At 45.5% G+C, this 59,423-nt stretch overlaps 2 protein-coding genes across 2 annotated transcripts; both read left to right on the top strand.

Moving 5' to 3' along the window:
* Positions 1 to 13,262: 13,262 nt before the first annotated feature.
* IL36RN (interleukin 36 receptor antagonist) lies at positions 13,263 to 16,427 on the top strand (the record flags this gene model as incomplete). The annotated part of the gene is made up of 4 exons (XM_082671967.1): positions 13,263 to 13,291; positions 14,820 to 14,905; positions 15,904 to 16,031; positions 16,203 to 16,427. The coding sequence occupies 4 exons, from the start codon at positions 13,263 to 13,265 to the stop codon at positions 16,425 to 16,427; spliced, it is 468 nt and encodes a 155-aa protein (XP_082528093.1).
* A 10,072-nt stretch (positions 16,428 to 26,499) lies between these two features.
* IL1F10 (interleukin 1 family member 10) lies at positions 26,500 to 46,934 on the top strand (the record flags this gene model as incomplete). Its single annotated transcript, XM_082672767.1, has 4 exons — positions 26,500 to 26,531; positions 28,547 to 28,626; positions 28,862 to 28,989; positions 46,866 to 46,934. 4 exons carry the CDS (start codon positions 26,500 to 26,502, stop codon positions 46,932 to 46,934), a joined length of 309 nt encoding a protein of 102 aa, XP_082528893.1.
* Positions 46,935 to 59,423: the final 12,489 nt, after the last annotated feature.

Genomic DNA, 59,423 nt, shown 5'->3' with positions numbered 1-59,423 from the left:
GTTTCTGCTTTATAACAAAGTGAATCAGTTATACATATACATATGTTCCCATATCTCTTCCCTCTTGCGTCTCCCTCCCTCTCACCCTCCCTATCCCACCCCTCTAGGTGGTCACAAAGCACCGAGCTGATCTCCCTGTGCTATGCGGCTGCTTCCCACTAGCTATCTATTTTACGTTTGGTAGTGTATATATGTCCATGCCACTCTCTCACTTTGTATGACATCTATTTTAATTATACCACAGAGATGTTTCATATCCTGTTTTTTAGATGTTTGTTCTAAATTTAAAATCTATGTGGATCTGTAGTAATTCTCACTTCCTATATGTCTACCTACATCTAACTTGCATTGTTTAATAGTAAAAACATGTAAATGAAGGTGAAAGCACTAAAGTAGATGTATAGATTGACGTGACATATATTTATAATTTACTCATAGGATAAATATATAGAACTCACATCACACCAGACACTATCTCATTTAATCCTCTCAGCAACACTATAAATATGGTCGTAACACTTAACATGCAAACCAGGGTACTTCTGAGGATGAATAAGATTACTATGAATAATTATTTTGGGACAATAGGCAAAAACCAGGATGACTAGTCACTCCACCAACAGGGTGAAAGTTTTCTTGACTAACACATCCCAGAATGATTCTTCTTTCTCAGCAGTTTTACCCCATTTACAAATGAGGAAATCAAAGTTCAGAGAGGCAATGGAACTTAACATAAGTCCCACGTCTATTAAGCATGTTAGTTGGAATTCAAACTTGGGACATAGGCTAAAGGTGACTGCTATCATAGGAAGTGAAGAAAATATGCACATTTCAGAATAGAAATTATAGCATATTATCACTGGTTAAATCTACATGTGCATGTTTAATTATGAAAGACATATGTCTAGAAAGATACATAAGCAAACAGCTAACAGTGATTACCCAAGAAGAATAGATGGTTGGAAATGGAAAGGCTTTCATTTTAGTGTGTGTATATTTCTGTATTGTCCATTACCACGTGACTCATCCTCCCATAATCTCTCCACTCAGCCAATTGCATTATTTACTTAGAGAAAATATCATCATTGTTTAAATTTTACCTTTTTTATTAAAGACAGGCAAAAGTTAACATGCCTAAAATATTACAGATATAAAAACAAATTTGAACACATTTAAATGACATCCTGCTCTATAAGGATTTAAATGACATCCTGCTCTATAAGGATTACACTGATTGCAGGTTTATCATAACTTAAACCAGTATTTTCAATTTTAAGTGAAAAGCTTTAGAAGGTTACAATTGTATAATTCAAGCATTGCAAGTATACTCACATATTGGTGAGGATTAAAAACTATGCTGTATTAAATACTTTAAATGAAATTAATTAAATAATAGACTTTACTTTTCAAATCTGAGATTTTATCCTATTATTTTCTTGCTTTAGCAGGGTTTCGGCTTAAATAAATGAAATGATTCGTTTAATAAATTAAGTTATATTAACACTCGATGTTAATCTTTATCACCTGGGGTAGGTAGTGTTTACTAGGTTTCTCCACTGTAAAGTTACTCTTTTTTCCTCCTTTCCATACTGTGATGAATGGGAAGGAAGTCACTAATGCAGTCCACACTTAAGACATGTGGAATATGCTTCAACTCTTTGAGGACACAGTACCAACATAAATTATTTGGAACTCATCTGAGTGGGGGATTTGTTTGTTCTTCGCCATTTATTTATTTCATCATTTATTTATATCAGTCTGGTTTCATGAATATTTATTTTATACTTTTCATTATAATCCATTGCTACTTCATTAATTTTGTTGCTCAAATTGTTCCGTCTTTGGCCATTGGATACTCTTTCAGTTAGCTCTTGTGTCTCTTTGATAGACCCCATCATTGTGGATTTTTTTTAATAAGTATTTTATTGCTTTCTGGCACTTCAGGGTGATCCAGGCTCATCTTCCTGCCCCAGTACTAAAATCAGCCATTTCCCCAAGGGTGTGGGATACTTTTGTATTCCTAAAAATATCCTCCAGCTTTGTTCTGAGATGCGATTACGCTCCTGGCAAAGAGTTTGATCATTCTGGGTCTTGAGCTCAGATCTGATAGGCGAGGCCACAGCAGTACTTAGTCCAGGTCTCATTATTTTCCACCTCTTAAGCAAGGCCTTTCTGAATACTGTACCCCAATGCCTTGCGAATTATGAGGTTTCTAGTCTGGACGGTGGGAACAGGTATTGTTCCCACTAATCTTTTAGAATGTTTTAATCTCTAGCCTTGGGTAGGTTCCTCCCCTACATGCACTGAATAGCGCTCTGGTGATTATGCAATGGGGACCTCCTATAGACCCTCTGGATTCTCTTTCTATGCAGCCCTTCCCTCTCATACTCTATTTTATGATCTCTAACTACCTTTATCTCCATGAACTGAAAAGTTCCATCTCCTCTACTCGCAAAGGATGCGGGGCCCTGCCTGGGTTTCTCCTCCAAAGCTGGGGTAATTATTGAGTCACCTTATTTGTTTCCTGTCTCTCAGGGGTCACTGTCCTTCACTGGCCGATGTTCAGTGTTTTAAAACCACTGCTTCGTAGATTTTATCTATTTTCTTTTCTTTTTCAGTGGAGTCAAGTGGGAGGTTAAATTTGGTTCTTGTTATCCCATCCTGCTGGAAGCAGAGCTCAGCACGTTTTAATACTACGGAAGCCACATTTACATTTAGAGCAAGAGTCTCAGATTAGCCACTGTATAATGCAGTATGATTCAGCCTCTCATTGTGCATGATGAATTAGTCTTCTCAAGGTTTCACTGTGTATCTGGAGAGATAATTCACATGCAGATGAAACTGTTATCAGAAACACCAGATCAAAGTTGGAATGCAGGTAGGTGATAATTCAAATAGATGTTTATAGCATGATATAGTCTTAATATAGGGGGTGGTGCTCAGGTATGGAGAGATACAAAAATACTAAGATCATTTCTTGCCCTTTGCCTGTCATCAACCTGGTGGGGGGAAGCAGGCCTAGGTTCCCCAATACATAAAAAGTGGACAATGTGTACCCTAACTAAGGAAGCACGGAGAGGTGACATTTGACTGGTGATCTAGGGGTTGGTAAACTTTTTCTGTAAAGGGCCAAATAATAAATACTTTAGGCTTTTCAGCCCTACAGTCTCTGTGACAGCTATTCAGCTCTGTTGAAGTAGCAACACAAAATAGGTATAGACAATGCATAAGTCAATAAGAAAAGCTGTGTTCCAATAAACATTATTTACGGACACTGAAATTTGAAATTCATATAAATTTTACTGCTATGATATATTCTTTTTTTTTTTTTTTTTTTGGTGTGCGGGCCTCTCACTGCTGTGGCCTCTCCCATCGCGGAGCACAGGCTCCGGACGCGCAGGCCCAGCGGCCCTGGCCCACAGACCCAGCCGCTCCGCGGCACGTGGGATCCTCCCAGACCAGGGCACGAACCCGTGTCCCCTGCATCGGCAGGCGGACGCTCAACCACTGCGCCACCAGGGAAGCCCTGAAATATTCTTTTAAAAATTTATTTCACTCATTTAAAAATGTAAAAAAACGTTCTTAGCTCATAAACTGTATAAAAAATAACTAGTGGGCCAGATTTGGTCCATGGGACATAGTTTTCTGACCCCTGGTCTAAATTGGCCTTAATATTCCTTATACCATATACAAAAATTAACTTAAAATGGATCAAAGACTAGAATGTAAGATCTGAACTATAAAATTCTTAGAAGACACAGGGAAAAACTTCATGATGTTGGATTTGACGATGATTTCTTGGATATGAGACCAAAAGACAATAAAAGAAAAAATAGATAAATGGGACGACATAGAAAAACACACAAACCTTGCGTACATCAAAGAACACTATCAAAGGTGCTTGACTAAAAGAATGAAAAGGAAACCCACTGACTGGGAATCATATATCTGACGCGATTAATATCCAGATTATACAAAGAACTCCTACAACTCAACTACAAAAAGAAGAACCATCTGATTCAAAAGTGGGCAAAAGATAGAATTGTCCTTTTCATTTCTCCAAAGAAGATATACAAGTGGCCAATAAGAACCTGAAAAAAATGCTCAGCATCACTAGTCATTAGGGAAATGCAAGTCAAAATCACAAGGTACCATCTCACGCTTGTCAGGATGGCTATTAAAAACAACAACAACGACAATACAACAGAAAATAACAAGTGTTGGTGAGGATGTGGAGAAATTGGAATCCTTGTGCACTTTTGGTGGGGTTGTAAAATGCAGCCATTGTGGAAAGCGGTATGGTGTTTCCTAAAAAAATTAAAAATAGAATTACTGTATGAACCAAGAATTCACTTTGGGGAATATACCTCCCAAAACTAAAAGCAGAGACCTGAATAGATATTTGAACACCCATGTTTATAGCAGCCTTACTCACAGTAGCCAAAAAAATGGAGGCAACCCAAGTGTTCATGAATAGACAAATGGATAAATAAGGTGTGGTGTAGCCATACGATGGAATGTTATTCAGTCTTAAAAAGGGAGGAAATTCTCAGACGTGCTACGCATGGACATTGTGTTAAGTGAAATGGGCCAGTCACAAAAGGACAAATACTGTATGATTCCACTTACACAAGGTACTTAGAGGAGTCCGATTCAGAGGCAGACGTAGGATGGTGGGTGCCAGGGGCTGAGGGTAGGGAGAAATGGGGAGTTATTGTTTAATGGATACACAGGTTCAGTTTTGCAAGATGAAAATTTCTGGAGACGGATGGTGATGTTTGCACAACAATGTGAATGTGCTTAACGCCGCTGAACTGTACACTTAAAAATGGTTAGGATGGGAAACTTCACGTTACTTGTATTTTACCACAATTAAATACAATAATAATTTTTTAAAATTAGAAAAGACAATGTGCAAAAACCTATGCAATAATTGTTACCCAAAACAGCAAATATATATATATACACATATATATATACACATACACATACTTATATATAAGAAATAGTCCCTGTTCTTGAGGAGCTCAGAAAGGGGATAATTTTGCCCTCTCTGTGCCAAGTGTCACTGACAGAGCCAAGGAAGTCTTAGGGCCTCCTCCCAGGGGAGCCCCGATGCAGCTCCCCTTAGCCCACCTAGTTCTGCTGTGGGCGCTCACTGCTTCAAGTCCTTGGTGGAAAGGAGCAAAGACTACACGGATTGGTCGCAGGATGTTTGAAAGCGACGCATCCAAGCGTGGCCTGCCTGATCCAGACTTGCCAAGAGCGCCCTCTCTGGTGAGGTCACAGTCATGCACACAGAGCCTAGGCGCTGACAGGCAGGAGGAGGGGCGGGCCCAGGGAGCAGGGAGAACGGAGCCGGAGCAGGGAGAACGGAGCCAGAACAGCGCTCTTCCTGAACTGCTGGTTTTTCCCTTCCACGTTTTTGGTTTAATTCCAATTTCACGCTAGGTCCAGAATCTGGTTCAAATCCTAGCTATTCCGCAGACAGAAGTCTGGCAGTGACCAAACCACACAGCCCGTGGGAGGGGAGTCCTCAGGCTCTGGAAACCTCTGAGGTACAGACGAGGGAAGCACCTGGACCTGCTCCGGAGGGTCTCACCTGCATCTGGGATAAAGAGGTTGCCAGCGGCTCTGGCCCCGCCCTTGGTGACTCAGACAGGAGAAACTGCCTGTGGGTACGACACGCACAGGGCCTCCCCCTGCCTCGTGCGTCACGCACAGGCTCCCAGATCCCGGCTTGCAGAACTGGCCCATGCCCAGCCCTCCCACCCTGGAAGATTGCACGGGACTAAGAGGGGGAAACAAAGCCACACGTTTCTGGCTCAGCACCCGGCTGCAGCGCCCGCACCTCAAACCTCCCTGTGATTTCACGGGGAGCCCAGTGTTTTTCAGACGTGCTAAGAGCCCAGAGGCACCTTGCCCTCTGTCGCTCCCACGGTGACTGCAGGATGTGTCTGGAGCTGGGTTGGGAGTCCAGGGCCATGTCCCTTTCTGCTCAGGGCTCCCTGGAGGCCGTGTCTGTCCATCACCACCGTCTCTCCTGTGCCAGGTGGGGCCTTCATGGACGTTCTGAGCCCCCAGAAGTCACCCCAAGGAGTGAGGAATCCCCGCCATCCTGATGTCTGCCACTGTATTGTCTGTACTGGAGCCGTTTGTCTCTGGACCAACTGGTGGTTCCCATTATCTTTTTCAAAGTTGCTGCTCTTCTCGAGACTTGGTCCTTCCTGAAAACAGACCCCTGGCAGGGAGGTCCCCTAGCCTCCTGCTCTGCCCTCCTTTCCTCTATTGCCTGAATCCGTACGAATTCCATGGTTTATTTGTTCACAGTAGGGGATGGGGTGAGTTAGTCTGGAATCGAACTGCCTGAGTACCAATACTGGGTCCATCTCTTACTAGTTTGTGACCTTGTGACCCAAACTCTCTAAGCCTGATTTTGGCGTATCAGTCAAAGGTGAATAAGAATAGAACTCTTCTCACAGGACCCCTGGCACGATGCCTGTCCTGCTTTTGAGATGGTGCAGCGAATGACTGTCACAGCGAGTGACTGTGCAGCGAATGTTAACCTTCTTGGAAATCTTACAGCATGTGCTGCGGCCTCTCAGCCAGGCTGAGGCGGGGACTTCTCCTTCACTGGCCCAGGTAAGCATGTTAGCACATGCAAGGAAGTGTTTGGTCTTGAGCCAGCCCCAGATTTAGGTGAATGTGAACTTGTCCTCTGCTATGGTCCCAGTTTCCTCTTTAAGTACCTGGGGACGAGTGCAGGAGACCGGGAAACACAGAGAGGGCAGGAAGCAGACGTCTGTGGGTTTGTGCTAAGCGCCCTTTTTTTTTTTTTTTTTTTTTTTTTTTTGCGGTACGCGGGCCTCTCACTGCTGTGGCCTCTCCCGTTGCGGAGCACAGGCTCCGGACGCGCAGGCTCAGCGGCCATGGCTCACAGGCCCAGCCGCTCTGCGGCATGTGGGATCTTCCCAGACCGGGGCACGAACCCGTGTCTCCTGCATCGGCAGGCAGACTCTCAACCACTGCGCCACCAGGGAAGCCCTACTCTCATCTTTATAGAGAAACAAAAAGGAGGTGAGATGAATCATTACATCAGAGAGATGAAGCGAGTTTCCCAAGGCCATGTAGCTGATGATGATGCTGACGATGGTATAGCTGACATTTGAGCACCTACTATGTGCCCAGCACTGTTCTAAACACTTCACGTACATTAACTCATTTAATCTTAACAACCACTCCTGAGTAAGTACTGTTTTTTTTTGTTGTTGGGGTAAAATTATTTTACAATGTGGTGTTAGTTTCTGCTGTACAGTGAAGTGAATCAGCTCTATGTATACATTTATCCCCTCTGTTTTTGCATTTCCTTCCCATTTAGGTCACCACAGAACATTGAGTAGAGTTCCCTGTTCTATACAGCAGGTTCTCATTAGTTATCTCTTTTATACGTATTGGTGTATATATGTCACTCCCAATCTCTCAGTTCACCCCACCTCCCCCTTCCCCCCTTGGTGTGCTTATGTTGGTTCTCTACATCTGTGTCTATTTCTGCCTTGCAAACAGGTTCATCTGTACCATTTTTCTGGATTCCACATATATGCGTTAATATACGGTATTTGTTTTTCTCTTTCTGACTTACTTCACTCTGTATGACAGTCTCTAGGTCCATCCACGTCTCTACAAATGACCCAATTTCATTCCTTTTTATGGCTGAGTAATGAGTAAGTACTATTTTTATCCCCATTTCACAGATGAGGACTCCAAACACAGAAAGGTTAAATAACTTGACCAAAGGCACATGCTAATAAGTGACAGATTTTTAAAAAATTCTTCTTTAAAAATTTTATTTATTTATCTTTGGCTGCGTTGGGTCTTTGTTGCTGCACGTGGGATTTCTCTAGTTGCGGTGAGCGGGGGCTACTCTTCATTGCGGTGCGCAGGCTTCTCATTGTGGTGGCTTCTCTTGTTGTGGAGTATGGGCTCTAGGTGCATGGGCTTCAGTAGTTGTGGCACTCGGGCTCAGTAGTTGTGGCTCGTGGGCTCCAGAGCACAGGCTCAGTAGTTGTGGTGCACGGGCTTAATTGCTCCACGGCATGTGGGATCTTCCTGGACCAGAGCTCGAACCCGTGTCCCCTGCATTGGCAGGTGGATTCTTAACCACTGCGCCACCAGGGAAGCCCCAAGTGACAGATTTAGGACTTGAATCCAGACAGTCTTGACCAGAGTTCAGCAAATTTTTCTCTAGAGGGCCAGGTACTAAATATCTTAGGTTTTGCAAACTCTGCGGTTTCTGTCACAAATATTCATTGTTGTCATTGTAGTACAGAAGCATTCATAGGCTGTGTTCACAAATGGGTAAGGCTGTGTTCACAAATGGGTAAGGCTGTGTTCCAATAAAACAAACAGTGGGCCCATCTTAGCCCACGGGCCAAAGTTTGTCCACCTGTGGTCTTAACTGCTACATCAAGAGAATGAAGGGCCAGAAACATCAAAACTCTGAGAAATAAAATCGTAATTGTGAACAAAATGTTAGACAAGTCTCTGGCCTTTTCTACATGACACAGCCTGTAATCCATTCGATGTCATCGCAACATTATTAATTGAAGGCTTACTGTATACTAGGCACCACCTTAAGTGCCTAGAATATGCCAATGAACAAACAGAAAACACCTGCATTTGAATGAGCTTATCTTCCAGCAGGATTGGCAGGGGAGCTGATAAATAATACACATAATTATTATACAAAGAATTATTCAGTGTGCTTACGAATGGTGAGTGCTTTGCAAAGAAATGGAGCGTGGAAAGGGGAATGTGGGAACAGGAGAGAGCAGCATAGGATGATGAATGTAGGTCTCACTGAGAAGGTGACAGTTCAGCAAAGCCTTTAAGGAGTAAGGGAGTGAGCCATGCTGATATCTTGGAGAAGAGCTTTCCAGGCTGAGAGAACAGCCAGTGCAAAGGCCCCGAGGCAAGAGCATGCCTCACTTGTTCAAGAAAGAGCAAGAGTTTCATGTGGCTTGAGGTGGTGAAAGGATGAGATCAGCAGTTAGTGAGAGCCTGATCTGGAAGTATGGTGAAGACTTGCCTTTTACTCCCAGAGACATGGGGAACAGGGGGCTGATGGGATTGGACTCAGATCGTGAAACCATCACTCTCACTCGTGCGTTGTGTCTTGGGGTCAATAGCTTTGGACTCGGGTTTCCTGGGTTTGGTTCTGACTCTAATACAAATTGCAGGTCCAATATCAGGAAACAGTTAATCTTTCTATGCTTGGTTTCCACATCCGTGAATGAGACATAATAATGGTATTTACCACACAGGCCAGTTCTGAGCACAAAACGAGAAAATTCAGGTCAATCATTAAACATTGTTCTGGGGACATAATGAAGACCAAATGAATACTGTTTATTTTAATTATTGTTAAATTTATCTTCTTAATAAAAAACTACCATTTTACTATAATAAACGTTTTGTGAATGTGTGCTTACATACTGATACAGGTGTGTACACGTGTTGTTTGAATCCTCATCTCTCTGTCAAGGGCAGGAGCCACACCTACCTCCAGGGCACTGCTGCTCAAGGGTGGTGGGAAGTCACCTGGGGTAACATTACCCCTCTGCAGGATGGGACAGCGTCTGGGCACCTCCATAGTCCTATAAAATCTGTGAAGTATTGAGCTGTTTCCTAAGAAGGGAGGATAGTCACTGAAGACTGGAGAATGAAAAAACAACAGGAACAACAGAAACAGAAACTGCCAGTCGTGATGACAAGGTGTATCAGTTACCTACTGCTGTGTAAGAAATGATCCCCAAACTTAGCAGCTTAAAACAACAAACATTTATTATTTCATATAGATTCTCAGAATCGGGAATCTGAAAAGTGGCGTTAGCTGGGTGGCCTGACTCAGGGTTTCTCATGAAGTTGCAGTCACGATGTCAGACAGGGTTGCATCAACTGATGGCTCTAATGGGGCTGGTAGGTTTGCGAGTGAGCTGTTGGCTAGAGGTTTGAGCTCCTCACCACGTGGGCCTCTCTGCAGGCTGCTTGTGACACGGTAGCTGGCTTCTCCCAGGTGAGTGGTTCAAGAAAGGTCCAGGGGGAAGCTGCAATGCCTTCTACCATCTAGCCTCAGAAGTGGCATGTTACCACTTCCACCATATAGTATATTATTTAGAAACAAGTCACTAAGTCCAGCCACGCTCAAAGGAAGGAGGATGAAGCTCCACCTCTTAAAGGGTGGAGTATCAAAGAATCTGTGAACATAATTTAAAGCCACCACACATGGTGTGTGAGTCTGGTGCAAAATAACGTTGTTTTCGCTAACGCCAGTTTCATTTTCAAAAAACCCAAAACATGACTCTCATACAAACACATAGTGAGCATGTGTCAAAGATTTATCTTTGGGCTTCCCTGGTGGCGCGGTGGTTGAGAGTCCGCCTGCCGATGCAGGGGACACGGGTTCGTGCCCCGGTCCAGGAAGATCCCACATGCCGCGGAGCGGCTGGGCCCGTGAGCCACGGCCACTGAGCCTGCGCGTCCGGAGCCTGTGCTCCGCAACGGGAGAGGCCACAACAGTGAGAGGCCCGCGTAACACACACACACACACACACACACACACACACACACACACACACACACAAGATTTATCTTTATTAATAAATGAAGGAACTGGCAGGATGATAAAGTTAATTCAAAAGATAAGTTAAGGAACAGAGGCTTGTATGATCAGTCAGGAAAAAAATTGTGGAGTAGATTGGCTTAGATAAAAAAAAAAAAACTGCTTAATGAATTGCAAGGCAATCCAACTGTACCCTTTGAGGTTATCTTTTCTATTAAGCAGGAATCATTTGAAATTTATCAATCTTCTCTTAGTTCACATCTAACTTCACAGAGTTTGATAGCTAATCCATGGTAGTTAGTAAGTCAAACAAAGACAGATGTTCCCCAGGGAACTGAGCAATTGTTGGTGGGACTGTTTGAGGATGCTCCAGTATGACACTGAGAGCACATGATGTCATCATTGTGTTTTATTTTCAAGTTTGGAGAAATTTTCTTAACAGGGGTTTGTTTTATTTTTCGTACTTTCACCTTCCTGGCTCATCCATTTGTTGTCCCGTCCATCCGCTCTGTATCCATCCCCTGTTAGGCACATGGTGGAGTAGACCGAGCTGGCGGAGACATCCCCCTGAATCCTCGGCATCCCGGGGGTGGGCAGCCACGTACTGGCTTCATTCTTTATTAGCAGAATGAGGAAAGTGCTTGATGAAGCTCCACGGCAGTGTCCTGGGGTGCAATTCACTGGGGTTAGGAAATCAGAGAGGGCAACCAGGGCAGATGACATTTTACCTTTTTAGGGGAAACAAAATCTTCTCTATTATCACTTTGTAAATGAAAGCCTGTTTGCTTAAAGCCACTTTGCCTAATGGCCAACTCCTTCTGGAGTTTCTTTTTTCTTTTGTTCTTTTTTGCAAGTATTTGCACAAATCGTGTTATTTTTGTTTGGTCAATTTATGGCCAATTCAACAATTTTGCATAAGCCTCTACATTTTCTGAAAGGTGTTTATCACGTTAGTGGCATTATGAGTGTTGAGTTATTTTTCTATCCTTTGAACAACTTGATATTTTATTTATTTTTGAACACTTTAAGGACATTTTAGCCCATGAGCCTGAATACAGTTTCTTTAAAAGGTATGCCTTAGGGCTTCCCTGGTGGCGCAGTGGTTGAGAGTCCGCCTGCCGATGCAGGGGACACGGGTTCGTGCCCCGGTCTGGCAAGATCCCACATGCCGTGGAGTGGCTGGGCCTGTGAGCCATGGCCGCTGAGCCTGCGCGTCCGGAGCCTGTGCTCCGCAACGGGAGCGGCCACGGCGGTGAAAAAAAAAAAGGTATGCCTTAGCAATAAATGGTTATCCGTGGTGCTCAAGACAAAATTAATTTGTCATTATGCACTGACCCTTACCTTTCATTTAGATCCATCACAGAGAGTGTATGGATGGATTAAAACAACATGCATCGTTACACAGTCACATGTTATTTTACCAGTTAGGTACTGAAGAAAGATCAATCATAGATGGCCCAAGCTAGGTTTTATTTCCAAGGGATATAATCAGACACTTGAGCAAAGAAGTTTGTCACAACATGCTTTTCAATGACACATAATAATAATAACAATAAGGACTAATAATAACAGATCGGTATAAATAAATGATGTTGCATTTGTAGAATGAAATACTATATGGCTATTCAATATTCTGATATCATTGTACTGGGTATGGAAGGAGATTCTGCTATCTTGCTACATGAAAAAAGCGTGCTGGAATGAGTGCAGGTTCTGGGATGCAGTCGTGTGTAAAGCTGTGATGGTTACAGGCGTGTATGTGCAGGGGAAAAACTGTTGTCCTTGGTTTGCTGATGACGCACACACTGGAGATTAGTATCCATGTGTTTTGTTTTGTTTTGTCAATACGGATTTTCACGTTAATCTACAATGAATACGTAGACTTAACATCCCCTAAGCAGGAGAGCTCCACCTCTAGCATTTCCCGTAGTCCCGGCAAAGGCAGAAAGGAAGGAAGGAAAGAAGGAAGGAAGGAAGAGAGGGAGGGAGAAAAGAAGAAAGGAAAGAGGGAAAGGAAGGAGGGAGGGAACAAAAGAGGGAGAGAAGGAAGGAGGGGAGGGAGGAAGGAGGAAAGGGGGTTGTTCTAAAATCTGCTTTCCTTCAGCTGTTCTCTGCATGATACCCCTGGGTCTGGAAGGGCCACATGTCCAGGAGCTGAGTGCTCACTAAGGGCTGCAAAGCCCCTGGAAGTTCTTCAGAATTGCTAGAAGAAGACTGTCTCTTCAGAATTGCTAGAAGAAGACTGTCTCCAGCAGCTTCCGTCCCTGAGAGAGATAATGAGCATCAGGTGTTTCTGGAAGCGACAGGTGGTGTGAAATCACTCTGGAAACCCCCCTTCTCCGGAGGCTGAGGCAGTTTCAGGGGCCCCACCCTAGGGCGTCACTCAAAGGGCTGAGGCAACCTCGGAGGAGCGGGCAGACACCTCGGGTCCTGCCAAGAGAAAGGAGCAGTCTGAGGTGTCCTCTGGGGAGCTGGGCTTCACCTCTCCTAACCCCAGACCTAGAATCCCCTGATCCTTGGGGGCTGTTCGTATGCCGGGGCGCTCAGGGGGCTGCTTACTGGGGCCCCTGCCGGCTCAGCCTCTATCTCCACCTAAGATTTTCCGTTATCTCAAAATAGGAGTGTCAACACACAGAAGATCGAGATGGTCCTGAGTGGGGCGCTGTGCTTCCGGTGAGTAGCTGAGCCTCTGCTTGGGTCATGTCCTCTGCGGGGGAGTGAATTCTGGGTAGATCTGTTGTCCAGCCTTTCCGGGGAGGGCGCTGTGATTGTCCCACAGGTGGGATGGGCAGCTGGGAAGGTGTGAACAGCAACTCCCTGCCCTTAGAGGAGTTCTTCCAGCCTCTTCAGACGGGAGCAGGCCCTCTCCTGGGGCTTCCCTGATGAGAGGGGCTTGTGGCCTCATCCCTTTTAGGGAGTTAGGAGGCCCGGCTTAGAGCCCTGCTGTTACCACCCACTGCAGTGAAGAGATGTCAATCCAACCACTACCTCCTGGCTGCCCTCTGGGACAAGACAGCAGCAGCAAAACTCTTCTATCAGTCAGCCTGTCTGTCCATTGGCATGTGCTGAGCCAGGGGCTCTACAATGAGCTGGACTTTTGCAACAGTGAATGAGAAGAATCTTGCTCTCACTGAACTCGGAGTCTAGTATAGCTTTTCCCAAGGTGCGTTCTGTGGAACCCCAGTCCTACGAGTGTCTCTATACAATGATGCTCCTCGGTCCAGGAAATGTGGGAAATATGCTTTCTAAGTCCCCTTAAAAAAGGACCGCAGCACACTTCAGCATGTTAGTCACTTTGAAGTAGAGATTTGTTTAATTGTGTTTAGTCAGCATTGAACCAATTTGTACACATCTGGAGGAACCCCCTTCAGAGTATAGCTTTCGCCTCACAGGATGTCAGAAAATCAACTGAGATTGTAGGTGTGAATTAAATTTGAAAAGCAAAATGAACGAATTTTAAATGTAAAGAAATCCCTCACGTGGTAGGGACTGTATGGCCAAGCGGAAGTAAATGCACCAAACAGAAGTAAAGGCAGAAGTCAGTCAAGGCGCATTTTTATCCTGAAGAGGCCTGGGCAGCATCTGTCCCATCTTCTTAGTTTAGCAATGAGGAGACTCAGGCCCAGAGAGGGTGAATAACTTGTCTGTCGTGACTCAGCAGTGATGGCGGCAGAGCCGGGATGAGAACACAGGACTCTGACTCAGTTTAGTTTCTTTTCCAACATGACACCGGGAAGAGTCTGGTTAGCGTAGAAAAGGTTGAATAGGATGGGCTTACCTGGTGGCGCAGTGGTTGAGAGTCCGCCTGCCGATGCAGGGGACACGGGTTCGTGCCCCGGTCAGGGAAGATCCCACATGCCGCAGAGCGGCTGGGCCCGTGAGCCATGACCGCTGAGCCTGCGCGTCCGGAGTCTGCGCTCTGCAACGGGAGAGGCCACAACGGTGAGAGGCCCGTGTACTGCAAAAAAAAACAAAAAAAAAAAAATACAGATTGAATAGGATGAAGGGGCAAACCCCAGACTCAGATGGGAGGCTGTGGCCTTGTCCTGGCGGTAGGCATGAGCCCCCAGGGCTGGGAGAGAAGGTTCTGGCTCAGTGGGAAGACAGGGTGACGGTGCCTGAGACTGGGGGACTCTCAGAGCCCAGGCAAGCTGGAGCACCCACCACCTGCCCTGAGTGTCATCCTGTCCTGATGCTTTAGAATGAAGGATGCGGCACTGAAGGTGCTTTATCTGCAAGATAACCAGCTTCAAGCCGGAGCGCTGCAAGCAGGGAAGGTCATTAAAGGTTGGTGGCAAACGAGGACCCTACTTCCCTAGGTTTCTAAATACTCTGAGGGGAGGGGGCCTGAAGAGGGCTTAGAAACATTGGCACAAGCCAGCAGACCCTGGGCCTGACACAGTAGACGGGGCGTCAGAAAACCAGGCTCCGAGCAAGGACAAATAAAATAGCACACCTTCCGGCATGGCGTCATGCCCCAGTCCCACCGGAAGCCTCTAAGCAAAGGTGGGATTATTTTCCAAGATAGCTGTTTTGTCATTTCCTCGCAGGTGGACTTGGGTCCAACATCCCTTTTTGTGGGAGCCAGTGCTGAGGAGAGCCCTAAAGCAGGCTCTCTACACCCTCACTCCCATGTGGGAGTGGGTTTCTGCCCCTTTGCCCCTGGTCCTCTCGGTGCTCTGAGGGTCCTCGGTCACTCAGAGTGGTGGGGCCTAGAGCAGCAGGTGATGCCATCTGGCCTCGTGCTCATTCACGCAGCCCCACACAGTGTGACAGGACCTTCTCCCTAGAGTGGCACATACCTACTCGCCTAGAACAGCCTTACTGGGCGCTGGGGCCAGGCAGAGCCCTCTGTGAGGCTGAGTGTGTGTGTGTGTGAGATGGAGGGATTTTACAGAGAAAAGTGAGACCCTTTTCTGTTCTCAGGAATCTCACAGGGGGTGGAAAGATACCAACTAACTCTAATAGGAGGTTTATCAAGACAGGTTACAGAAAAGAGGCTGGAAGGTCGAGGGGCATTAAAAGAGGTGGTCAGTCTCCCTTGGGGCTTGGAGAAGACTTGAACTTTTGACCCTGGAGTGGGCGTGGGGTTGGGAGGTGGTACCGTGTGCTATCTGCCTTGACTTCCACTGGACCAGCTGGCAGGAGACCCCCCTTCCCTACATGACAGCTGTTATGAGGCTCCCCTTCTGTCCAGCCTGGGGACAGGAGGCCTGATACAGCCCATGATGGGGCAGAGGGAGGGAAGGGCGGCCAAGGTCCCTGCATCTGCTTCCTTCCTCTAGGTGAGGAGATCAGCGTGGTCCCCAATCGGTATCTGGATGCCAAGCTCTCTCCAGTCATCCTGGGCGTCCAGGGTGGGAGCCAGTGCCTGTCGTGTGGGATGGAGCAGGAACCGACTCTGAAACTAGAGGTGGGTCCTGTTGGGGGTGCCTCACCACGTGGCTTCACTAAGTCAAAGATGCCGATGCCACGGCTTCCTGGGCTCCTCTCCCTCCAGGGTTCTGTTAATTATGGCTCCGCCTCCCTGTGCCTTGGGGCCGGCCCCTGCCCCTCAGCCACCTGCCGTGCCCTTTGATTGCAGCCAGTGAACATCATGGAGCTCTACCACAGTGCCGAGGAGGCCAAGGGATTCACCTTCTACCGGCGGGACACGGGGCTCACCTCCAGCTTCGAGGTGGCCGCCTACCCGGGCTGGTTTCTCTGCACCATGCCCGAAGTGGACCAACCTCTCCGGGTCACTCAGCTCCCGAAGGACACCAGCTTGGACGGCCCCATCACGGACTTCTACTTCCAGCAGTGTGACTAGGGCGGCATGCCCCCAGGGCTCCTGGGGCGGGCCAGCTTGGGCAGGGCCAGGAGGTGTAGGAGGAGACCCGTGGTGATGAACCCACCTCTGCTCTCAGGGCCTCCACCGTGGAGGGGCTGGGCACACGGCCACTCTTCCTCCCTGTTTCCCAGGTTGGGTAAATCCTTCTGAGATTTGGGGCTTAGTCCACAGTTTTCTTTTCTGCTGGGTGGCACTACTGATGTGAAACCTTGCAGAAAGGTAAACCCCTAAAATAAACCCCTAAGGGGTCAGGGGCAGGGGCAGGGGAGCAGTGGGAATCCTTCATGCTTTGTGGTAACGTACAGGTAACAGTCCTGTGCTTTGACCTGGATTGGTCACAGTCTTCTGAGATTCCAAGAGGTGGGATCCAGCCTCCAAGGGGTCTCCTGGGCTGGTGGAATACTGTTCCCCACAATTCATGTCCTTCTGGGAACCTCAGACTGTGATCTTTGTCAACTGAAAAAAGATGTACAACCTTAAGTTGAGAGTTATGTTTTATTTGCTGGGCATTCTGAGGGCTTCAAGCCTGGAAGACAGCCTCTCAGATAACTCTAAGGGACTGCTCCAAAGAGGCAAGCGGGAAGCCGGGATATATAGGAGTTTTTGCAACAAAGACCAGGTATTCGGAACATCAAAGATGATTGTTAATTTAAGGCAATCAGACATCTCAAGTTAAGGAATTCAGCGCTTTTCTATATATGGGAAGATGCAAGATTCTGGGCTCACTGGAATCTTTCCTTTGATAGGCACCTCAGCTATCTGGGGCCAGTATCCTGTGTTTTCTCATCCGGGGTTTCCTCAGGATGCACTGTGGTGGGTGGCTGCAGCTATGGGCATTCTGTTTCCATCCTGAGTTCCCTCAGACCTCACTGCTGGGGGAGGCTGTAATGTGATGGCTTGGTGGCTACCACATCCTCTGGTTACTGAAATGGCAGGCAATATTTTTCATTCACACCTTGTTTGGAGGTAGGGTCTTTGTAGATGCAATTAGTTAAGAGGTCATGCTGTATGAGGGTGAACCCTAAATCCAGCAGGACTTCTGTCCTTGTAAGAAGAAAGAAACCCAGAGAAGGAGGCCATGAGAAGATGGAGGCTGAGGAGAATGCCACAGGCAAGGTGTGCCAGTGATTGGGGCACCATCAGAAGCGAGGAGGCAGGTTCTTCCACAGAGCCTTCGGAGGGAGCTCGGGAGCCTTCGAATCTCCTGAACTGCGCGAGAATAAATTTCTGTGGTTTGAAGCCACCAAGTTTGTGGTAATTGGTTAGGGCAGCCCCAAGGAATGAAGACAGCAGCCAATGATCCCCATCTCTTGGTATTCACACCCCCTGTGTGCCCCCGCCCACACTGGACCAGAGTTGTCTCCATGACCAGTAGGATGCTGCAGAAGTGATGTTATGCCGCTTCTGAGATTAGGTAATAAAAGACACTGTGGCTTCTATCTTGGTCTCTGTTTCTTTCTTCACTTGCTCTGGGGGAAGCCAGGTACCATGTGTGAGCTGCCCTGTAAGGAGACCCACTGGTGAAAAATGAAGGCTCTTGACAACTGCCACACCAAGGAGCTTAGAGTCAGCTCCTCCAGCCCAGGCAAGCCTTCGGGCGATGCGGCCCTGGCTGACTGCAACCTAGTGAGAGACTCTGAAGAGAATCACCCAGCTAAACTGCTCTAGAGTCCCAACCCTCAGAAACTTGGAGAAAGTTAAGTGTTCCTGCATTAAGTTGTTAAAGTTTGGGGTCACTTGTTACACAGCAATAGATAACTACTATGCAGGGGAAGAGAAACAAATTCGTTATTTTATTATGATTGCAATTTTCTCCATGACTTTTATTTTCCCTCCCAAAATGAGCACCAACCCTTTTATTTCCACAAACATCTGATTTAAAAGCGGATCGTACCAAATTGGTTGAATATTCTCTGTTCCCACAAGGTTTAGATCTTCCCTGACTACCTTTGCACCTTCAGACATACGTGCCAGGGACTGTGACTCCAGGGTCCCTGCCTAAAGTCTGGGGAATGAGAACAGAAGCCAGAGGAGGGGCTCAAGTCGGAGCCCCAGGAGTTCCATCTGTGCCTCACCAGTCAGACCAGCCTGGCAGGTTCACCTTCTGCTGAAAGACCAGCAAGGGAGAGGCCAGGCCATAGCGTCTGCCTCTGGGGATTGCAGCGGCTCCAGCCCAGACGCAGCTCAAGTCCCTGGGCAGCAGGCAGCACAGCTGCTACCACAGGCCTCTCAGGGCTGCCGAGAACAGACCTAGCTCACGCTCTCCTTCTGCCCACAGGCCCAGCCGCAGTCTCATATTGTCACCTCCTCTGAGGAGCCTTTGCCGAGAGGAGGTCCCTGGTCATCTGCTCTGACAGGGCTTTGTGCTTCACGCTATGCTAACTCCCCCTCCTTGTAATAAATTGACTTGGGGTCTGAGGCCCCTAAAATCACCTCCAGGTCAAGGCTGTGTCAGTTTTGTTTCCGAGCACCTCGAATAATGTTTGGCAAATAAGCGGGACCCAGTAAGTGTTGAATGTGGAAACGATTCCTCCACCTTGGAATATTCTTTCTCTCTCCTCCGCCCACCTGGCAGGGAGCGGCTGAAATTTCACCTCATTCTTGAAGCTTTCTGCAGCCTGAAGTGATTGCTTCATCATTTGTAGGATTAAAGAATTCAAAAGGGCTTTAGCAGGGACGAGCTGACACAAGTAGATGAAAAGGGAGGAACAGAGACCTCCCTGGCGGTCCAGTGGATACGGCTCTGAGTTCCCAACGCAGGATCTTTTTTGGTTGCGGCATGCGGGATCTAGTTCCCTGACCAGGGATCAAGGTCCCTGACCAGGGATCAAGGTCAGGGAACTAGATCCCGTATGCCGCAACCAAAACGGATCCTGCGTGCCGCAAAGAAGATGCTGCATGCTGAAACTAAGACCCAGCACAGCCAAAATAAATAAATAAATATCTTTAAAAAATTGAGGAACCATGTAAAGGGCTAAGGCCCTTTCAATTCTAGGAATTTATCTTTTTACTCGAGAAGGTTCTCGGTTTCTATTGTCTCCAATATTCCCTTGGCCCACAGATTAGAGAGTCTGGTCTTTTCAAGTGCTTATGGCTTAGCCCCCAGCCAGACTGTAAAGCTACTTAACAACAGGGACCAGGTGTTGTATGCCTTTGTCACAGGGCATTGTCAATGCTCAGTAAGCACTCATTGATTGCCTATATAATACCCTGTACTTTGACCTCTTCCGCTGAGGGGACAAGAGATCGGGAAAGGGAGTGAAGAATGACTGTTGGCCTTAGAAAACAGAAATCTGTTCCCGTCTCTGCCCATCTTTTCTCATCCGTCACTCTGCAGACATATGGGTATAGGACTGACCTCTCCCACCTCCTTGCCAAGCCTTTTATGGAACGTTGCAAATGACCTGTGAGCAAGAATTACCATAAGGCAGTTGGTCTATGTTGGGCACTATGCCCAAGTGTCTCTGCCCCTTGTGAGTAGGTGGATGAATGGATGGATGGATGAATGGATGGACAGATAGAAGGATGGATGTGTGGGTGGGTAGATGTACTGACGGATGGATGGATGGATGGGTTAATGGACTGATGGAGGGATGGGTGGATGGATGGTTGGATGGCTGGGTTGATGGACTGATGGGTGGATGGATGGACTGAATTAAGTAATATCAATCAGAGGCCTGAGTGTTTTTCACCCCTAACCCTGATCACACTGAGCCAGGTGCTCTCATAGTCCAGGGCAAAGGGCACCTGCTCAGTTCCAGGATGAATCTAAGGTCAACGTCTTCTGTCTGTAGTGGATTTCCTTAGACATTACATCTCATCAACTGGTACCAACTAATAGAACCGGTTGAAAAACAGAGACGTTCCTCTCATAATTCCAAACAGGGTCATACTCACAATGCCATCAGTCCCTGTTCTCACATCGCCTCACTGGCCACAGCCTGGCTACAGAAAAAAGTCTGTCCTTAGGCCCTTCAGAAACACTCGCTCTTGCTTCTTCCACCTCCCTATGGCTAGGATGGAGCCCCATGGGGCACCAAAGGGAAGGTGATATAAAGTCGTCTGACCCCAGCATCATTTATCTGGCTGCCAAAACCACCCAGAACAATAGCTATGAGCAGAGTCCCAGTGTCTGGCTTTTGCCAAGGCTTTATGGGTGACTCTCTCCTCTTTCAACAAACACTCATTGTTGTTCCCCACCTCCTTATTATCCATACTGTGCTGAAGACATTGTGAAATCCCTAGGCCCTTCTTCCCCATCCTGGAGACAGTTATAAAGATTGCTACAGGCTTACCCACCCTGACCAGGCAATATAAACTCAGTGCACATGCCCTGGAGAAATCAGTTGGAGGTTCCAGGCACCTGGCATCTGCAGGTCAGTGGTGGACAGGCAGTATTCTATCTTTCTCTGTTTTCTTCTCCCTCTGTCAATAGCTCTGATACGCCCCCTCTTTTTAACTCCTCCTGGCAAGCTCTCTAGTTAGCAAGGTATTCCCTACATAGATCACCATGGGATGCTAAATAAGTCTAGGGTCACATAGAAGGAATTTGAGGAGAAGGTATAGGTTAAGTCAAGATTTTTAAATATTTAGGACCACTGGTTTTAGAAAGTAATTTCAGAAGAACTCATCCAGGCCAGTGGTATTCAACAATGTTTTATGAAGCTTGAGGTTCCTTAGAGATGCCCCAGTGCCTTTTTGTTTTTTTGGGTTTTTTTGCAGTGTACATTATTTTAGTTTTATTTTTAAAAAATTCAAAAAAAATTTTAAAGTAATTTTTATTGAAATATAGTTGATTTATGTTTTTGTGTTAGTTTCTGCTGTACAGCAAAGTGAGTTATACATATACATCTTTTTAGATGTATACATCCACTCTTTTATAGATTCTTTTCCCATATAGGTCATTACAGAGTATTAAGTAGAGTTCCCTGTGCTATCAGTAAGTTCTTATTATCTATTTTATATATAGTAGAGTGTTTAGTTACCAAGGGCGAAAGGGGGGAGGGATAAATTGGGAGATTGGGATTGACATACACACCCAGTGCCTGCTTCAGTAGTCGATGCTGGCTGGGTCCTAGTGTCACCATCATTCTCTGCTTCTGCAGAAGCAGGTGTCTTTTATCCATTTAACTTTCATTAGTGTCTGTTTAAAATTTCCTCGTGAAACCTAAAATAGTTTTGAAAAATATTGACCTTGCCCAACGCCTCATTCCAATGATAAGGATTTGGAGGCCTAGGGAATAAAGGAATTTTCCAAGGTGACAAAATAAATTGGTAGCAGAGTTAGGTCTGGAACCAACCTTGCCGTCCGAATCTGCGGTGAGTGTTTCTATGTCCTGCTCATGAGCACCAGTGTGTCTCAGTGGGGGCAGATGGAGAGAGCTACAAGCTATGCTTTGTGGCTTCAAGAACTTGTTAACTTTTTATAAGGGAAAAAGTGTCTATACATAAAACAATAAATAACACACTGAAATTTAATGGGACTTCAGAGTACGTTTGCAATGGTAAAGTAAAGAGTCTTTAAACTCTGAGTCATGGAATCATTGATTGTTTGATCTTGAAAGAATCTTAATAACCACATCCTCTAACTCCATGATTTTATAGATGCTGAAAACTGAAGATTGGAGGGTAAGTGACATGAACTTGTATGTCTGAGTTGTTTCTCTGAACTGATAATTAACTTGGCAGAACTAGATACTCAACCTATAGATAATAATGCCATGTCCAGTGACCTTAATGTCAAAGATTTGAATGGACAATGATGAGGTCGGGAAATGAAAGATAACTTTCACTGTCGTGGCCTCTCCCGTTGCGGAGCACAGGCTCCGGACGCGCAGGCTCAGCGGCCATGGCTCACGGGTCCAGCCACTCCACGGCATGTGGGATCTTCCCGGACCGGGGCACGAACCCGTGTCCCCTGAATCGGCAGGCGGACTCTCAACCACTGCGCCACCAGGGAAGCCCGAAAGATAACTTTGAGTATGCCTACCGAGAAGATAAGAAAGAAGTCTCATTGCCTGGGAGGTGGTTTAGTGTCCACGGAGAAGTGAGATACACTTAAGATAAGTATATCATACAATGGAAAGCCCATGTGGATTCTAGAGCTGGATGGGGATGTGATGAAAGCAGTACTTAGAATACAAGTCCAGGAACCTCACATAGGTTGGGCTGGATTGAAGGTAGAGAAACCAGGAATACAGGTGCAGTTTCAATGGTTATGAAGAAAACAAAGTTATATTTTAAAGAATTTATTTATTGGGACTTGATAAATCTGACATAGAGTCAGGAAAAGTGGGAGAAATTGTCAACAGTTCTCAGGATTTGAACCTACCTGTCTAGAGGAAGATTATGGCAGTGAGAGAAATGAAACCAGGAGGGATGAATGAGCTGGGAGGAGAAGGTGAATTTGACCTTAGATGAATTTGGTTGGGTGTGATGGCAGGATATCCAAAGGGTGGTGTCCTGTAGGCTGTTGGAGATAAAGGAAGATGTTCAGTCTGGACTTGGAAGGCATTAGAGAAAGATGATCTTGCAGCTGAGGAAATGGATGGATTGCAGCTTCATGTGATATGAAAGAGAAGAGCTTAGGACCTTGGCCGGTGACTTCCAGGTTTAGGGGTGACCCCCAAACAAAGGGAGAATCTACAATGCATCTGAGGAGAATGGAGAGGTGTGAATCAATATCAAGGGGTCCCAGGGGGACAATGGCCAAAGATCAGAGGAATCAAAAAAAAAAATCTTCGGATTTGGCTCCACAGAAGTTAATATTTGTCTTGGAGGGAACAGATTCCATGGAGATAGTGTGTAGGAGGATGAAGGAGAGGCTGGAACAGGTGTGATGTGCAAAAGAGCATGGGGAAGCCCAGGGCTATTGGGTGGTGGTATTTGACCCAGGATAGGTGAATTGATGAGGTCTGAGACAGCCAAGGATGGGGTCCAGAGAGGGGTATAGACCAAAGTCCAGTGAAAGGTCACTTGGGGACAATAGGGAAGGGAAAGCTTGGGGAATGGAGTTTGTGGTGCACTGGGAGGGATCATGGCAAACACTCAAAACCAGGAGCCCAGGCTCTCTGATGGACTAGAAGTCAGTTTCTCACTCCTACACGATCCTCACTTCATCACAATCTATACCAGGACCCCAGGCAGGGGTTCCTGATATGGGAGTCTGTAGGAGAGACACTGGAATTTGGGGCTGGACCAGGACAACAGGACCCCAGCGATCCAGCTGGACTCGATCAGTCCTGAATTTCTGCCAGCTCTTTGAGCTGACACGGACCAAGAGCGGGAGTCATCAGCTTGCCTATCCAGCTTTACACAGGGACCCTCCACTTTGTCTGCTCCGGCCAGCCCTTGGCGCAGCTGCTAGGCTGGCCATATTTCTGCTGCTCCAACCAAAGAAGCCCCAGTAGCCTGGCCAAGGGAGAGCACAGCATCTCAGTCACATGGGCTTGCATGGAAGCCATGCTGCTGTCGACCTATCAGGGCTGGGGGATCATCTCGTCCTTTGTTACTAAAAGTGTGGTTCAGGGACCAGCAACATTAACGTAATTTGGTTGCACGTTTGAAACACAGTCTTAGGTCCCACCCCAGACCTAGGGAATCAGAATCTGTATTTTAACAAGAGCTGCAGGTGACTTACACGTTTATTAGAGAGTGAGAAGAACTGAGCTAGTGTGTACGTTCCCAAGACCAGTTGATCACTGAGTCATTCAAGAACCTTCAGCCCAGGCAACAGTACTTCTCAAGAGTCCCCCAGGTGATTCTATGGGCAGGCACATTTTGGAAAGCCAACGACTGTAATCGAACGCTTCATTAAAAAAAAAATTAAAACTTACCATATACTACAAAGGAAATTTATTTTCATATAAGGAAAAATGTTGAAATGATAAAGTAAATAAATAAAAATCACCCATAATCTTGTCAGCCATAGATAAGTGCTGTAAAGTGTCGAACATCTTTGTTTCTATGTATGTGGGCAGATTTAAATGGAATCATAATGCACACATTATTTATAACCTGTGCTTTTCACTTAATGTATTTTGACCATTTTTATATCATAAAATGTTTTTATACATCATCTTTAATGTACACATACTTTCTTATTTACCATAATTTTTTAACCAGTCACCTATTATTGTGCAGGTAGATTATTTTCAGCTTCTTGTTATTATAAAAAATGATGCCGTGAACATCTTTATTATTAAACATTTGGGCAATTCCTTATTTTCCCATAGAATAAGGGCAACAGGTGAAATTACAGAGTACATCGAATGCTTTAAGACTCTGATTCACATCACCAACATCCATCCAGAATTTGTACTCCTGTGATCCTTTGCTCTCACCAACCCTTAAACTCTCACTGCAAAGCCAAGGATTAGGAAATGACTTGTCCAAGGTGATCAAGTGGCAGATCCAGTACTAAAAGCCACCTTGGCTAAGTCCTTCTTCTAAGATCCAGGCCATGTTGCTCAGGGATGCTGAGATGGCCGGAAGTCCTGCCATCTCATCAATCTGCTTCTCCTTACCTGCTTCCCAAAATGTCCCTCAGTGTCACTCTCTCCTGCTCTGAGCCCTGCTTCCTCATTCCTACCTTTCTCCTATTTCCTCTTCTTTTCTGCTTTCTTATCTTTTCTCTTCTCTTTCCCTTCTTCCTTGGTGAGAGAATCAGCCCTAGCCATCCTTGCTTTTACTTTTCTGGGCTATTCTCCAAGTCCTACCACCCTCATGCCCTGATTGGCTCTGGGTTTCTTTCCATGCTGGATTCTGGAATGGCCTTTCTGAAGGTGGTCATTTCAGGGAAACGCTCTAGGGACGGATAATCCAACCGGAATGAGTGGAGCCACGTGCAGCTCTGTGGTTTAGGGTCTGTACAGGAACACTGGCTTCAGTTTTTAGATCATTCCTCCTCAAAAACGCAAGTCTGTGTATCTCAAACCTGTGCTGTTTTCCATCTGGAACAGAACAGGGGAGTGTGCATGGTCTCTCACAGATCACAGTCTTGGCAAAGCGATCCAGTCCCCAGAACGACACTCTCTAACTGCAGAGAGACCCCGTCCTGGCTGCAGGTGGGAGGTTCCTCCTAGTAGCGGAGGAAGCAGGGGGAGGTGGTGACTCTAAGGCCAGGCTGGGAGTGGGACAGGATGTCAGTCAGGTTCTTCCTTAAACTGTGAGGCTAGAGAACACCCCACCCCAGTCTGAGCCCCAGGAAGGGCTCCTGGCTGAACTCTTTGGGAAACCTGTCATCCTGTTTCCCAGAACCGGCGGCACCAGTGCACAGTCAAGCTCACACCCCTGCCAGCTCGACTCGGGTGGCCCCAAATGAGGGAGACTCAGAGCTGCCTGGAGCTTGCTGGGCTGAGGAGCCCTTGGTGGGTTCTGGTAGATAAGCACCTAGTGAGAACTTTCCACCCTGTGATTGGGTAATTTGGCTCCTTGGGATGTCTGCTCCCTAGCTCCACCCCCTTCTTTCTCTGACAGCCCCCCCCCTTTTTTAAATTACAGCCATTCTTTTAAAAAAAAATTTCATTGAAATATAGTTGACTTACAATGTTGTGTTAGTTTCAGGTGTACAACAAAGTGATTCTTTTTTAGATTCTTTTCCATTATAGGTTATTACAAGATATTGAGTATAGTTCCCTGTCCTATACAGTAGGTCCTTGTTGGTTATCCATCTGTTTTATATATATTAGTGTGTATATCTTAATCCCAAACTCCTAATTTATGCCCCTCCTTTCCCCTTTGGTAACCGTAAGTTTGTTTTCCATGTTTGTGAGTCTATTTCTGTTTTGTAAATAAGTTCACTTTTAACATTTTTTAATATTCCACATATAAGTGATATTATATGATATTTGTCTTTCTCCGTCTGGCTTATTTCACTTAGTATAATCTCTGGGTCCATCCATGGTGCTGCAAATGGCATTATTTCATTATTTTTTATGGCTGAGTAATATTCCATCATGTATATATGCCACATCTTCTTTATCCATTCATCCTCTGACGGCCCTTTTTTTCCTTCCCTCTCAGCAAGGACCAGTCACCCCTGATTGCAGGAATGTGCTCCCTCCCCATGGCAAAATACTACATGTAAGTCTTCCTGGAGTCTTCCTTTTCCTAATCAGGGTGTCTGGAGATGACAGAGGAAGAGGAAAGAGGGCTGAATCAGTCTCCTTCTCACCCCAGAAATCTCAAGTGCCCCATAATTAAGCTTAATCATCATCATAATCACAAAAGCTTTCTTTCCTGAACTTCTACAAGATGCCAGCCATTCTACTGCCCTGCCTCCATCCTGAGAAATCTACAAAGGGGGCATTACTAAGCCCATTTTATAGATTTGGAAACTGAGGCTCAAATAGGTTATAAAGTACCTAATGTCACACAGCGCCAGGACTCAGACTCTAGGTTCTCTGTGCTGCTCCGGCCTCCATTCTCTAAAAGCTCAGAGATAACTTTGAATCTCAGTGACAGCATCTTTGTATGTTAGCCTCTGTGGCCTCTATTCCCAGTCTGGGCTTCCAACTCTTACCTGCGTTTTATCTCACTTGACATTTGAGTCTTTACTTTTAGTTTACCACTTTATTGTCTGTGATTTTTGTTGTAGATTATCTCAAGCTCTTCGAGGAATGAGTTAAGGCATGATAAAAATAAAATAGGATTGACACCTGGGATGCATTTCCTCAGCTCCTCCATGGGCCCATCCTATCCTAGACATGGGGCGCCGGTCAGGGCCTTGGGAAGGTACAGCGTAGCTGGGAAGACAAGACACAAGTGCATGGACCACGCAGATGACAAAACAGATGTCAACTCTCTGGGGTATCTAGCCTGGGTTCTGGTCTCTGAACAGAATATTGCTGGCAGCTAAGTTATCCACAGTTCTTGGTTGTCCAGGTTGGAGGGAGAAGGCCAGCTGGCAAACCCAGGCTCTTTTCAGATCTTCATTTTTATTGTACAGGGGAACCTGCTTTAAACACATACAGTCATTGGCTAAGGGTATTATAATTAGCTGTTACTGAGAGAGAAGAATCTCCTGGAAGTGTGGTGTTGGCCAGGAGGTTCTGCTCTTGAATATAAGGAGGGCTCCCCAGGCCTGAGAGCAGCTGATGACCATGTCTGAAACCAACCAGCCATGGGCTAATAGCGTGGGCGTGGCTTTGAGGCTGCACAGCCTCACCACGGTTCCTTCTCAGCCTCCCTGGCATGAGTCTACCCTCCCAGGCTGATCGTCAGAACCACAGGCAATCCCAGGGCCAGCTCCCTGCTGACCACCTGTATTTGGCATCCATAGCCCCGCCCCGCCCAGCCCAGCCCTTACACACTCACCGGAGCAGGGTGGCCAGGCTGGCATGCTTACCATCACATCGGACTTTTTTCCCCCCTCATTTGTGGATTTTCTTCTATAAAAAGCCTTTAAAATATCTGAAAAACAAACCACACGTTATTATATACTCAATTAATCCCTTTACTGAAGAGAATAAACATATGAAAAATTGGGTGGGCCCAGAAAATCTGGGAGAAGTCTCACCACATCCCAGAGACATCGGAACCTCGTTAGGAAATTTCTCAGGGGAGGCATGGAAAAGGGCTGGAGCGTCAGGAAAACTCTACCCTTCAGTGGGAAGACGCAGGCTCCGGTCACCACCCTGAGGGCCTGACAGGGGCCAAGCTTGGTAGAGACAGAGGTGGACTGGGAGGACTTCCTTCGCCTAAGGCTGACCTGGTCTTTGTTTTGTTTTGTTTTTTGCGTTATGCGGGCCTCTCACTGTTGTGGCCTCTCCCGTTGCGGAGCACAGGCTCCGGACGAGCAGGCTCAGCGGCCATGACTCACGGGCCCAGCCGCTCCGCGGCACGTGGGATCTTCCCGGACCGGGGCACAAACCCGTGTCCCCTGCATCGGCAGGTGGACTCTCAACCACTGCGCCACCAGGGAAGCCCCTGACCTGGTCTGGACATGCTCTTGGGTGGAGTAGCACCCCTACTTCTCACCTGAAGAAGGAGAAGAGGCCCTAGTTCTCCATGCTGTCCTTCAGAGTGTGGGGTGGGAGGGCCGTGGGGCTCAGGGGTGCCTGAAGGGCGCGGGCCACCAGCACTGCCTCCTGTTTCAGAATTAAGGACGCAGATCAGAAGGCTCTGTGCACGAGAGACCGCCACCTCTTGGTGGGGGATCCCGCAGCAGACAACTGCCGTGCAGGAGCATCTGGGGCCTCGACGCCCTGGGACTCACCCAAGCTCCGTCTACCCCAAGCTCTCCCTTTCCTACTGAAGGGTCAGGACCCCTGTAGGAGTCCCAGCTCACCCTGCAGCGTGCATGCAGGGGTGCGGCCAGCTGTGCCCTGGCCCAGCTCCTTCCTGTTCGAGCTTGTGATCTGGGGTCCCCTCATCTCCTGGCTCTCTTTTCTCCTCCCCCCGCCCCACCCCAGAGATGATCTGCATACTCCCCAACAGAGGTCTGGGCCACACCAGTTTCCCCGTCTTCCTGGGGATCCAGGGAGGCAGTCATTGCCTGGCATGTGTGGAGGCAGGGGAGGGGCCTTCCCTGCAGCTGGAGGTGAGAGACCGCACCCTGTTTTGGGGGCCCCTGCAGACCTGGCCTGGCCTCCAGGGCGCTCTGGCTTCTCTGTGCTCCTCTGTGGATTCTGGCCAGGTCCACACATCCCTCCTGCTAAGGTTTCCACCATCTTTCCCTGCACCCAGCACCCAGACCCTTGCCTCCAGAACCTTCAGAGGGCAATTCCCTGGGGAAAGAGCCACCGTCTCAGGTCCCTTGTTGGCCAAGCCCCAGAAGCCTCGAGGGCTGACACGCAATCAGCAATCTTATCCAACAGCCGCCTTCAGGCTGGAGGCTGCTTCCTGACCTGACTGGTTTCTCTGTGGCTCAGCTGAGCCCCAAGAGCCTGTACGACTCACCAAGGAGAGTGAGCCCTCAGCCTGCACGGAGCTCTACTTTGAACAGAGTCGGTAGAGAGGCAGGAAGCTGGGTTCCGGCCTGGTGCCCCCAAACCAAGCTCATTCTGCTCAGGGTCTGTGGGAGGCAGAAGAATCATGCCCCCCAAAGATGTCCACATCCTGGTCGCAGAACCTGTGAATGTTACCTTACACGGCAGAAGGGACTTCACAAATGTGATTAAGGCTGATCTATCCTGTAGTATCCCAGTGGGCCCAAGGTAATCAAACACCAGGGTCCTCCTATGAGGGAGGCGGGAGGCTGAGAGTCAGAGGGAGACTGGAAGATGCTATACCGCTTACTTTGAAGATGGAGGAAGGGGCTGTGAGCCAAGGAATGCAGGTGGTCCCTAGAAGCTGGAAAAGGGCAGGGAATGGGTTCTCCCGTAGAGCCTCCAGAAGGAGCACAGCCATGCCAACAACTTGACTTGAGCCCAGTGAAAACCATTTCAGACTTCTGACCTCCAGAACTGTAAAATAATAAATTTATGTTGTTCTAAGCCATTGCATTTGTGGTAACTTGTTACAGCAGCTGTAGGAAACTGACACGGGGAGTGAGTGGGCCTCTGTGTGCACTATTCAATGCAAAGGGACTGGATAACTTGGTGAGTCCTTCTTGGAAGCCTGGCCATGGCTTCTCCTCTGGCCCCTCTGCTCCAGAGCTTCTAGAAACAACCGAGAAACTCCAGGCAGAACCCAGCTCTCCTCCTCTGTCCATGGACAATGTCTTGGGCTGCTTACAATTTCAGTTTTAGTTCAGGTTACGATTTTTCTATCAGATACTTCTCAACGAATCAGTCATCCAACCGACTGACCGGTACCATTAGTTGCCTGCTAATGTTGATGTGTGAGGACCAAGCAGGAGCAGTGATGGAAAGGCAGTGAGCTTGGACTGGACGTACTGAGTTTAAGGTTACTGTGGAACTGATGAGTTGAGTTGACTGTTTACAGCTGGGAATATAGGGCTGGCCCTCCACTGAGAGTTTGTAGTTAAAACTGACACTCATCCTCAGAGCCCCAAATCCCTCTCCATTTCGTAGAGGATCCACAGTCAAACAAGCTAGAGCAGAGAGCCCGTGGTATCAGGGCTCAGAGGGGTGTACTGCTGGTTCTCTTCCTCTTGTACAACCACTCAGCATCTGTCCAACATGTACTGTGGGCCAGGACATTTAAGAACAGTGTATCTTCACCCTCACAGCGACCCTGCAAGGCAAGTATTCTTACCTGCATTTGACAGGTAAAGAGACTAGACTAAAGGAAGTGACATACGTAACCCGCTGAAGGTCACATAGGCTGTACATGTACATCTGGTCCATTTGACGCCAACATCGTTCCGCAAATTTTTATTCCACTCTTATTCTAGGAGCAACAAAACTTAGCTTCCTTGGAGCTGATAATTGAGTGGAAGAAACACTAAACAAGCAAATTCACAAACAAGAAAACAAACAAGGGCAATTTACATGAGAGAGGGTGAGGGCGGTAGGTATCCAATGGTAACATTAGAGAGGGTGGTCAGGGGAGGTGACCCTGACTTTTTGGAGGAGGTGACGTTTGAGCTGAGGCTGAAGGGCAGGAGGCAGTGGGATAGAAAGTGATGCAGGAGAGAAATAGCAAACGCACAGACCTGAGACAGAAGGGGCTAATTGTGTCTGAATAGCAGTGGAAGGCTGGGGGGCTGGACCCTGGAGAGGGTTAGGAGGTGGGCAAGAGAAACAGGGGCTGGATCATGAGGGCATCTTGAAGGCAAATAAAGGTTTCTATTTATTTTTAAGTGAAAATGGATGCTATGGGAAGATTTTAAGCAGAGGAGAGACATACTGAGCTTTATGGCTCTGATAAATTTAGATTCTTTCCCTACCTCTCCATGGCCTTCATGTGCCCCATTATTTTATCACCTGGCGATGACATCCTAACTATGTATTTATGTGCCGGGACTACTCTGTGCTTTTTGAGGGGGTGTAGTTCAATTTTGGGTCACCAGTGCCCAGGACAGCTGCTGGTACATTGAAGGTGATGAGTAAGTGCAAATTCTGGAACAAATTAATGGATGATCACTTGGTTCTCGTTAGACATTCAGGATACGGTGTGAGGACATCTATGGCAGCAAGGTAAACGGACGCCACTGTAGCATGGAGGTGCAGCTGGTGGAGAGGGCTGGACGGGTCTTCACAAAGGAAAGGGCATTTAATCTCGGCCTCAAAGAAAAAGTAGTTTCAGGGCAGAGGATGTGTGGATGGGCATTTCTAAGCAGAGGGAGCAACTAAGGAAGGTGTGATGGAGGAGAGCTCCCAGCACACTTGGGGCGTGATGAGTCATCCACGTGCAGGGACCCGAGGCTTGTGGCGGAGGAGTTGCCAAAAATTAAGATGGGAAGATATGTGGGGCCTGACTGTAGATGCCTGGTGAAGGAGTGAAGGAGGAAGCCTGGAGGAATCATCCAAGTATTTCAAGGAGGACCCAGATTTTAAGCCTGGGCCCCTGAGGTCAACACTGGACCAATCCATCTGCTTCTAGGGCTTCTGCTCATCCCAGCTTTCTCTTTGCCCTACCTCTTGCCCCACCTGCCTTCTGTTAGGCTCTGCCCTGGGATCAGCTTCGATGTTGTGGTTCCATGGTTGGCCTGACCCCTGCTTCATCTTTCCACATCAGCTTATCTACCTCCTTCACCGGTGGTAACTCAACTTGACCCCGCTTGGAGCAGGGCCAGGAGTGGGAGGAGACCTGGGTATGCCTGGGTGGGTGGCAGGCACATTTCACAAGAGAAGGGCCAGCAAAGATGAGTTGAACATGTTCTCTATTTAAGTAGAAACACATTTGGAGCTTTAATATATGTCAGTTCTATATGAATGCTTCGGAGAGGAAGAGGATACAAGAGATTTAGAAGACACGGTCCTTACCCTTTAAAGACATATGGTGTGGGTGGGGACACCAGACATTATGAACAAAAGCCAACATCTATTGACTGCTTCCTATGGAATGACTAGTAAACACTCCAAACATTACTCAGGGAGCCTTGGGTTGAAATTCTGCAGGGCTCAGGTAGAAATAATGATGGGATGCTGCTATTATAATTATTATTAATAATAATAATGATATCAGCTTCTGATAGACACCCCTCCCAAGTCTTATCCCTGAAATTCTTCCTCCTTCCTTGTGACCATGCCAAAGGCTTCTTTCCACAACCAACCCATCAGAGCTGTATTATGTAAATTCCTGGGAGAGGCACACTTTAGGTCACGTCCACTATTTACATCTCAGAGTGAACTGAACTGGCAGGTCCTGAGCCAGAAACCAGTAAACAAGTGAGTAGAACACAGTGTGGTAACCTCTCCTTCAGGCAGCACCAGGGAGCTGGACTACTGAGTGGTCCCATCCCAGGGGGTCAGGAAAGGATTTAGAGGAGATGGTGTAGGCATGGGGGCCAGCCAGGTGAGGGGCAGGGGGAGGTGTGGGGCAGGCAAAGGAGACAACCATATACGGGCTTGAAGGAAGTCTTGAGTGTAGCTGTGTGTGTTAGTGTGGTTAGTGTGTGTGTGTGTGCATGTGCACATATGTGTGTGCACATGTGTGTATGGTGTGCATGTATGCATGCATGAACCTGTGTCTGCATGTGTGTGTATGTGTGTTGACAAAAAGCTCCAGATATAGCTAGTGACTAATGCATAGAGGAACTTGTTTTTATTCTGAGAAGATCTGAAGCAACTTTATACAAAAGGGTGATGTGTTCAGGGTCTCCTGAAACCTGTGTGTCCTAAGTCACATGGATTGAAAATCTATCACACTTCCTTTGTGACCCAAATTTTCATCTTGTGATCCCAAGCCCACACTATAGCCCCTATATTACTATAGTCTCCACAAACAAGTGCTAAAAACATCACACACAGGAAGCAACCTAAATGTCCATCAACAGAGGAATGGATAAAGAAGATGTGGTACATAGATACAGTGGAATATTACTCAGCCATAAAAAAGAAAAAAATAATGCCATTTGCAGCACCATGAATGGACCTAGAGATTGTCATAGTGAGTGAAGTAAGTCAGACACATGTCACATATTATACGATATCGTTTATGTGTGGAATCTTAAAAAATAAAGGGTACAAATGAACTTACTTACAAAACAGAAGTAGAGTCATGGATGTAGAAAACGAACTTATGGTTACCAGGGGATAAGGGGGAGGGAGGGATAAATTGGGAGATTGGGACTGACATATACACACTACTATATATAAAATAGATAACTAACAAGAACCTGCTGTATAGCACAGGGAATGCTACTCAATACTCTGTAATGCCTATATGGGAAAAGAATCTAAAAAAAAAAAAAAGAGTGGATAAAGGCATATGTATAACTGATTCACTTTGCTGTACGCCTGAAACTAACACAACGTTGTAAATCAACTATACTCCAATAAAAATTAAAAAAAACACAACAACAAACATCACACACAGAACTACACAGGCTACACAACACATGGAAGTTCTGGGGAAGTCTAAACCCAGATTCAGGGAGGGAAATAGTAAAAGTAAAGAAGAACACTCTAATGGAAACCAAAATTTCCTGGATACCATTGGGCCCATTCACCTGTGCGCAATAAAATCAATTTATTGGCACCAGGTTGTGGTCAAGGAAAGTGCAGCATTTATTGCCGGGCGCCAAGCAAGGAGTACAGGTGGCTAATGCTCAGAAGGCCTGAACTCCCAATGGCTTTCAGGGAAAGGTTTTTAAAGACAGGGTGAGGGAGAGTGTTGCAGGGTACGTGATCAGCTCGTGGACATTCTTCCGACTGGTTGATGGTGAGGTAATTGGGAGTCAGCATCATCAACCTTTTGGTTCCAACCAGTCTGGGGTCTATGTGCTTGTGGGCAGCATACAGTTAATTTCTTCCACCTGGTGGGGGTTTCAGTATCTGCAAAACAGCTCAAAGGACATGACTCAGAATATTATATATAGCCCTTGAGGAGAAACTAAATGTCCTTAACTTCATTTAATGGCTAAACTATTATTATTTTGTCTTGCTCGACTGTTTTCCTTTGTTTCTGCATTTTCTCACTTCTCTGATTAAATTTATTCTTTGGAACTTGAGGAAGACCTAGGAAGCTAAAGTATTCCTAAAAAACAAGAGGCAAGCAGAGGACACTGGAGGGGGGGGTCTGTCCAGGGAAGTCTCCACAGGGTCCTGCTCAGTTATACCATTCTACTACAATTTGCAACCATTTCATAAATGATCATGACAGAAGTGAACATGACGAGCATAGACAGAAAAGTTAATGTCTTAGAAGCACTAGCATTTGAGTTATTTGACTACATTTCCGGTTGGATTTTACATTTGTGTAATTAAAAGTGTTTGCTAGTGATTCAACCAAAACAAAAAGTCTATCTATGCCCAAAGTAAATTCCAATCTTGGCCCCCTCAATAGGCACAGACTCTGAGCAATCCAGGATCTACATCCCATGGGCCCATTTCTCAGGCTGGGAGCCTGCAGTGGGGCCTCTGGGCTGCAGGTGGCGACAAAGATCAATTTCCCTGCACTGCCTTTTGGGTCCGGTGCTGTGTGAGCAATTAAATTAATCCGGTATTTGGTATCCACTGTGTGTCAGTCCCTCTCCCTGTGACAGAGATGCTGCCGTGAGTCATCCTCTCCTACACTCATCCCCTCTGACTCCCTTGGGACACCCTTGCCCAGACTCTGTTCATAGAATTAGAGTGACAGAGGAGGCTGGCCGTCTGGAGTTTCAGCACAGCCTCTTTTATACTGGACTGTTTCCTGCAGACGTTTTCTGAGGCCCCATCACTCATAGAACCCGAGACGTGCAAAATAGCACAGTCACGTGAGTCTGTCTGCTCAGAAGACTGCAGACTTGGGTACCTCCAAGATATGTATTTTCCAGACTGGTTCCAGGGAACACTATTCCAATGAATGTTCATGGGTTTATGGGGAAAATGCATTATTGTGACAGTTAATGTATGTGTCACCTTGGCTGAATTAAGGGATGCCTGGAGAGTTGGTTAAACATTATTTCTGGGTGTGTCTGTGAGAGCGTTTCTAGAAGAGATTAACTTTTGAATCAGTAGAATGAGTAAAGGAGATGGCTGTCACCAATGTGGGTGGGCATCATCCAATCCACTGAGGCTAAGAATCGAACAAAAATGCCAAGGAAGGGTGAATTTGCTCTCTCTTTTCTTGAGCTGGGATGTTCATCTTCCCTTGCCCTTGAACATTGGAGCTCCTGATTCTAGGGCCTTTGGAGTCCATGATTTGTACCAGCAGTGCCCCCTGCCACCATAGCCCCCTTGGTTCTCAGGCCTTTGGACTCAAATTAAATTATACCGCAAGCTTTCCTGGTCCTCCAGCAGATTGACTGTGGGACTTCTTGGCTTCCATAACTGTGTGAGGAGATATATATATATATATATATATATATATATATATATATATATATACACACACACACACACACACACACATATATATACACACACATATATGTATATGTGTGTGTGTGTATATATATATATATATATGGAGAGCCCTAATACAGTTATCTCTGATCTATTCTCCTATATGCTTCTCCCTGTTTACTCTGCTTCAGCCACATCAAACTCCTCACTGTTTTCCAGAGACAAATGCTCCAGGCCTGATACCACCCCAGGGCCTTTGCACTAGCCTTCTGTCTGGAAGTCTCACTTCCTCAATGAAGGCTCCTCTGATCACTTCATTTATAACTGCAACATGGACCCCTCTCTGAATCTCAGCTCTCCTGAGTCCCCTATTGTACTATCACATTCTAACACAACTATGATTTATTATTTATTTATTATTCTGTTGACAAAAAATTAATCAGTAGTCAATCTAAAAAAGAAATGGAAAATTTTACTTGAGCCAACCTGAGGATTATAACCCAACAGACAGTCTTCCAGAAAGCTCTGAGGACTGTTCCAACCATCAGAGGTCACAGCACAGTGATACACATTTTTGAGATAAAGGGTTACACGTCACTGACAGTTTACACAATCCAGATCTGCACGTACAAAGCAACTAGTGGGTCATCATGACCCCTTATGAGATTGAGAAGGAATGTTATCTCCTAAGGAGGTCTGGTTAATGCAGATGCACAATGCACACTAAAGGGGAGGGAGGAGGCCTAAATGGGCAGAGGAAAATGTTATGTTAAAAGTTTTCTTGTCTTGCCATAAAATATGAATTTTATTTCATCAGTCCTTCTTCCCTTCTCCTTCCACTGGAATGCAAGTTCCACAGGACGGAGGTTTTTGCCCATTTTGTTCATTTATATTTTACGAGCACTTAGAAGTTGTTATGACATGCGTCAGACACTCATCAACATTTGCTGAACAGCTATGGGAATAAATGCACAAGTAAGTTGGGGAACTATTGGTTAGTCAGGTCACCATGGGCAGCAGTCCCAGAAAACTCCAATAATAGTCCCCAAATGGTCTGATTTGGAGGTCAGGCTTGTCAGGAAGCCTGACAAGATTTGTCAGGAAGGACTGTGGCAGTGGGAGGGAGTAGTGGAGAAGGGTCTAGTTTCCAGAAGGAGAGCTGGTGGGGGTGGATGGGGCCTCAGGACTCCCAGACAATGTCTGAAGCCCTTTGCATGGTGTCTCAGTTAGCTCTTGCTGTGTAACAACCAATTCCAAACTTACCAACTTAAAACAACAATTTATTATTTTTCATGATTCTGTGTGTTGTCCCCAGCAATATTTATTATGATAAAGGTACTTATGCTATTCTTCTGATGTTTCCTTCTTTTTTTTCCCCTCCTTCCCTTCCTTCCATGTGTATGTACTGAATCCTACTTTACACTGTGTGTGAGGAGATACATGTAAGGATTGACGTCCTAGTGTAGGAGAACAAAATTTACCACTCCCAAATGTCTTTTTGGCATGTGGATTATTTTGAGCTGAAAACAATCAAGGCCAAAAAGATTCTAGAAGAAACTTTGACCTTCCCCCAACTGCCTAAAGGAATGTAGGTAAAGGACCTGTTCCAGGAAGGGAGCTGTCATCATAGATAACTATAGTATGAACTAGGTGTGTAGACAGGGAGGAACCTAGCAAAGTTTGTTAAAATTCCTCTCTGTTTCCCATTGTCTCTGCAGGGCCAGCAAACATTTACCAAACATTTGCTTTTCCATTTCCATGTTAATTGCCTTTCTCGCCTTTGAAGCCCCAAACCACTCTCCACCCCTCAACATCCTCTTTCGTCTTTAGCTGAAGATGGTATTTAAGGTGAGGGTTTTGGCTATTTTGGTGAGTTACACAGGTTTCCTGGGTCTCTCCCATGTCTACATGTTGTTAAACTTTTGTTTGATTTTCTCCTCTTAATCTGTCTCATGTCAATTTAATTCTTAGACCAGCCAGAAGAACCTAGAAGGGTAGAGGAAAATTTCTTCCTCCCCAACACGAGCCTTCTCAAATTCTTACTTCCTTCTTGCTCTCCAAAGCCCTGAATTCAGTGTCGAGCACACAGTGAGAGCTTAATCAATGGCTTTGAATGATTCTAAGCAAACTGCAGATGCAAAGAACATTTTCACCGATATCCTCAAGAGTAGTCTGACCCTCATCCAAGACTATGTCCCCTTCACATTGTACAACTCTGAGGATGCCGTTCACATTGTAGACAATTTGGATTTGTTTACTATGTTAAATTATAACTTGCCCTCAGAGCACCAGAGGGTCTCAAATGCTCTTGACCACTTACATCAGGGTCAGCTAGTGAAAAATGATTCCCGGGTCCCCACCTCCAACTGGCTGATACAAAACTATGCGGTTGAGGTATTTCTGAATTTCTAGGAAGCCTCTAGTTGATTCTTAGGAAGACTCTAAGGATCCCCAACGTATACCGAATTTCCTTCAGCATCAACTCCACAGATATTAGATCCCAGTCAGAGTACACGACACTCTGTATGTGTATGTTTCCATGACCAAAAAGGAATAACTAAAACAGGAAGTTGAGAATCAAAACATAAATCTCCTGTACAAAAATATGTGCCTCACATGTGACCCAATATGTCATTTTATGCTCTGTCATGGAAGATGGAAAATCATCCTCATTAGGAGAGGCTGCTCATCGTTCATTACTTCCCCATATGCCCTGCGAGAGAGGGGAAGGGGGTGATCAGCATGGAAATTCAGGCAAGCCTGGTTAGGAGAATTCACTAGAATAGACTCCACTGGGGCAGGAGGTGCTTCGCCCGGGCAGGGGCATAGTTTTTGGGTGACGGTTCAAGGCTGATGTTACATCCTTTCCTGTTCTGGAGGTCGGGGGTCTCTCTTTACTGTGTTGTCCTTGGGTAAACTTTTGCTGTACCTTGTAGGTGGTACTTCCTAGGCCTGGCCAACCGCTTAACCAAAGGGATGGTAACTCCCACCCAGAAGGTATCCTGACAAGGGTGTGGCAGAGCCCATTCTTCCTCACCCCCAATACTCTGCAGGCAGCAGGTGAATGCTTGTTCCTTTGTCAACATTCTTATTATATGGCGCCAGACTGTGAGCTCCTAAGGGACAGAGACTTTGACACTTTCATTTCCATATGCTCATAAATGAGTACAAAGATGCTGGAGTCACCTCATACAGTTATGTATCTTTTACCCCTCGGCTCTAGGGCACATCACCCACATTTCCATATCACAGTCTATAATATTTATTATGACAACGTTATGGCCGTTGGCAATAAACTGCCTTGTACCAAAAAAAAAAAAAAGTCTTTCTAATGACTTTCCAGCTGATGAGAATAAAATCAGGAAAGGAAACCTTCTGCTAATTCACTCCAAGGAGCCACCAATGGCTGGAGCAAAGGGTACAAAGAAAGAGGAAGAGGAAAAGATGTGGCTTAGAGGAAAATAGGGTCCAGATCATGAACTTCATTGTGGCATGCTAAAAGCCTGGTTTCCAACAGGAGGTCCCTGCAGATGACCTCAAGCAGGGTAATGACATGATCAGATTTGCCTCCTAAAATTAGTGCTTCTGGCTGCTGGCTGGGGAATGGATGTTGGCACAGCCTCTCACATGGTTTTTCCTTGCTCCAGCCTTGCTCTCCTCCAATCCAGTTGAGAGATGAGTGTCGAATGATTGTTGCAGGGGATTTGAGAGAAGTCAATGGATTTAAGGAAAAGGAAGAAGGTAGGGTCAATAGATTTGGGTGATTTATTGAATGCAGAATGAGATTGACCACCAGATTTCTAGTTTTGGTGTCTATTAATGAACGTTTCTACTGATGGGTGGTGATTCCATTTACCGACAAAAGGGAGAATGGAAGAGAAGGTGGCAGTCTGGGTAGAAAGAGAATAAGATCTGCTTTTGACTATGTTGAATTTTGAGGTGTCTATAGACATCCAGATAGAGGTGTGAAGTGGGCAGATCTGGAGTTTGGGAGAGGAATTTGGAATGGAGATATAAATTTCAGAGTTTTTGGCATAAAGAAGATAATGGAACTGAGGGGGTGAATGAAATAGGGAGAGAGATTAGTTTAAAAGAGAAGATGATCAGGACAGAAAGATATGTGAGAATCAGGCAGAAGATTCAGAGGCTTCTGGAGGCTTAGGAGAGGACTTCAGAGGTAGAAGGAGGACAATGAGACATGGAGTATTGATGTCTAGAGAAAAGAGGGTTCGAGGTGAGAATCAACAGCATCAAACTAACAGCACATCAAGTCTGGTCAAGTTTGAAAAGTGTCCATTGGGTCTAGGAGCTAAGACACCCTGGAGAGCTTTCAGGAAGAGAGCTGTGCAAAAGTGAAAATGAAGGGTCTTCAAGAGTGAGTGGAGGGTGAGAAAGAGGAGGCAGTGGGTAGAGATAATTTTTTCAATAAATTTGGTTGTGAAGGGGGAGAGAGAGGTATGGGTGTAGCTAGAGGGAGACATGGGTCTAATGGAAGAAAATTTCAAGATGTGACAGGTTTAAACAAGTGTAAAAACTGATAGGAAGAAGTTAATGAAGAAGGACAGGCTGAAAAAAACAGGGTGGGTATGCAGTACAGGTTCCTGGGTATGGGCATGGGCTCTGGAGAAAATCCATCTCACTTTAAATTTCTACTCTGCTCTTTCTCATCTGAGTAAATTGAATGAAATAGACATACTCAAGTTCCTTTTAAAATTATAAATGTCTCAGAGTCATACGCTTTTATCTTTCCATAATGCATCTAAAACAAAAGTGCCAATGACCTTCTTCAGTCTTAACAAGAAATCTTTTAGATCTTTATACCATTTAAGGATCTGGAAATGCTTTTTCAGCATTATTTCTGAGGCAACTGTTTCATTTATCTCTTATTGTGAAATAAACCATCCTGAAACTTAGTGGCTTAAAGGAGAAAAAAGGAGACAATGTTTATTCTGCTGTGAGTCTGCAACTGAGCAGGGCTCAGGGGGGAACCTCTTGTTTCTTATCCACCCAGTATCAGCTGAGGGAGCTCAGAGGGTGGGAGCATCTCCATCATGCTGGGACCTCAGTGGGGCTGTTGCCCAAAACACCTTTGCATGTCCTCTCCATGCTGGTTGGGCTTCCTCACAACATGGTGCCTGGATTCCAAGAGTGACTACCTTGGGGAAGAGTCAGGCAGAGGCTGTATAACTTTTGATGACTGGCTTTGGGAGTCATTCAGCATCACTTCTACCACATTCTATTGATTAGAAATGAATCACTAATGTCAGCCCACATTCAAAGGAAGGAAAATTAGACTACCTCTTAATGAGAAAAATCCCAAGGAATATGTTGGCATGTTTCAAAACAACAGCAACACATTACCAATTAAAATAACACAAAGAAAGAGGAAGAGGCAAAGAAGTCTTTTTCTGGCTTGCTTTTTTGGGACATAACAACTTCTGAAGGCTTCAGTGTCGTATAAGACCCTTTTGTTCAAATACTACTTGCAAGGGCATATTTATTTTAACTAAGAACAGAAAAGTTGGAGATAGTCATGAATAGTCATACAGCTCATAATGACAGAAAAAAAAGTGATAGTCTTGTGACTGTTCTCAATTTAATGTTTCTCAACATGGATTCTTTGAATTAGTTTATGATGCAGAACAATTCTCTCTCCCATGGAATTTTATTTAGTGTTGGTGGAATAAGGAGCATAAAGTGTTTTTCTCCCACCATGGGTAAACTTGGACTAGTTAAGGGGGTGTATACTAATAGTATCCACCACATCATAGCCTTTTGGAAGAGGATTGGGTAAGCTAATGCCACAAGCCATTAGCATGGGGCCAGGCACATAGGGTGTCACTAAATGATGGAGAATTACTGATGAGGTGAGGACCTTGAGGAGGCTAAATGGGATGGTACCCAAAGCAAAAGTATAGGGACTGGCCTTGGATAAGAGTGAGACTCCTGCTTCTGTTGGATGAGAGGAGAGAAGAAAAGAGTAAAGAAAGATTCAACAGGTTTTAAAGTGGGCTGATGGGCAGTTGAGAAAGTCTTCTGTCATTTTGCTTCTGTTACTTTGCTGTAAGTGAGAGTTGAGGAGGTAGGGTAGCGTACTGCCAAAAGTGGGGATGATTTCCTGTGGAGAGGGGACAGCCATCAAGTTACAGAGACACTGAAGGGTTGCTAAAGCAACCATAAAGGTCAGTTGGTTTTGGTCATCAACGTGCAATGGGATCCATGTTCTCTTGAGGTGCTCACTGACTTTGGTGCAGGATCTGAGAGGGAAGATATTGGACAGATCCAGAACTTTGTCAGGCAGTGCAGTGAGAGGGCAGAGGGGCCAGGCAGCGGGGAATAGCGACAAAAGACTGTCAAGTGAGGGGCTGGAAGGAAGTGAAGACAGGAGGAAACGATGGAGCCAAGTTGAGTCGGTCAAAGGATTAGAGATCTCTGGTGGCTGAAATATGCAAACAGTGGGGAAGCTGGAGAGAGTGAGGAACAGAGGGAGAAGGAGAGGAGGGAGGCAGAAACAGGCCATAAAAATGGTCTGTTGTGGTCAGAGAACAAGATGTTTGAACATTTGAGCTATGAAGAGGTTAAGAGTGATGGTAAGGCACAGGGTGTGACTCTGGGGGTGTATGGAACAGAAAGTAGAGGAGGAAGTGACTGGGTGATAAAGTCAAGGGGTTGAGAGGCCATGGGGTTGGTCATCCAAATGGGCGTCAAGGTCAAAGAGGTTTAGGACAAAGAGGAGGGCTTGGTTCCAGGTGCCAAATGTGTAATAAGTGGAGGGGGCTGACCAAGTCGGTAGCTGAAAGCTACAAAGAGAGGCACAGGATGGCATAACCATCAAAGGACTGGGGTTTTTGTCTGTTTGGGTGGGTTGTTCATTTTACAGTGTTGCTGATGTCCTATTGTGATGTCGGTGGAGAGGTGACCCGATGTTGGCCCCAACTTCCTGGCTGGGAAATATCTGTGTGTAGAGGCATGAGTTCTTTCTCCTTGAGAAAGCTTCAGGGAAAGCATGGTCTTCAGAGGACAGCCAGGTTTCAGCCAAGGCAAGAATTGGGGGAATATTTAGAAAGAGATAAAAGAGATAGAGTCATTCATTTAAAAAGTAACTGTTGAGGACCTGCTTTGCATATGATCCTGTTGGAGGTGTTAGAATGTATTAAGGAATTTACATTCCAGTGGCAAGAAATGGAGAAGAAACACAAAGCAAATACATACTGAATATAATTTTGGTTAGAGATACAAGCTGTAAAGAAAAAAAAAAAATAGGGCTATTAGATGGAGAGTAAAAGGTGTGCAGAGGAAGTGGGGATTTATTTGTCGCAAACTGTGTGTCTCTAAAGGGAATGGAGGGTTTAGTGGGAGTTGTGTCAATGCTAAACCCAGATCCATTTTATTGGATTAATGCTTGCTAGAATAAGTAGCTTTGCTGAATAGCAGATGGAAGAAAGCACAGTAGGGTGTGCCAACCATCACTGTAGGATATGAGATTTTGCAAAATAACTGTCAGGGTTTTCACAGAAATTATTTCCCATGTGGCCTCCTGGAGACGTTCTGACCAGTACGTGACCTCCCCTCCCTGCTTGACCTCAAGGCCAGTGACAGACACTTGCAATCCCTGTCCATGGCTCCCATGGGTCATCAAACTGTGGGGCTTGGAGGCAGCCTCTAGGGCAGTCTCAGTTTGCACGCAGCTCAGGAAGCGATGGAGCAAAGGGTAGTGACTAACATTTCAGACATGACACTTACTGAAGCTTAGAGGAGACAGTTTTAGGGCAAAGAAAAGGAAGTTTTACTTTACTAGGCGTTGGTAAATATAGGAGATTTACTTTCTGGATCAATCTCTAAATAAGGTCAAAGGAAGACCAGGAACAATACCTAGGGGATAGAGCTGTAACTTATTGGTAATGGGAACTGGGGACTTTGGGGAGGGTGCCCTCCATCCAGGTGACCCAAGAGCATCCGCCCTGGTCTCCTGTGATCCTGTCTGGTGCCCTGATTTGCCAGGGTATTGGAAATGTCACTCAGGCCCAGATCGGTACCCCCATCCTTGCCTGATTTTCCTTTTTCGTGAATCTTACAGTCTTATATTTCCTGATTCCCTCTTCACCTGTGCCTCTCCTTGAGATCACAGGGAAGGTATATTTTTCTGGTTAGTTAAAGCCCTTCCTTTTTAAAATGACTAAATTAACACATTATTGATTTATTTATTCCAACTTTTTGAGCTCTTACTCTTTTAAGGTACTATTGTAGAAAAGAGAATTGAAGACAAAAATGTTAGAGTTCATAATCTAACAGAGAGAACAGATCAGTTTTTAGATGACATTACAAAATAATAAGTGCTACAGGGAACTATATTCAATATCCTGTGATAAATCATAATGAAAAGAATATGAAAAGGAACATATATATATATGTATATATGTATAACTGAATCACTTTGCTGTACAGCAGAAACTAACACAACATTGTAAATCAACTATACTTCAATAAAATAAATTAAAAAAATAATAATAAGTGATGAAATGCTGGTATGCTCTTTATGCTACACTTTCTCTTTCAGGCATCTCTTGGACTTCAACCATCACTTATAGAGCTTTTTCTCTAGTTCAGTCTTCTAAATTCCAGGTGTGTAAGTCCAGCTGCCAACTGGACACCTCCATTTGGTGTCTCATCCACATGCAAACGCTACACAACTTAAGTTGAATTAACCATCTCTCTCCACTACCCTCAGAAACAATCTGTTCCTCCTTCTTCTTGTATCTTCTTTCTCAATAAAAGGTTCTAGTGTCCCCCTGTTATCTAAGCCCCCAAATAAGATATCCTTGATCTCTATTGTCCTTCCAAATTCAAGAGTCACGTCCTTCATTCAGTAGTCACTAAGTCCTAGTGAATTTACCTCCTAAACATTTCCAGGGCCTTCGGTCCATCTTGATGGTCATCATCATAGTTCAGACCCTTGTCTCAGCATCCTTGAGTTACCTGAGGCAACTTCCCTACCAGCCTCCTGACCACAGCTGGCCTTGTTCTACACCTTGGTCCACACTGCTACATCTGGATGGTGTGGTACCTTTTCTTCAGTGGCTCCCATATGCTTTTAGCACAGACAAGATCCCTCATGTTCTGGGCCCTGCAAATCCCCCAGCTCATCTCTCAGCTGCCCTCCCAGCTCTCTGCACACGCAACAGGTTATGGCCCTTGTGAGCCTCTCACGGGTCCTCCAGGACACTATTCTCGCTCACAAGATGTCTTTGCACAGGCTGCTCCTTCTGTTTAGAAAATCATTCCTCTTCCACTTCCTCGGCTAATATTACTCATACTTTGGGACTCAGCTAAGGACTCAACCCTTCAGGGAAACAATGTATAGCCCTATGGCCAGATTAAACATCCCTTTTCTATGGTCCAGTGAGACCCTGGATCACCCCCATCATAGCACTTGCCAAACTACTTTTTAATTGTGAGCCTCTTCAGTGAATCTGTAAGCAACCTAAGGGCAGGAGCTGTGCCCTATGAGTTTTTGAATCTTCAGTGACTGTCTTGTAGTAAGTGCTTCATAAATGGGTGATAAATGAGGAAATGAAAGAAGAGAAAGAATGAATGAAAGGAAGAGAGAGAGGAAAGAAGAACAAACAAAAGGATGAACAAAAGAAAGAAGGAAGAAAGGAAGGATGAAAGAAAGAAAGAAAGAAAGAAAGAAAGAAAGAAAGAAAGAAAGAAAGAAAGAAAGAAAGAAAGAAAGAAAGAAAGAAAGAAAAAAGAAAGAAAGAGGGACTTCCCTAGTGGCGCAGTGGTTAAGACTTCACACTCCCAAGCTCCCAATGCAGGGGCCCCAGGCTCAATCCCTGGTCAGGGAACTAGATCCCACATGCATGCTGCAACTAAGAGTTTGCATGTTGCAACTAAGGAGCCGGTGAGCTGCGACTAAGGAGCCCACCTGGTGCAACTTAATAAATAAATAAGGGGGCTTCCCTGGTGGTGCAGTGGTTGAGAATCTGCCTGCTAATGCAGGGGACATGGGTTCGAGCCCTGGTCCGGGAGGATGCCACATGCCACGGAGCAACTAGGCCCGTGAGCCATAACTACTGAGCCTGCGCGTCTGGAGCCTGTGCTCCGCAACAAGAGAGGCCGCGACAGTGAGAGGCCCACGCACCGCGATGAAGGGTGGCCCCCGCTTGCCACAACTAGAGAAAGCCCTCGTGCAGAAACCAAGACCCAACACAGCAAATATAAATAAATAAATTAATAAACTCCTACCCCCAACATCTTAAAAAATAAATAAATAAATAAGAAAGCAAGAAAGCTAGAAAGACAGAAAAGGATGGCAAGGAGGAGCAGGAACTAAACCATACTGGAAATAGGAAGTGAAGGTTTCAAGGAAGAGGTGATGTTTGAGCCAAGTGTTGAAGTAAAAGTAGAATTTATCTAGGCAGAGTTAGGGCAAGAAGAATGTTAGACAGAGCCAAGAACACATGCTAAGGCAAAGAGGCGAGGAAGATGGTGGACTGTTGATTTATTTGGCAGGGTTCAGCTGCAGGTAACAGAAAATACTGCAGCTGATTCGATCAGGAAATGTTTTCATATGAAGAACTGGGGACTTACAGAATCAGCTGGAGGACTAAAGGAATGACCTTTGCATGAGGCATCCAGGAATCATCCCTGGGGGAACATTCCAGAACTGGCTTGCTGGGAGCACCAGCGTCTCTGCCACAGTCAAGAAGATGCTATCACAACTCCTGGCTCCAACTCACACCACTTGAGCCCAGTGCAGGGGTCAGGAGGCAGTTGCCATGGCTGTCGACTCCAGAAACACAGGGGCTCACCCGTGACCTGGAGACCAGAAAGCCACCCACGGAAGCATGCCTGGCTTGCTGAAATCTGCAGTGAGAGAATGGATGACTCGCCCCAAATAATGCATTCTAAATTTGGGTCTCCCGTGGAGGTGTCTGGCAGACTTGACATCACAGGGAGTCTGAGAGATGTGTTTTCAGCTTTCCAGGCCCTGCAAGGACAAGCTGGAAGGAGGCTAAAAGATGAGGCCCAAGAGCCAGGCTACCATGTGCACGGCCCCTTCCCGTGCCTACAGACTCATAGTAACCAGATGTGGTCCACGCACGACTTTGGAGAGAAGGCAAAGCTCTACGCAGGGCAGTGACCTCCCACTCCCTTCCCCCGCTCCGACTGTGCAGGCTTTGCAGGGCCTTATGCCCACAGTAGAAAGTTGAACCAAAGCTCTCGTGTTCTTCTCCATTGAAGCCCATGCTCCTTCCTGGGTCTCCACCTTGTAGCTTGGAGCCCAGTTTAGCATAGCATGTGTGGGGCTTGTGCTCGTGTGGTGGCAGACTCACAGTGACAAGTCTGATATCCTCTTACTGGGGGTGCAGTCAGCAGAGCGGAAAGGGGTGGGCAGAAGTCTTGCCCCACCATGAACTCTACTCTGCAATAGCTCTGTGACTGTGGGCAAATTACTTTGACATTCCAGATCTCATCCAGTGCTTCGTTTCGTCAAGATGCTCACCCATAAAGGAGGGATTAGAATAGCAGCTGCTGCCACCACTGCCATGGATAACAAGGCTTTCTTTTTAAAAAAAGTTTTATTGAAGTGTAATTGATTTACAATGTTGTGTTAGTTTGTGCTGTACAGCAAAGTGAATCGGTTATGCACATACATATATCCACTCTTTTTTTAGATTCTTTTCCCATATAGGTCATTACAGGGGATTGAGTAGAGTTCCCTGTGCTGTACAGTAGGTCCTTATTAGTTATCTATTTTATATACAGTTGTGTGTATATGTCCATCCTAATCTCCCAATTTATCCCTCCCTTCCACCTTTGCCCCCTGGTAACCATAAGTGTGTTTTTTACATCTGTGACTCTATTTATGTTTTGTAAATAAGTTCATTTGTACCATTTTTTAGATTCCACATATAAACGATATCATATGATACTTACACTGAGCGAAGTACCAATGCTTTCTGTGTCTTTGCGTCACTCCCTCAAATTCAAAGTTCTCAGTCGGAGCACCCAGCCGGCCCCTATTTAGTCATGTGCCCATCCCTCACTGTCCTGGGAAGAGGAAAGGAGTATTTGGTTCTTTCAAATTATGAAATGGAAAGCAAAACCCAGACACTTCCTACCCAGACAAGATTGGTGGGGGATTTATCCCCAGTGGGAAGCATGTTTAGTTGGTGGATAGAAAACAAAAAAGTAGCTATACCACAGATGCATTTTTAAAATAGGAATTATCTATTTTACCCTCCTCCTCCACTGATATCCTTAAAATCACAAGTTAAATGTGAAAGCTGTATTTGTTTCTATCACATCTGAGAATAAACACATAATTGTACTATTGATATATAAAAATATATTCTGAGAGGGACTTCCCTGGTGGTCCAGTGGTTAAGAATCCACCTTCTAACCTAGAAAAATGGTACAGATGAACCAGTTTGCAGGGCAGAAATAGAGACACAGATGTAGAGAACAAACGTATGGACACCAAGGGGGGAAAGCGGCCGGGGGAGTGGTGGTGGTGGGATGAATTGGGCGATTGGGATTGACATGTATATGCTAATATGTATATAATAGATAACAAATAAGAAAAAAAAAAAAGAAAGTTCTTCCTAAAAACAAAAAAACCCCACCCACCTTCCAATGCAGGGGACACGGGTTTGATCCCTGGTCAGGGAACTAAGATCCCTCACGCTGCGGGGCAACTAAGCCCGCGCACTCTAGAGCTGGCGCATCACAACGGAAGATCCCACGTGCCACAGCAAAAGATCTCGAGTGCCGCAACTAACACCCGTCCCAGCCAAATGAATATTAAAAAAGTTGAGATTAAAAAATTTATATATATATATACATACATATGTGTATATATATACACATATGTATGTATATATATACACATATATACGTATATATATATAAATTCTGAGATCTAAAATTGTCTCATGGATGGCCAGTGAGAGCTGTCATGCATTTAGTGACCCCAAATGTCTGCATGGCAGGTGGAGTGTTGATAATAATAGTGTGAGAAGCCAATCATTGTTGACAGGTCCGTCTTTATCAGCCGGGATCTATGGGAAAAGTAATGGAAAGGGACTCAGACTAGCGGAAATAGAAAAGTAATGTATTGAAAAAATTATCAGGGAGTTTCCAGAAGTGACAGGAAGGTTGGAGAACGGGCTCAGAAAACGAGCAGAAATCAAGGGAGGCTCTTTTTCTGCAGGCATGGGGGTGGGGTGGGAAATATGGAGGAAAAAAGAGCGAAGAAAGGATAGAGAGAAACGCCACTCACAGAGGAGGGAGCATTCTCATGCGGCATTCTGTTCTTTCTTTAAAGCTGGAGATAGTCTGTGGTTAGATGCATCCATATTCACACCACCAGGGGCTAGTTGAGTCCTGTTTCAGGAGAAGCAGAAAATGCCAGGATGTAGTACCAGGACAGAAGCCTGTCAAGCCAAGGGCTGGATATGGTGGAAGACGGAAGAAGTGGGTCTTGGTCTTATTATCGATGAAGTTGGCCTAATGGCTGACCTTGAAGGTGCTGTGTCGAGCACATTACCTTGGGACACCTCACATCAGCACTTTCAGAACCCATCTGTGTTTTCAGCCCACTCAAGATGGCTGTTCTCTTGCTCTCTGAACATCCCCTGCCCAACCAGTGCCTGTTTCACGCTCACCCGTGTACCTGTGTGCTTACACCAGGCCCCAGCTAGTGACAGTTTATCAAAGGGGTGGTGAGGGGCGTGCCCCTCTACTGGTTTCCCTGGTAAGTAATGAGCTAACTTGATGTCAGTTCCCCTATAACTGGCCATCTCCCCATCCCCGTGGGAGCAAAGACTGCCACAGTGTCCTGCCTGCTGTCTGCCACATATGGTGGGGTGTAGCCCCAGGACCTTGCTTCAGACGTGTAAGATTCCTCCCATCCATTAAACCATTGATGTCTCTGTTGCTGACTCCGGGCTCTTTCTTCCGTCTTGAAGCTGGGCAAGCACAGGAGTTGTAGGCCTGTGGGGTGCAGCCCAACACCATCCTACAAACGAAGAAACAGAGGCTCAGAGAAGTTAGGTCACTTGCCTCGGTTGGTAAGTTTTGTAGACTAGGTTCCAGTTCAGACCTTCCTGACCCAAAGCCCGTATTTGTCATCATCACTACTCACTCCTCCTTCTGAGTACAGGGTGCCTCACAAGTTCAAAAAAGCCAAGTTTTAGTGCTGCCAGGAAGGTCCAAACAGCCTGTGAGGAGGAAGTGATGACAAATGGCTGGGGCATCAGGAAGGTTTCAAGGAGGAAGCAGCATTCTGTGTGGGCTTTGAGGGTCCACCAGGATTTCAACAGGTGACTATAGGCAAGAAGGAGGACGTGGCAGTTTGAGGGAGCAAAACAAACCAAAGGAATGGGGAGCGGGGAGACTTCCAGAGACAGTAAAGAGAATTCCCTGGCAGTCCAGTGGTTAGGACTCCACGCTTTCACTGCTGAGGGACCGGGTTCGATCCCTGGTTGGGGAGCTAAGATCCCAGAAGCCACGTAGTGCGGCCAAAAAAAAATAAAAAATTAAATTTATTTATTAATTTAGAGACAGTGAAGGGTCCATGTGACCTGTGTGGGAACGTGTGGAGGGGTCTGAGCAGATGGGGAACCTGCTGTGAAGACCTGGGTTGGCAGAAGAAGCAAGACGGTCTCCTTTTGCAGGCAAAGGGAGGCATTAACATTTTTAGACTGAGAGTGGATTGGGGGCAGGAGGCTTACTGTGATCAGAGCTATGATTTAAAACAACTCTTCACAGACTATTGAATAACTCATGGCAATAATTTTTTTAAATTGGGGAAATCCCCTTTTAATTCTGACAAAGACCTTAATAAAAATAACAGGTTCCACCTATTATCACCATTACTTCATAAAAGAAAGGCCCTTTTTACACCCCTCTCCTCCCCCAATGAGAACTGCTTGTCCAATACACTGTATTATTAGAACTGCTTGTCCAAAGTATTGCAATAGCCCCTTTTGAACTGAAACCCTTCCTCTGTTTGTAATCCCTCCTTGGCTCCAATCTGCCTTCTATACTATTGCCAAATCTTTCAGAACAGTCGTTTCTACATATTGGTTCTTAGACTAGTACCAAATAAAATGAGAAAAGTGAGAGCCCTGTACCTGATGTTTAAATGTATTGGGGGTACTGCTGACAACTCTGTTTTTTGAGAAGGGCTGTCCTTTCTTCTGAGAACATATTTTATGCGGGAAGAGGGTGTAAAATTCGCCCTTTTTTTGAGTTTCAAGCCATTAAGTTTTGGTCATTTGTTACATACAGTAGTAATAGGAAATGAATACAAGAAGGGTGTGTCATCAACATAAACAGAGTAGTCTGAAGGATGGAGCGGGAAGCTGACAGATTCTGTTTTGGGCATTGTGGATGTCATATGTAGGGTATATTTTATTGGGAACATGTCCTTCCAACAGCTGGAACTTCAGGGATGGAAAGTAAGGAACAACAATATTTTGAAAGGAAGACAAGTGGATAATCAATATTTGTTGACTACCTACAAGGTTTCTGGTTCTTTCACTAAGTTATGGTATGTAATCCTCATGGCATCTTGGAGGTTTATTTTTTTTTAACTTGATTTTCACAGGTTAGCAGCCCAGATAAGTGTCCAGAGGTTAGAAAATATGCTAAAAATTACTCAGCTAATAGCAGACAGAAACCAGCCTCACCTCTGGGTCCAATCTGATTCCAGATTGTGTGATTTTTATCATTCATTATGCGTTGCTATGGTTCTGTAGCAGTTCGGAAGAAGGAAGTCAAGGGAGTTCCTGACAAATGTCTTAATTCTTCTCAGTAACACAGAAGATGAGGTCCCCAACAAGTAATTTCAGGGTTAAGGAGTCACTTAGAGGTAAGTTCAGAGCAACAGTAGTAGAAACAGAGACAAATCTTTGGTTACCTGGAAGTGATGCTTGTCAGAAGGAAAGTTTCTTCATGTCATGAGGTCATAGGTTCCAAGACCAGTGGGTGTCATGGATGATGCTGATAGTGACTCACTGTCTGTTGGCCCAGGACACGGAGAGGGCAGAAGCCTGGACAGTGGCTCAGGGTTCTGACTCCTACCCCTACGGTGATCTATTCCTGGGTCTCCTCACTGTGGGGGCAGGAGATGTGTGAAGGGATTTCCCCAATGTCTGAGGGCTCCAAGGGATTTTCAGAGCTGGACTCTTGTTGGCTCAAGGAGCTGGGTGTTCTGCGTATCATACACCTCCCCTGGCCCGGAAGGTGCCACACTAAGTTGGGAGTCAAAAGACTTTGGTCTTGGTCTACACCATGTGTTCACCGCCTGAGTGCACAGCTAACATTCGTTGGGCATTTAGCGTGTGTTAAGAGCCTAATGAACAGTTTTTCTTTGACCTCTGTTGTATTGATGAAGAAACAGAAGTTCAGAGAAGCTCAGCAACTTGTCCAAGGTCATAGAGTCTGTGTGTGTGGCCAAAATCTAAAATCAGGTTTATCCAACTCCAGATCCCATATTTGATCCATTTTGCTGTGAATTCAACATGATTCTGATTTGGAGAAACTCTCAATCTCAGTGAGGAAACAGATGGAATTGCAATTTACTATAACACAGTAGAGCAGTGTGGAAATAAAAAGAAGGGCAGGGAAGTCTTGGAAAGAACTAACACTGATGAGGAATGCATCGGGAACACTTCTCAGAGGAGGTGGCCTTTGAGCTCAGGGGTAAATGAGTTTCTGGACAGAAGAAGGGCATTCTGGGTAGAAGGAGTATTACACAGACATGAAGATGGTGGAAGTGTTTGGCAAGAGTGAGTAGGCTGGTGACCACAATGATGAGTCAAGAGCCTATGGCATCAGGGGCTACTGTAGACGTGTATGACGGCTGGAGAGCCTGTGAAAAGAAAACCCCTTCCAACTGAGTCCTAAAGCCCTGCTGGTTATACATCATCCCTCATGAGAACAGAGCAGGTGAACATTTGGGTCTACTTATTATTCTGTTCAGGAATCACTATGTTGCTCATTTGGTATACGCCAGAGTAACATTTTTGGTGAGATTTGTTTGCTGAGAACTGTAAACTCTATACACGGAGTCATAGGCTTCTCAGTTTGTTACTCATACAATATGGTCATCCAATCATGAGGCACAACTATCTGCTCAGAACTTTTTTAACATAGAGGGAAATTTGCATCCTAGTTCCATATCTTCTGAGAACTGTGCACCTCAGAAATCTCCTTGTGTTTTCTGAGCCTCTAAGATGACATAAGAGTGTGTTATAACCAGTTATCATGTTTGCTACTCAGTATTTAAAATTAAACATTTTAAATTGTTGCATAATTTTCCATAAATGTAACATTATTATTATTTTTGGAGTATAATTACTTTACAATGTTGTGTTAGTTTCTGCTGTATAACAAAGTGAATCAGCTATACGTATACATATATCCCCTCCCTCTTGTGTCTCCCTCTCACCCTCCCTATCCCACCCCCTTAGGTGGTCACAAAGCACGGAGTTGATCTCCCTGTGCTATGCAGCTGCTTCCCACTAACTATCTATTGTACATTTGGTAGTGTATATATGTCCATGCCACTCTCTCACTTCGTCCCAGCTTACCCTTCCCCCTCCCTGTGTCCTCAAGTCCATTCTCTACATCTGGGTCTTTATTCCTGTCCTGCCCCTAGGTTCTTCAGAACCATTTTTCTCTTTTAGATTCCGTATATATGTGTTAGCATACCGTATTTGTTTTTCTCTTCTGACTTACTTCACTCTGTATGACAAGCTCTAGGTCTATCCACCTCACCACAAATAACTCAATTTCATTTCTTTTTATGGCTGAGTAATATTCCATTGTATATATGTGCCACATCTTCTTTATCCATTCATCTGTCAATGGACACTTAGGTTGCTTCCATGTCCTGGCTATTGTAAATAGCGCTTCAGTGAACATTGTGGTACATGGCTCTTTTTGAATTATGGTTTTCTCAGGGTATATGCCCAGTAGTGGGATTGCTGGGTCGTATGGTATAACATTATTAATTAATTTTCCTTTTTTGCACATTGAGTTCTCTTCTAATGTTTTGATGTTTTCATCTATGCTGAAATAATCATGTGGTTTTTATCCTTCAGATTATTTTCTGTTGAAAGAGTCCCTGAAATGGGATTAAAGGATCAAAGAGTCATGATTTTGTTTTGATACATGTCACACAATCACCTTCTGAAAAAGTTTGAACAATAGCTTGTCATCATCATCAGATTTCACTGCACCATCACCCATGTTGGGAGGTGTGTTTTCCTAATTTTTGCTAATTCGTCAGGTGTAAATACCTTATTTTATCTATGATTTCCTTGTTAATGGTGGAAGCTAAGCATTTACTATATTTCTATTTTGCATCTGATTTCAACATTTTGTAAGATTTCCTTTGCTCATTTGTCTACTGGAATTTTAATATTTTGCTTTCAAATTTGTATGACTCCAAAATCTCACATGAGAAAATAAGCTAAGGTCTCTCTTAGAAGCCACAGAAATGAAGGAATGGATTAGGAAACAGTAAGGGGATAGGGGGATACAGTAAGGGGATAGGGAAGAAAGATACAAAATAATACCTGAGGGTTTATTTTCATTTCTGAAGTTTCCCCAGAGTAGTGATTCTTAACCTTTTTTGAGATTATACATCCTTTTGAGGTATGAGTCCTTATCCCCAAGATGAACCTGACCTATTGCATAAAATTTAAATGAGTTTATGGCCCTCAGGCCTATACACAGACCCCTCTTAGGTTGGGATCCTTTGTTTTGTAATAACTGCTTTAACTAAAATGTTCATTTAATTATTGCTATTTTTAGCTATCTTAAAGAGCTAAACAGTTATGTTTTGTGTTAGAAGGTTAATGTTATAAATAAAACTCAATGTGGTCTTTATTTCTTTTCCTTTTTCCTTTTTTTAATTTTTTTTATTTTTAAGAGAGTTTTGAGGTTATTGCTGAGTGGACTTCAAATCCCAGATGGGAATTTGACCTCACCATTCAGACCGCCAACTTTGGGTATAAGATGGTCCCAGTGATGTGGGAACCTCAGAGTCTGAAACAACGATAACAGATTGAGACCCCCCCAAAGACTTCAGATTTATCAGATTCAGAATTTTAAATAACTACTTGTAAAATATTTAACATAAAAATTGAATCAAGGGGCTTCCCTGGTGGCACAGTGGTTAAGAATCTGCCTGCCGGGCTTCCCTGGTGGCGTAGTGGTTGAGTGTCCGCCTGCCGATGCAGGGGACACGGGTTCGTGCCCCAGTCTGGGAGGATCCCACATATTGCGGAGCGGCTGGGCCCGTGGGGCCATGGCCGCTGGGCCTGCACGTCTGGAGCCTGTGCTCCGCAACGGGAGAGGCCACAGCAGTGAGAGGCCCGCGTACCGCAAAAAAAAAAAAAAAAAAAATTGAATCAAAAAGTGAGCAAGAGACAAATATAACAAATGATCTGGCAGTTTGGGGAAATAAATTGAGCTTTTAGAAATAGTAAATATAGTTTTTAAAATAAAAACTCAGTGAGTGGGTTTAAACAGCAGAATGAATGACTAATTAAAGAAGAATTATTACACTGAAAAGTCCAGTCCAAAAAAAAAAAAATCACACAGAATGCAAAACAAGGAAACAGGGCAATTCAATGTATGACAGACATGTTAAGACACTGTAAGCAAAGCATGAGAAAGTGTAACATACATCTAATTACAGCCCCTTAAGGTGGAAATAGAGAGCAGGGAGAAAAACAATACTCAAAACGTTAATATCTTAGAATATTCCAGAACTGATAAATAAGTGAATCCACAGATCCGGGAAACAAAGCTCATAAAAAGACATGTAAATAAAGATACACACATAGATACATTGCAATGAATCTGTAAAACACCAAAATTAGAGATTATTTTTCCAGTAGACTGACAGCTGACTTCTCCATATCTATGGAAGCAGGAAGACAGTTGAATGCCATCTTCAACGTGCTGAGAGAAAATTAACTATTAATATAGAATTGTGTACCTACTGAAACTATCTCTCAAGAAAAAGGACACAATAAAGATATTTCCAGATAAATAATAAACGAGTTTACCACCAATTAGCCCTCATTAAAAGAATAGCTAGGGACTTCCCTGGTGGCACAGTGGCTAAGAATCCACCTGCCAATGCAGGGGACACAGATTTGAGCCCTGATCCGGGAAGATCCCACATGCCGCGGAGCAACTAAGCCCGTGTGCCACAAGTACTGAGCCTGTGCCCTAGAGCCTGTGAGACACAGCTACTGAGCTCACGTGTCACAACTACTAAAGCCCGTGCACCTAGAGCCCGTGCTTCGCAACAAAAGAAGCCACTGCAATGAGAAGCCCACACACCGCAACAAAGAGTAGCCCCCGTTCGCCACGACTAGAGAAAGCCCGCGCGCAGCAACGAAGATCCAACACAGGCAAAAGTAAATAAATACAATAAATGTGGGCTAGAGAAAGGACAGAACTAAAATGCCACTCTGCAATAGGCTGAGGGGGAGATAGCTGAACTTAAAAGTGCTCGTAAATCCACGTATTTTGGGGGAAGGAAGTTTAGATATTTATTACCTCTGGACTCTGGAAAGTAAAATATTCATGGTTAAATTTCAGTGGTAACTACTGAAAGAGCAGAAACAGAGTATGTGGCTTCTAAACCAATAGGGGAGGGGGAACTCGAATAAAAACAACAATACCTCCCTACCAAAAAACGGCAAAAGAGGAGACATAAGAAGCATTGAAAAAGGGCTAAAATAGAAATTTTAAAAATTAAGGTAGTAAAGCAAGTCCAAATATATTAAAGATGACAACTAAATGAACACGAACCAAACTTCCTAGTTGAAAGATTGTCAGATTGGATTCTAAACTGGCTTAATGCTATTTACAAGAGACATGGCAAATATTAAACAGAAAAGTTAAAAGGGAAAGGATGAAAAAACACAGCCAAGCACAGATCGGAAGAGAGCTGGGGCCACTCTGAATATCAGAGCAGAACTTCATTGAGAAAGCACGAACAGGAAGGGGAGGGCCACAACCTAGTGACCAAGTATTTAATTCACCACAAATATATGACACTTCTGAACTTGTATGACTGCAAAATAAACAAACAAACAAATAAATAACCTTGCCATACATAACATTTTGAAAGAGCCACAACCGTCAGCTGACAGGTACATACTATGTCTGCATTGCTCTACTAAAGCTTTGCTAGTATTATTAAAGTGCTATCATCATTCCCATTTCACAGATGGGGAAACAGTCCCCATATAGGAAGAGGTTATACCTCAGCCATGCCTTGGCATCTCCTGGGCTCCGCTCCCTCCTCATTGAGCCCACACCTCACCTGGCGAACTTCTTTTCATCATCTGTTAGGATGAGTATGCCGTGCTTTACCCAAGGACCGAAGTCACTCTCAAAACAGATCTGGATGGATTCTGGTTTCAAATGAATCAAGAGGCCCCGTGGTACATCTGACCCCAGGTCAACCACTGTACACACACACACACACACACACACACAGCCTTCTCTTGGACTAGCAGTGGTGCTAACACTCAGATCCCAGGTCCCACTCTGGAGCTCTTTGAGGAAACTGCTATCATTCTGGGCTACAGGAAGGCCTCTTTTCTGTGCCCCTTTTTCCTTATCCTGGGGTTTCTTTCTGTGCTGAGGGCTTGAAATCCTGCCTTCCACAGCCTGCAACTTTCTCTGATCAACCGTATCAGGTCCCCTAGCTCATGAACCCCAGAAAGGGCCTAAGACCAATCCCCAAATTAAAGAAACAGATCTTGCTGCAAGAGACAAAGGCTTTCACTCCCTTCCACCATTTGAGCTTCTGGGTAGAAACAGGTTCAGGTGCCGGCCAACCTGTGAAGCTCCCAGCATCCCCTCCACAATGACTCCCGTGGCTTTGGAGCAAGTTCCTCACCGGGCAGGAGGCTGATCCCTTAGACCCCGTATCCTGCATGTGTAGTAAGAATGCCATCTTCTATTTGTATAGGACTTAGCAGTTCCCAAAGCACACCCACAGATCCAGTCTTGTTTTTAATTGGTCTTGGCAACAATGCAATGAGGGAAGTAAAAAGTAGGTCAAGTGTTATGATCCCCATTTTAGAGCTGGGAAAATCGAATCCTGGAAAGGAATAAAGGCTTGTCTGGGAACAGTCCGTGGGTGAATGAGAAGTTAAGGTTTTTGGAACTGAGGTTTCCTGACTAGATGTGCTGGTCAAGCACATCTAGTGCTTGATTCGTGAAGGAGGTGTTCGGATTGTTAAGCAACCTCCGAGTCAAACAGCTCCATCCCTCAGTTTCCTCATCTGTAAAATAAAGAGAATAGTTATACATTCTAAAGACTGTTGAGAAAATTCAATGGCAGGGTTCATATGATAGCACGACAGCTGTCATTAGTCACTGCCACTGTAGTAGATGCTGGGGGGCGCTACCCAGATCACCACCCTCACCAGCCCCATTGAGAATGGGCCACAGCCGTAGGGGTCACCTCTCCCTTCCAAGGGAAATGACCAGTAAATGTGGGGACATAGAGGCTTGACTCCCTTCCCAGGGCCACCCTAGCTCCAGATTTCTACGGGGTGGGTGGAGGCCTGTGCGACTGCACTGCAGTTCAGCTTTTCTCTCGGCTTAGTTCCTTCTTTCCTCACACCATACAGGTGTGGATTCTGAGTTAACGCCCCAGTGAATGCCCGCATGCTCACCTCCATTGCCTGCTAGATTCTGTACACATATATAAAGACCACCCTCTGTCAGTCAGGCAGGAACCACAAAGAGGAGTGTGCATTTGCAGTGGAATCTTTCTGGAGTAGCAGAGAGGCTCGTCTGGCTTAGGTGTGCACCCTGTGTTCCAGGCAGGCCCTCCTGACATCCAAGTCCATGACCCTGGCCCCCAGCACTGGGATCCAGTCAGCCCGGATAGAGCCTCTAGGTCTAGGACAAGCCCAGACTCTGGGCCGTTCTGTTCTTGGGCATAGGCTTCTTTCCCCAATGACGCAATACTTTGTAACAGACCACAGGTCAATTGCACCTTCCTGTTACCCACCAAGGAGTGGCTTGTAGCTCAGTCTCTCCAGGAATTCTGATGTCCTGCAAGACTCTGTGGTTGCAATGCTTCTACTTTCCCCGTAAAAGCCCCTGGTCTCAGAAAAGGAAACGTTCTCAGGCGACTAACGTGTGGGTCAGGGCTTCCCAGGGTCCAGCCACCCTGAGACATGAAACAAACAACAGAGATACACTTTAGCTCGGGTTGTTTTTCTTTGGGAGGGTGAGGTGGGGTAAGATAACTACCACCAGCTCCCCAACTCTTCCCCCCCCCAGATAAGCCTACAATGTAAGAGGGAAAATGCGAATTAAAGATTGCTAGCCTTGCCCCCACTTCCAACCTGACTGCTACCCCGAGTCTCCCCTGTTGGAAGTTCTGTAGCCCCCAGTTCGGCCAAAGTCCAGAGCCCTTGATGGGGTAGATGGACAAGGGACTGGATGCCAGGGTCCCCATCACCCTCCTCCTATTGCTTTTCCCCTTGAACTCTACATTTTGGCTCTGATGACTTATAATTAATTCCCTGAAGCCCCCAGCAGTGCTTTCTCTCCCCTTGGGGCCTCT

This window comes from Grampus griseus, assembly GCF_964374135.1.
Source record: "Grampus griseus genome assembly, chromosome: 15".
NCBI lineage: Eukaryota > Metazoa > Chordata > Mammalia > Artiodactyla > Delphinidae > Grampus > Grampus griseus.
The sequence above is the reverse complement of the archived record's forward strand: the minus strand, read 5'-3'. Positions and strand labels throughout refer to the sequence as shown.